The sequence below is a fragment of the Nelumbo nucifera genome, chromosome 1, assembly GCF_055504915.1.
Source record: "Nelumbo nucifera cultivar China Antique chromosome 1, China Antique-T2T, whole genome shotgun sequence".
In the NCBI taxonomy this organism is placed as follows: domain Eukaryota; kingdom Viridiplantae; phylum Streptophyta; class Magnoliopsida; order Proteales; family Nelumbonaceae; genus Nelumbo; species Nelumbo nucifera.
The window spans coordinates 1961146-2022093 of record NC_142649.1 but is presented as its reverse complement, the minus strand read 5'-3'; the positions used below and the strand labels follow the sequence as shown (position 1 = coordinate 2022093).

Below are 60948 nucleotides of genomic sequence, written 5' to 3'. Positions count from 1 at the left end.
TCGAGATACAAGGGCTACACTATTTGGGGGACTCATCTTTACTTGGGACCTCCTTAGGAGCTTCTGCCAGGTCGGTGGCATCTACCTCTTCGTTGCCGCTCTCCTCTTCAGAATCCGGGTCCTCTGTGGCCTGGCGGGCAATCTCATCCGTGATCTGCGAAGTGGTGATGGCACTCGTGTCGAGTTCAAGGTATGTGTGCCTTATCAACCACCTACTAAGCTTGAAGCCCTTATGATAGGCCTCCATCAGCACAACATCAAACTTGTCCAATTTGACATAGTCTAGGACGACCTTAACCTTGGTCTCCTCTATGGCCTGGTTGAAGATCTCAGTTTTCTCCTCAATATCGGCCTTGAGGAACTCCACCTTGTGCTTCAGGACCCCGTTATCCTCCTTAAGGCCTCTCACCTCGAGCTCCAAAGCCCCCTTGCCTACCTGGAGGGCATTCACCTCGTTCCTCAGCTCATCCCTCTCGCGTGCCATCTCCTCTTTCTCCGCCATCAGCACGTCAATGACATTCTTCTGAGCTGAAGCATCGCTCTCCAGCCGGTAGATTTGGTCGCGAGCTGCCCTCAGATCGGCGTGGGCTGCGCAAGCCGAGTCCTCGGTAGCTAGAGCCCGCTTCAGATACCTCTCGGACTGAAGAGTTAAGGTGTGCACGGTGGAGTTCACCTGACCAGAGAAGATTGGTTAGCACCGAAGAGATGTACAAAAAAGGGGATAAAAGAGAAGAGAGAAAAGGGTCTTTATAACTTACCACCATTGTGTGGGTGGCAGCCCGAGCTCCGAGCTGAGCAGGAGTAAGGTCAGCCCAAAAGGAGACCTCTTCGGTGTAGACAACCCCCGTGCTCTTTCGAAGGCTGCACTGAGGAATTAGGATGCTTCAGTCCCTCTCCTGACTCCCCAAGCTGGAAATTGCCGTATCGGCTGTGCGGATGGGCTCAGCGGAAACTTCAGTCGTTGCATCAACGGCCTCGGTGGCAACCTCGGGCTCTGCAGCTGCCTGCGGGGCAGGCTCTGCCGATGTCTCGGGCTCCCGAGGTGGTAGGATCTCCTCCAAGTCGATGATTGGAGGTACGTCAAGGAGCTCAGGTTCAGAGGTAAGAGCCTGCGGAAGCTCAGGTTCGGAAGTGGGGGCTTGTGGAGGCTCGACGCGAGCTCTCCTGGCAGCTCGCTTCTTCTTCCCCTTCATCTGGTAGAAAAGCCTCTCCCCCTAAGCTTCTCTTCTTCCATAGGCCCTGCAACATAGCTCGACATCAATAAACTCAAAAGTACCAACTATTTAAGCAAGGCACTAAGTAAGACAACCTACCCGAGCTCAAGCCGGCCTGTATGAGCTTGCTCTTGGCGATATAATCCTTGTAATTAAACCCGAGCTCAGCCCATGATTAAAGTGTCTCCCTTGTCTTCTTGTTCAGGTTAACGTCGAGGCCTTGAATAGCCGCCCTCCAATGAGTGGGGAAAGACCACCCCGCGGTGTTCCGAACTACAAAGTAGTCCTGCTTCCCGGCTGGGACTTTGCTAGGAAGCTTGTGCAACAACTTAAAACCCGAGCGAGGGGACAGGTAGTAGGCCCACCTGTGCTCGGGGAGAACGCTTGAAGCGCTCTTCTTTATTGAGAGGATTGAGCAGAAAATATCAAGGTTCAAAGGAAGGACATACTTGAAGCACAGGGATATGGTCTCGACCACGTTACGAAGGAGTTCGGGTGAAGTTGGTCTATTGTGACACTGAAGTGGTTCAGGACCTCTACGATAAGACGATGGAAAGGAAGATGGAGCCTGGCTATAAGCTGCTCCCAGAAGATCACGATCTCGTCAGGACCATGCTTCCATGGGAAGTTACCTGCAGGAAGACTGTAGGTATACTCCCTAGGTAGATTGTATTGCCGAATGAGGTATTGGAGCCTCTCCAGGGTCATAATGGAGGGACCGAACCTATCCGGCATCCGACCTCGGTGAGAGGTGGACGCCAGATTACCCGAGGCCTTCCGCGCCTCGTGAGACTGGACTTCGGTGGGGTCACCCTGAGCCGAGGTACCTACCTCGGGCTCACCCAATTGACTATCGAAACTAAACATAGTGAAGGAAAGAAACGAACTGGAAGGAAAGGAAATTGAAAGAAAAGCGAAGGAGACTCACCAAGGAAAGCAACCGAACTAGGAGTAATTGACCCGAGCTGAAGACCTTAGACGCGAGCTCAAGACAAATGCTGAGGACTTATGGCGAGGGAAAATGACCAGGACCCCCGCTATTTATAGCCACTGTACTCGGGCATCAACGGTCAAGATCAAGACGATCTGACGACTCTCAAGAAAACCGGCTATGTGACCCTCGAGACGAAATCGGTTTAGCGCGTTTTTTGACGTCCGTGGAGTTCATAGATCACGTGACGTCCGCGCATAGACTGTACATGACCCGGATTGCCCTTGATCGAGCCGAGTAGTGAACTGGTCTGACCCATAAGTCGCCTGACCTGGAGGCCAGAGCTCCGAGCCAAATCCACCCGGCATATTGCAGATTCCCCGCACTGGGTCAGAACCCCCAGCATAGGGAGTGGGGGGCAATTGATGGAGGGTGATTTGGCCTGACCTCGTAGCATGGGGACACGTGGGTACAACCTGGCATAAGTGACAGGTCAGCGTGGCAGCCTGGCCATAACTTGGCGTACTGAACTCGCCAGAGCCCAGCAATGCAACTCGGCGGACGTTGCAGCTCGCCGAGAAGAAACATCTAGCATACTCCGAATTTTCCCTAAGGGAGGAGGACTTTCGAGCTCCTCCCGAGACCCGAGCTCCCCCAGGTGGGCCCCGAACTCTTCCTTCCTGAGAAGGGAACACCCTGGTCTACGGGAAGTATCCCGAAGTGGGGACACTTCGGGATAGTCCCATTAACGCTCCTGCCCATATTTTCCTAAGGCTCGACTCGAGCACTCGCACCTCGGCTACCTCGGCACCTCGGTGAAGGGTAGCTCGGTGCAAAGTAGCTCGACAACCTACAAAAAAGATCTGTCTGACAATAGTACCTGCCGAATCCGGAGGCTGTGCTCACGTCTCTTGTCAGGCGGCGTCGTGCCTGCAACTTCTGCCAGATATGGCACGCCTGACAGGTCCGTACCCTGCAATGGCTGCTCACATCTGCCACCTTGACTCTAGCAATAACGGCTGTGGCAGGTCCTCACACCTGGCGCATCATAGGTGCTTCACATGCATTAGAAACATCTCTCGTACTTATTAATTATCATTCACGGGAGATGTTCTCAATGCACGGTGGATGTACCTGTGAGACACCCATTTGTGAGGAGCAGATCCCGCTTCCCTAGACGTGGTCTATTAGTTGGCCTTTTTTGAAGAGAAACAAATAAATAAATAAAAGAGGAATGCAAATAAACAATGATTTGATGCAATTTTTCTTCGCATCAAAAAAAGAAAAAAAAAGGTGGAACCCATAAAAGGGATTGCTTAACATTATTTTGCCTGTTTTCCTAGGACCCATTTCCACATGTCTGTAGGGCGAAGAATGAATGAGTTGCATAAGCCAAATACAGTTGTTGCCTGTATGTATCTCTCTATATATATATATGACCTCACATGACTAAGGTTGTTTTTGGTACCATTGTCACTTCCACTTGTATAGTTTTAAATTGGTCAATATAAATTTTAGAAGAATATATATATATATATATATATATATATATTTTTCTACCAAGTGGTTACCTAATGTGATGTGACAAGACAATTTCTTAAAATTTTGTATTGATAAACTCCAAACATTTCTTGTAGAAACAGCAATGACACCAAACATAACCTACAAATCAAAACAAAGTCAAGCAGTTCTCATTTGTGAAGCTTTTGTCCTCAGGGAAGCTTCCAACATTTAAAGTCAGCAAAAGGAATGGGAAAAAGATCCAATATAATTTCAATATTCAAGCTCAACACATTTCCACCCTTAATCATTATCAATGGATATAACATATTGTTTTCTTTTAACCAAGCTTGGAAGAACCAACAACAAGAGGAGCATCAGCCTGTGCAGCCATGGCTAGCTCAAACTGCCTAAGAGAAATTGCAGGGAGAGAAAGCAATTCAGGAGCTTTGAGGTTATCCCAACCCTTGATGGGGTTGGTAGTTGTAGACCCATCCCATCCTATGTGTGTCACATGCTTCACATCTGTTGGAAAGCCAATCTCCATCTCCATCTCTTCAACTTCTTCGTCTCTGTACACTAAAAGCAAGAAATTGAAAAGAAAAAGGGCAAGAAGAAGCTAAATGAATAAAATGTTGAATTGCTAAATAAATTAATTAAGAAGACCAATTGTAGCCACAGGTTATGTTTGAGTTTTTAGAACAAAGCCAGTGGATAATAAATTTGTAACTGTGTAGATACCCACTTACCAAATAGTTGGGAGAAGCTCTTAATGCTCTTGATCAACCTTTGTAACCCGGAGGAGATGTTGGGTTTTGGAAGTGTCAGGAAACCAAAAGAGTTCTTCATTTTTACACCGGATAAGTTTTCCCCGTCTTCTTCTTCTCCTTCACAAAGACACAGAAAGAAAACCCAATAAGTCTTTAACGAAAAAACTGAGAGAGAGAGAGAGAGAGAGGTAAATCAGGTAATGTATACTTGTTACAGGTGGGCTTGTCTCAACTTTTGTTTTCTTGATGGAGTTCCCACCTACAGCGATGCTTGATTCCGAAACACAACCAATAGAGAAGGGAAGAACAACGAGTCTCTCCATGCGATCTCTCATCCCTTCATGAACAGACGAGAAGAAACAAGCAGAGGAAATTAGGAGAAACAGGAAAAGAATGAAGGCAGGCGGTGGTTAAGGTTGTGGAGCCGTGGAAGTGAATATGGTTTGTTATATTGGCTGCTATTGGCTTTGTTAGCAAGCTAGAATGATTTTACGTATGAAAAGGTTAGAGCCACCCAAGTTTGGTGAGAGAGAGAGAGAGAAGAGAGTATTATGGAGTGGGTTGGAGATGTTAGTTGGTTAAACTGCACTATTGAAACTACTTTTTCTGATTATACGTCCTTTGTTGGTTAGTATAAGAGCCCACAAACTGCTTTGTCTCATTAAACGTTTCCTCTTAATCCTAGACTGTGGGCTCCTCTCTTACTTACCTCTCTTGTAGACCAAGCCACTATTCTACTTCTCTCTCTCTCTCTCTCTCTATTTCTTTTCTTATTCAAGACTCCTTCCAAAAGAGGAACTTAAGAGGGACCTTAGAGTGATTTCCAAGGGACATCCCCCTATTAAGGCTTGAATTTTCACCAATGATCGAGTATTTCTTAGTTCTCAAGTGTGGTGACATGGTAATAAGAGCATGGCTGAAGATTGATTCACAGAATGTTCTTGGCCTCATTCATACTATGTTACAGGTTAATTTACTAAAGTTCGGGGACTAAATTGTCACTCGAGCTAAAGTACAAGATACTGATCAAGAATTTTTCCTATAAATAATTTACTATTTTACTATAAATTTTATTAATGTTATGTTATCAGAAATATTATCATTGGAAATTATGGATGGCAAGTATAATCAAATCTAATATGCCCAGATTCCATTGATCCAATTAATAATTGATTCGGTTCTGGGTATTTAATGTAGTCCCGACTGATAAGAGACTGATACACCCTGTCCGAAACCAGATCCGACCCATTGACATAACCAATACAAAGAAGCAATTATTTCTTCTCCAGACCCATTTGGGTATGGACGTATGGTGTTATCTGTCAAACGGTTAGACCGGGCAGCGAATAGATTCTATCTATCCTAAATTCTGATGTGTCCCTAGCCCGTAATAAGGAGGTTTTGGGGGCAACCATTATTGGGTTCTCTGCAGCTTTTAGCCCTCAGTCAGTTGTTATATCATGAGCTTCAAGGGATCCGTAGTCAGATGGAAAGGAAGTTCAAAGATTGATGGCTTTGGTGGGCTCTAGCTTAGTGATTTCATTTTATTCCGACCACAGAAAATCGTATCTGGGCCCTTTGGAACCACAGTTTTCCACTGATGGATACCGCAGTTCAAAACTGTGGAGTGTCTTGCTTTGGGGTCATCTTTGAAAGTTAAGAGCTGAACAGCTTCGAAATACCAATCATATATAGGAAGAGTATAAATATGACAAATATCCATTTAGAGTCCATTCGTTTTTTGGATTTTGAGAGGGGGTAAAGTTGGTCGATGGGATCCATATTTTTTTTTTTCAAATTTATGTGGGGTTCATGAAAAATTTATTTTTCCTGTCCATCTGGCCCATCTCCCAAGTGGGTAACTTTCTCACCTGTGGGAAAGTTGCCAACACTTGGACGGGACAAAATTGCCCCTTTCAACAATGGACTTTTATGGCAAAAATGACCATTGTCTTATTTCCCTGGGAAAAGAGCAAGTGTTTCATGGAAAAACATTAGATTCTAATTTATTACCATCCCCAAAAACATGAAAATAAAAAAAAAAATATTCCTCTTTACCCACTAGAAGAAGATTGAGTAGAAGATTAATATGTACAGTAATACAAGGGTTATGCTTGGCTCATCTTAACAAGCATTTTTTAATCAACAATTTATCAATCTGGACATTTATCCATACTGTATCCATAATGGCAAAGAGTAATGGACGGGATCATACCTGCCAAAATACCTAGCTATTTTTATTTTTTCACCAATAATCTCCACAAGAACACTGGCCATGCTTAAAATGATGATACCGATGAGCATCTCTTACAACTAGCTCCTTATCCATAGCCAGAGAAGTATACTTGATGAAGGTGTGACAGTCTGTACAAACTCTAAGGTTCTTCATGACTCGAATAGTTGCTCTGCAAGATGTGTTCATGATACCATAAGCAATTGCAAGTTTCTCGCTGTGAAAAGCAAGAAGAACTTCCTTTTGCTCTTCTTCTACATCATGCATTACTGGTTTTGTATCTGTTGAATATCCTATTTCCTTTAATCTCCCAATTAACTTATCCAAGTAACAATATATCTCTGCTGCTTGTGGATGAGACCTGTCACCCGCAGTAAATGTGTGGATTTGATTTTTTATTTGGATCCATGATTGGCCTAGCTTCTTTTTCACCCTTCTCTCTTCCATTAAACTTCTTATCTCAGCTGCCTCTTCCCATCTATGAGTGGCTGAACAAATGTTGGACGATAGAACATAAAGTCCTGCATCAAATGGTTCGAGTTTAGATAGCTGTTCAGAAGCCCAGTTCCCTATCTGCACATTTTTGTGAATTCTACATGCAGACAATAGTGCTCTCCATACAGCAGTCATATGAGATATATTATTACTGTAAATAAACTCCATTGCCTCATCCAAGAGACCTGCTCGACCAAGAAGATCAACCATACAAGTGAAATGCTCGACCCTAGGAACAATGCCATAATCTTCCTTCATTGACCTGAAATATGCATTCGCTTCTTCAACTAGCCCTGCATGGCTACACCCAGATAAGACACCTACAAAACTTACTTCATTTGGACTAATTCCTTCCTTCAACATCTGTTCAAAAAGATGGACAGCCTCTCTTCCTTGACCATGCAAAGAACAAGCAGATATCATCGAAGTCCATAAAACAACATTATGACCATTGGTTTGAAAGAAAATTGAATGAGCATCGTCTAAGTTCCCACATTTGGCATACATGTCAATGATAGCAGATCCCAAGAAAACATCTAGCTTGTGCCCTGTTTTTTCAATGTAGGCATGAATTTGCTGCCCCTGGTATAAAATTCCAGCATTAGCACAGGCTGAAGCTATGCTTGTGAGAGTGAATTGGTCCACATCAAGACCTTCATGAATCATCATCTGGAAGAGTTTGATAGCTTCTTCATAGCTTCCATTCTGAATACACCCAGAAATCATCGAACTCCATGAGATAACATTTGCCATAATTCTATCAGAAGATATTTTGGAATTTTGCATATTGGCCAAGTCATGAGGCATTTTTTCAAAAACAAGTGCGGCCTTGTCCAGTTTTCCACATTTGCAGTACATGTCAATAAGCGAACTCATTATAAATTCATCGTAATCAAGCACCACTCTCAGAAGCTTGCCATGAATTTGTCTTCCTACTTCCAACATTGCTAGAGATGCTGCTAATGCTAAAGCTGTAGAATAAGTGACTTTATTGAAGTCAGGCCCAATTTCTACCATCTGACAGAGAAGCTCCAACGCCTTTCTGCCATACCCATTTCGCATTTGTCCAACTATGATCGTATTCCAGCTCGAAACATATTTCAAAGGCAATCGTCTAAATAGTTCCATCGCCTTCTCCGTATTTCCAATTTGTAGATATCCATCAATCATAATATTCCATGAGACCGTATCTCTAGTGGTCACTGATTCAAATATTCTTCCAGCATAATCCACTTTTGCACATTTGACATAAATGTCAATCATAGAGTTATCTAAAACAACATCTAATACAACCCCATGTCTCAGTATCCATCCATGAACTCCCTTACCACATCGGAGATTATTTAAACTTGAGCAACACTTCAAAACACTAGATAAACTGAAATGGTTCGGGCGAATTCCTTCAGTTTGCATCTCAGTAAACAGAACCAATCCCGCTCCAGCAGGACCCAACCGCGCAAAACCCGCAATTAAAATCGTCCACGTTCGTACATCTCGGTTCGGAATTTCATCAAACAGTTTTCTTGCAGAACCCAGATTCAACCCTTTCACATAGAGATTCAAAATATGGTTACAAACCTGTAGACATCCTAAGGAACCCGCCTTGATAGCTTGAGAATGAAGCAGCTGAACCCTCGAATTGTCCGCCAGATTAGCATGGGAGCTGATCTTCCCCGGCGGTTCACTAGGAGGAGACAGACTATAACCGGAGTAGGATTGAAACAGGTGAGTCTTCAGCTCGGAGCTCTCTATGATGTCTCTGATAGTAGAGGCTGAAATAACTATTACTGGCAGGGGAATCAAAAAGCGACGAAGATTCAAAAGACCAGTAGGATTGCTGGATCTATTTAGCACTACCATTCGTCTTTGTTCCAACCCACATGGCTAACCATTTCCCTTGGTAACGTGCCATGTACTAAGAACCCAAATTTATAATACATACATAAATACATGTAGTGCATTTTCACGTGATAGAATCCATAAGATAAAATTTATTTATAATTCATTGACAGTTTTTAAATACAATTTTTCAATAATTATAAGTGGACAATTTTTAGAGTGAGAGTAAAGCACACCGTTATATATTATTTATTTAAAAATGTTTAATGAAAAATCCACTATTCATTCTTTTATTAATATATATATACACACTATGTGCAATGCATTCATACCTCCACATCAAATGAGCTTACTGCCTTTCTTACACAAGAGTCTCTCTCTCTCATCCAAGATTTGTAACCTGTCTCAGCCTCCCCTACTTCCCTCTTCGCTGTAATCTCCCTCCCATTAAAATTATACAACTGATGAACCACGATTGCCTGCTGTAGCCGGTAGATAGGCCCTCTCGGGATTCTGTCACTCGTTTCCTGCTGTAGCCGGTAGATAATTGGAATGAATCTCACTGGAGACAGCCGACGACAAGACACTAAGATAGTTGGAACTAAAATAGTGCAAACACTAGCCTTTTGATTTTGCAACCTATAAAAGAGATGACCTTGAACCTCAGGAGGTGAGAGGATTTTGGGGCCTTTTGATTTTGCAACCTATAAAGGAGATGACCTTGAACCTCTGCCATACCAGGAGGTGAGGGGATTTTGGGGTCTCTGAATCTTGAAATAAAGAGAAATGAAAGGGATGTGGCGCTGTTCGGAAATAAATCACATTTAAAAAAAATTTAAAGAAAAGAACTAAAACCGAAAAAATTAAGAAAAAATCAATATAACCTTCTCTTCTAGCAATACTCTTCTCCTTTTATAGGATTCTTTTATATCCTTGTGCCTCTTACAAAAAAGCTTCCTAATCTAATTGAACACCCCTTATTAGGATCCTATTAAATTTCTTCAAAAATAAGTCCTAATCGAAGATAAACTTAGAAATCTCACTAATATCTAACCTGGTAAATGTGATCAAGATAGATAGATTCAAAATCCTATAATAATGTTATCTTGATGATTATTGATAAAGGATGATTTGACCCGACCTATGAAACGGCGACACGTGGATGCTGACCCAACGTAAGCGACAACTCAGCATTGTGGTCCAGTACAGCTAAGTGATGGGCCCATAAAGCAGCTCGTTACATAGTAGCGGGCTAAAGGAGGGGTTCGTCACAACGCAAGCTCCGGGTTCCCCGAGCTACCTCTAAAGGGATATTCCGAGGCAAACTTTAACTTGCGAGCTAAGAAAACCAGTTCGCCCGAGCTCCCGAACAAGACAAGTAATCCCGATGACCAATTCTACTAGGGGTACTTCTGAAGTATTCGAAGCTCGTTGCAAAGTGGTTCGCGAATGGACCGCACAAGCATTCCTTAGGAAACTTCTATTTAACAAGCCGTACCAGTCAGACTGGACCACGTCCTTAACTGACGGTGCAGTCCATGTCCTTTCGACAGTCTGCGCCCACGTCTCTTAGTAGGCGGAGGCGTGCCTGTCACTTTAAGGACGTGTCACTCGCCCGAGTAAGGAGTACGTCCCAACGGCTACCTGCGCAGCCCTGGCAGGTAACGGCTGTGGCAGGGACCCAGTGGCGGTTATGCCCAATCTCGCAAGAGCGCTCCTATAAAAGCCCTCAGGACAGAGGAGAAAGGTCTTCTTGAGACTTCTAATCTCTCAAGTATAGTGATAAAGCGCAACCTCCACTCTTAGCCTTCGTTTCTCTCTTTACCTCCCATACACAATACTAACTTAAGCATCGGAGTATTCCCACCGGGCAAATCCCCGGGAATCCTTCCTTTCATCTTCTCAGGTGCCGCTCGTTGCCAACAAGAAACCAGTTAGCAGCCAGCTAGGAGTGCCAGGATCGTGCCGCATCAACTATGAACTAAGATGGGTCAACGAAAGCGAATTTAGTAAATGTTTACTCAATTGGGCTGAATCTCGTATTGCACAAAATGCCAAAAAAACATTCTATTTGATCAAAACTTGCTCAATACAATCCTTTGGACAGCTTTTATAGGCACTGCAACTAAGACAAAATTCAACTTTGACACGAAAGGCCATAATACAAAACAGGCTAAACAATAAGGGAAAAACTGTGTAGAAGACAAAAGCTAGAAATGGTAATTCGAGGATCGGTGAACTCTGCTTGATGCTCGACTGAGTTCGCACTGATGGTAATGGGCCGAGGCAACGAGCATTGCAGGGTGAAGAACTCATGAGGCGGATGAAAAGCCTTGTGACTTGGTCCCGTGGGAGCCTCCCGAACTCAGGGCTCGAATTTTGGAATCTCAACCTCACACAGCTTTGAGAGGTAGTGGCCTCACGAACTTTATGACCTTGTGGGGTCATTATGCTTCGAGCAAAGCAAGGTTTTGATTTTGTCGATTCTCACAACCTTGCTGCTTCATAGGAAGTGTGTGTTCCGGCCTCGCTTGTATCATTGGCCTTCTCAATGATACGACAAGGTCCAAGTTTCCTATTCTACAATTTGTGAGGTCCATTTGTTGGAAATCTTTGAGGGGTCAAAACCATCTACACTAATTTACATTCTTCAAAAGTGAGATTCCTTTTGTTATTATTTAGGGTTAAGTATTCTGCAATTAATGCAGAATTTTGAATGACAGTATGCTATAGTCTATTAGTAGCTCTCCTGTAAATCACATCCTGCCGTGAATTTGACATCAATTCATCATTTTGTACAATGGGGCTACAAATTTCTGACCTGAACTGATCAGTCATTCTCCCTATTATTTACGTAGACATTAGACTGCTCTAGCTCTCTAGCATAAATCACTTGGTGTGGGAGAGCATATCGTCCACCTTGACACTAGGCATTGCTGGGACTAGGAGTTCAGTTAGATCCAAGGTCCTATGGGATTGAACCCATTGACTATAGTTTATATATACATTATCGAAAACAAACATACAGCAGCGAGGTAATTGTAAAATATCGAAAATTACCTAATTGTACATTTTTCTTTTAAAACTACGGGGGAGGATTTTATTAGGGTCAAAATGCATGGAAGATTTATATTATTGTCAGAAAATTCACGCTAGGTTTTTATACTTGATCCAAAAGAAGGGTTAGACTATGATCCAGATGACATGATACAAAAAAAACTTACAAACAATCAACTGGTATCATAAAAGTATGAACCAATCAGGTGGGTTTTCACCAGAATTAAGGGGGATTGTGATTGGTCAAAGCCTTTCCGGTATCAAGTGGGTTTTCTGGAACGACATGATATCGAAAAAACTTACAACCAATCAACCAGTATCATAAAAATAGGAACCAATCAGGTGGATTTTCACCAGAATTAAAGAGGGATTGTGATTGATCAAAGCCTTTCTAATATCAAATGGGTTTTTTGAAATGACACAATACCAAGAAAACTTACAACCAATCAACCAGTATCATAAAGGTAGGAACTAATCAGATGGATTTTCACCAAAATTCAGGGGTTGTGATTGGTGAAAGCCTTTCTTGAAAAAAAAAAAAAAAAAAACTAAATCATCGTACTAGAGATATTCAAAACGCGGTTAATCGCACTAGAGATATTCTAGGTCCAAGGAGAAACCAACGTAACAAAATTTCAACAGAAGTTCAAAGTGTCAAATAAGAGTTTTTATCCTCTACGGTTCCCTGGCGATAGTGGGTCCAATCACGATACGGCACGTCATCCTACCTGTGAGGCCCGCATGTACGGATCCTACGTGGCATAACTTGAGTGCAACCCTCAAATAAGGAACGGAACGTTGGCACATTTATGCTGCCGTTCTAATTTGAATTCTTTTGTTTTTTCCTTTTTCAAGGATCCCAAAGAACAATGAATGAACTCTACAGCTTACCGTGTCAGCAGTTTCCAACAGAGTCCGAGCCTAATCTGGAAACCCAACTGTACAAATTCAATCTCTCTCTCTCAAGTTTGAACCAGTACTCCATTTGTCACATTCACGTAGGCTGCTTTACCAATGGTATGACAAACTCCTGTAATTCACGCAACAAAGCCTGCCGTTTTAATGGTTTCTGTCTTTTCTTCTAACCAATTTAATTTGGTTGCAGAGGTGGGTAGCTGAAACAGTGATTGTTTGAGCAATCAGAAAGGAATTTAGGAGGAGACAAAGAACTGTGTAATACAATACTCAGTGAGTCGTCCCATGCAGGTTCATTGAGGATAATAAACAGTAGAGGACAGGGATTTGTGGGCATTAGTTCTCTAAGAGAGAAGTGGAGAGATAAATCTGAGCTGCTGAGATTCTTCCAACAGGTTTGTTTGGTATTCTGAGTTCTCTAAGCTTCTTCTAGGATGGTTTGGTTCTGATAAATGATTGGACTAAACTAGTTTCTTCAACTGTAAAGGACTAAAGGAGGTATATATCAGATAAAAGATCAGATGTTTTTATTGCATTTTTTACTTAGACTGAGATGCTAACAAGGGACAATGTGGGTTCTTCTTTACTTTAATATCCTTGTTTGCAAATCATATCTTTGTATTCCTTCATCTTTTAGTCTAATGATTCTTCTTTTTCTCTATTTTTTTTAATGTTGAGCTCTTCTATTCTACAGTTCATTATTATTTTTCAAAGCTTGCATCTCTTTTATGATTCTTTTGCTTGAAAGAAATAATTTTAGTTTCTTAAATTTCTCCAAGTTCTTACGAGGGGTAATCAGGATTCTTTTGGAATCTGTTTGTGCCTTCTGGATTCAGGAAGAACCACTGTAAACAAGAACCGGAAGTTTGCCAACCCTGCTTGAAAACAGTTTAGGTGAAAGGTGGTGAGCGTCATGGGCGACATTAATCATCCTCCCAAGGAACAAATGCAGGATCTGGACTACTGCATCGATTCAAACCCTCCTTTGGGTGAGTGAGAGCTTCTAATATCTAATTTCCTTATCAATCTTATCTAAAGTTTCCATCTGACCCATCAACAAAAACTGTTTGACCTCCTTTGATGAGATGGGATATATGAACCAACTCAATCTAACAATTCTCTTGCAGACCAGACAATTCTCTTGGCATTTCAAAACTACATTGTGATACTTGGAACATCTGTGATGATACCTTCATTTCTGGTCCCACTGATGGGGGGCACAGATGGTGACAAAGCAAGGGTCATACAAACACTTCTGTTTGTAGCCGGCATTAAGACTCTTCTTCAGACACTGTTTGGTACCCGCTTGCCTGTCATTGTTGGTGGTTCATATTCTTTTGTGGTGCCTGTCCTCTCGATTATAGGTGATCCAAAGCTGCAAAGGATTCCAGACTCTAATGAAGTAAGACTGCATAAACAGACCACTTGCCCTTTCTTCATTGCTTCAGAAGTACATGTATTCTCATTTCCATCAGCATTCTCAATGTTGTCTTGCAGAGGTTTATACAGACAATGAGGGCAATTCAAGGAGCAATTATTATAGGTTCAAGCTTGCAGATTGTCTTGGGATATAGTCAGCTCTGGGGTATTTTTTCAAGGTAATGTCTGCAATCTTTTCTCTCTTAGAAATATTATTAGATAATGCCACTAAAAAACCTGTTAACTTTTCATTTGGAGCAGGTTTTTCAGTCCTCTAAGCATGTCAGTTGTAATGTGCCTAGTTGGCTTGGAACTACTGGAACATGGCTTTCCTAAGGTGATTCCACTGTCTGCTTCTTTCTTGCAAATATCAACTTACCCTTTTCTCAGTTGATATATACTCATACGAGATGGATGTTTTTGCAGGTTGGAGAATGTGTAGAAATAGGAGTTCCAATGCTTCTCACACTTGTTGGGCTTTACCTGGTATGTCCTTGCAAAACACTGCTTTAGCACAGCATTGCAGACTCCTTTGGTTGAGGATGGTGTGGTTGGTTGGTATGAAAATGAACAGATCTGAGTTATTCATGGGCCTGAGAATTAGTTAGGGCTGCAAAGGGATTGGATTGAATCAGATAACTCCAATTGGATCTTATCCTATCAAATTTGGATTGATCTCAGATCAGATTCCAATAGAGTACCATTAATTTCCTACCAAAAATTAGAATTGAAAATGACATTGATACTGTGTGGGACTTGAGAGCCTATGACTATCCAGTAAACATACAGCATCCAAACCAACTTTGCTAATAGATGCATATTGATTATTAGAGATAAATTAATTACTATCGAAACAGATCATAATGGATCATGGATCAGATTGCCTTTATTGGATGGGATTCAAATTTGGGATTCAAATTTAAATCTGGACAAATGGATACCATTTGCAGGCCTAGTGGGAAAATGGATACCATTTTCTGAATCAACCAAGGACTAAGAGTATTGCCAAATAATCTATTGGTGTTAATACCACAACTAAGAAAGTATCAACCATCCATACCTTCCCAACTCAGATGAATCAACACTCAGACACTCTTCAACACAAGTGCATTATATTTTGGTATGAGGCTTTGAGAGCTACATTGTGTTGATGATTCATACTGGCGCTTGTATGGTTTTGGCTGAAATGCAGTATCTCAAACACATCAAGACATGGAGGGAAATTCCACTGTTTGAACGCTTCAGCATTCTTATAAGCATAAGCTTAATATGGGCATACGCCTTTCTCTTGACCATAGTTGGAGCCTACAAACATGTATCACACGAAACTAAGCTTCACTGCCGCACAGACAGCTCCCATCTGTTGTCCTCTTCCCCATGGATCAAGATTCCTTACCCTCTCGAATGGGGCCCGCCAACGTTCAATGCCGGTCATGCATTTGCAATGATGGCAGCGGCCATCGTTTCTCAGATTGAGGTAATATGGCTCACATTGCCATGGACAAATTTTTGCCATTATTGCATATTTTCTCATTGTGTATACTTTCATTGCAGTCCACTGGTGCATATATTGCTGCATCACGCTTTGCTATGGCTACTCCCCCTCCTGCATATGTACTGAGCCGAGGCATTGGATGGCAGGTAGACAGACGGTAAATTCCATTAAGAAATATGAATTTATGGGCTTGATTAAATTTCCCATAAATTCCATTCTCAAGGCAGAACTAACAATCTTGACAGGGAATTGGAGTCTTGCTTGATGGCCTCTTTGGAACGGGAACTGGATCAACTGTATCAATGTAAGTAACCCATCTCTTCATCCCCCCCCCCCCGAGAATTTGTGTTCATATCTCAAGACTGACCAACTCTCAATATGGTTTCAGAGAGAATGTGGGACTGCTTGGGCTATCCCGGGTTGGAAGCCGCCGAGTAATACAAATATCAGCTGGCTTCATGATCTTTTTCTCAGTCTTAGGTGCATATTTGTGTGTTCTGTTGTCAGGAACTATCCTACCCCCTACCAAGTCGATAAATGTTTGCAAATGTCAACCTTTTTTCCTGCAGGAAAGTTTGGAGCTCTATTTGCATCCATACCCCTTCCCATATTTGCAGCAATCCACTGTGTTCTGTTCGGTCTAATGAGTAAGTAATTTGCAAATGCCAAGCACTGCACATGTATCCATGATTCATGCTTTGATTCACAAACTCCGACTCTTTTATATGCAGCGTCCCTTGGGCTATCGTTCCTCCAATTCACAAACATGAACAAAATGAGGAACCTGGTCATTACTGGGCTCTCACTTTTTCTTGGGTTATCCATCCCCTACTATTTTAACCAAACATGGACTACTTCTGAACATGGACTAGTGAACACCAGAGCCAGCTGGGTGAGTTAATACTACCTTATTTGTTTCCCAAGTGAACGAACATTGGTAAAAGTTGCTGACACTTGAGTCGAACCTTCTGTTTTTCAGTTCAATGCTTTCTTAAATACTATCTTCTCTTCGGCGCCAACAGTAGCCTTGCTGGTCGCTGTTTTGTTGGATAATACAGTGGACGTTGAGACCTCGAAGAAGGATAGAGGAATGCCTTGGTGGGAAAAGTTTAGAAACTTTAAAGGGGACGCAAGGAATGAAGAGTTCTATACACTGCCCTTCAATCTTAACAGGCTCTTTCCCCCAACGTGAACTTGGCAGATTGATTAGGCAGGGAATGCAGAATTTATTATGTAACAGAAGCTATTTTATTTGTTTGTTTATTAAAATCATCTATACCCCCCCCCCAGCACTAAACAAACTGGAAAAATGATTAAGAAAGCAGAATGGTAATTCTTGAAGTTGGAACTTAGTTTCATTGATGTCTAGTAGTATCATATAAAAGACAACATCAGTAATATCTGCTATTACTATACAAAAGAATAAGGCTGCAATCTGTCTACTGAAACATCTAATTGATTGAATTTCTAGTTGGAGGAAAGGTAGGGAGCAAAGATAAACGAGGCAAAAAAGTTAAGGAAAAAATTACTGTAAAAAATCACTTCAAGCAAGAAGAATCATGATTATAGTGGAGGATAGAAAAATGAAGATAACGAAAATCCAAGGAAAAGCAGGCCCCCAATTGTTGCAACGGTGCCCTGTGAAATTTTGGATGCTAACATGCTTCCTCCTACCACTGCAAGTGATGTGCAGATTGTGTGTCCGAATGTGGCCCCTACCGCAACTCCAATTGCATTCTTGTGGGTAGCCAGCTGCAGGATTAAAAGAAATGAGACGATCCTGTTCATGTTAGCTGAAATGTATATTTATTATGCACTTTGCCCAAGGCTCAGTTTGAGAAAAGTGCAAATTCAAGATTTAAAATTTTGCACTGAGCATATTTCTATTTGGCTATTTGCGCTCTTCCCAAACTGAGCCTAAATTGCAAAACGTTATCAATTTGATGCAAACTTGAATCAACAACTAACTGAACAAAAGCATGCCATCCAGAGAATAATCGTGCAAGGATAAACACACAAGACCGGAACAGAATGCGACAGTTTTTGAAATATAATACAATCCCAAAGGGAAGAATATGGGTTCTTATAATCAAATCCGTGGAATACCCACTACCCATAATGACCTAATTAAATTTATAATTTCCATGATGAGAACCATGAAAAAAACAAATATCAGCAACCAATTAACTTTACAGCAAAAGCAATGCGGTTGAAATGTTAAAGATCAGGGTTGCGACTTGCAACCTTATGCTTAATAAAAGAAAAAAAAAACTATTATCTCAAAGTAATTGGAAGCTGTATTTATTAAGGAGTTTTACTTCAAAAATATACCGTCTTAACCAAGGTTCAAAATTGCGATACGATATGCCCCGTATTGGGCATATCATATTGTATCGTCAGGGTCCCAATACGCCTATTTACAGGTGTTTCAGGAACCCCCTTCTTTTAATAAAAAATATGGTTTAAAACAAGCCTAAAAATCAAATTTAGAAAAAAAAGAAACACAAACACGTGTTATTTTAAGTACCGATATGCCTCTGCCGATACACGGGCGTATCGATACTTTGAACCTTGGTCTAAACTACAGATTCATGGGTTAATTAAGACTCCAAACACATGATAACCCAAAATAAATGCTTCTAACACAAAATAGAAGACATTTGATTGTCCTACACCCCAAAGTCTCCAATACAATCCAACAAATCTAGGAAAACACCGATGACTTACCGTGAGTTATGAATGTGAATACTGCAACCATTTGCTTCTTTAACATTCCAAGACTTTGAAACAACCCTCTTGAGCCTCCTCTCAGATCTGCAAAAGGTCTTCTCTCTGGTCATGCTTACCATCATCGATGGGTGATTGTGTGTGAATCTATTTATAGAGTTCATAACCGTCTAGATAGGGACCTTTCTTCTTGGTAAAGAATGCAAAACCAGAGGCTCCATCATCCTCTGTTTTTGCAAATCCAATGACTGAAAACAACTGCTCTTAACTATCTCTATGCATCCACTCTCCCAGGAAGATACTTAGGTCAGCTTGGGACTTATTTGCCACCTCAGCTAGTCCCAGTCACCTACTGGGTTCCACTGATTCTTCTCAAACCACACAATAAGCTCTAACAATCTCCCACTTCGCTGAGATGAATCTTTATCGCCATTTAATGACCCAATACAGTGAAAACTAAGGGTATCCATTCCGTTCAATTGAAACTACTATCCTCAAATCATCAAGATCACTTGAGTTCTATTAATTTGACTCATGACCATCGAGTGGTTATAAGGTTAATAACCTCACCCAACATGAATTACCTGCATAATATACTTAGACAATCTAAGCATGGCCCACATATTTCTGTCTTGCATTATGTGTATACATATTGAGAGAAGATAGAGATATAAACCAGAATCAAGAACCATCTTGTGATCACATATAAATAGTGTCAACAAGAACAATTACACAAAATTTATGCATGCAACATGCTCTAAGAAGAGCTTAGGTGGAACTGTGGAAGCACTTTCATCAATAGATCTGTTACCATGAGTGTAACACTAATATGTTCTGTCAATACAATCTAATCTTGAACCCTTTCCCTCACAACGAAGAACTTGATATCAATGTCATTTGACCATGTTTTCATCTTAATACACGACAGCAACATTGAAAGCTACTGGTATTGCTAAAAAATAAAAATAAAAAATCAGAAAATTCCAAAAAATGCCAAAAAAAAAGTAAATATAATATTAATAAGAAATATAAACTTAAATTTTAAAATTAATGGTTTAAAAAACCTATTACCTAAAATTAAAATACATAAACATAACATGTAAAGCATATTCAAATAAAAATTTAAAAATAAAATCAAACATATAAAATTTAAAAATAAAATCAAACATATAAAACATTTTCAAGCATATAAAGCCCACAATCTCTCTTTTACCTCAATTGCATTACTTCAAGTAGCTAGTGTGATGTAAAACATATTACATTCCTGATTCTACGAGTCACCTTTGTGCCAAGCCCCTCGAGGCAAGCACAAACAAGCTCCAAGAACCCCTATTTGCTAATGTTGTTCATTCATTTATCTTACTAAAATATCTTCTTAAAAGGCAATTAAAATTATAAAATCATTATTTTTTTGTGTGAGAATTAAGAATTTAAGGCTCTAACATTGTTTGGGCTTGCCTTGAGGGGCGTGGTCAGGGGTCCTAGGGTAGAGCCCCCGGCCCAGCTGCTAGGTTCAAAAAAAGCAAAAAAGCATAAAATTTTCAAAAGGTGCACACCTGGGCCATGGCACAAGGCACATTAGGCGCACGCCTAGGCACACCAGGTGTGCGCCTTTTGATAGTGTTGTGCCTAGGGCCTGGGCGAGGCATCTACCCTAAAATGCGCCTCACCTTTGCACCTAGGTGTGCCTTAGTCGTGCCTTTTAAATCACTGAACTCCATCATGAAAGAAGTTATTATTGTAATTTGCTTCATACTGGGTTGGGTCCATCCACCAAATATGAAGATATAACTGGAGGTAGCATGACCTGATATCCAACAAAAGTTGGAATTTGTATGACCAATCACTTCAAGTTCTTGTGAGAGAATGGATATGCATTTTAGGGTCTAAGAGTGTCAAACGGGATCAACATTAACAAATAAAGAAAATGCCTCATAGGCATCTCATAACATGACATAATTGACCTCACAAGCAAGATCTGCTAACAATGGATCTAATAGGATGAAAACCTTGCTAAAGCAATAACATGTGGCCTCGTAGGGCTCTACAAGGCTTTAGAGAAAAACCTTAAGGGACAAGGGCCTCACAAATATATTCAAAAAGCAATATCACCAAATAGAGCGAGGTTAGACCTTGTGGGGCCAAGTTAAAAGATCTCAACACTGGAGGTGCTCAGGGTGTCAGACGTGTGATTATTGATTTAGGGAAACCATGATCAGTTGTACTCAATGGCTGTACAAACACGTGTCACTTCCTAAGTGGCCCCAAGAACATGATATAACAACCTTGTAGACCCCTTTGGACGCACGTCCCTAGGGGAAAAAAGGCAAGATTTGCCTCTTATATGTTGATTAAAGCTAAGAATGTTCTGGGATAAAACACATTCTCATGCACGAAGCTTTCTTCCCCACTTTTGTAAATAAGGGAACCAACCTCTAGTGAAGACCTTCAACCCTCTTAACCTTTCAGCATTCTTCGTTCTCAGATTTCTCGCCTCTAGACTTAACCGTTTTCTTGATCCTCTTCAGGCTTTTAACTTTCATCGACTCATTTCCTAAACCCTAGCGGTACTCTTCTCCCTGCTTTCATGATCAACGGACCATCCTCATCCAATAGCTTACATTTCTATGCACTTATAAGTTATAAGTTAGCATATAGTCCTTAAACTCTTGCAAATAGCACATATCCTCCTCGGCTGCCTTCTAATGGTCTATACCAGAACTTTTCTAGTATATGCCAAGTAAACCAACAATATGTGCTATATTTAAATCGGAGCACACATTTGCATACATAAGGCTCCCCACTGAATAGGAAATGTTATTCTCCTTTTTATAGAAAAGGTAAAATATAATTGTATTAATAAAAGTATAAGCAAAAGGTTCTTTGTACAAAGAGTGTACAAGTATGTCATGAGAGCCTCAAGAAAGTCCACTTTCAAAAAAGAAATGTCCAAAGTATCATCTTTGAAGATTTGAGTTATAGGTAACAGTTCCTTAAGACACCAAAAGCATGATTGATGACCAGATTCAGATAAACAGCAGACCAACAAAAAGCCCATCTTCATTCTTCTAAATATAAAAGGTTTTTATTAAAAATAAAGAAAAATGAGATCCTCCTTCCTCTTCTTCCTCCTCCCTTTCCTCCTTCCCCCTCCTCCTCCTCTTAGGAGGTTTACACCTCTTACATTCTGAACTATGCCTCACACCTCTAGGTAGTGGCAGTGTTTTAAAAGCGCAAGGTGCAAGGTGAGGTGAAGCAAGGCACAAAAATACAAAAAAAAACCAAAAAAAAAAGTCAGGAAATTCAAAAATAAAAACAAAATAAAAAATTCAAAAATATTAAACATAATATTAATAAGAAATATAAAGTTAAATTTTAAAATTAGTGGTTTAAAAAACCTATTATCTAAAATTATAATACATAAACATAACATGTAAAGCAGATTCAAATGAAAATTTAAAAATAAAATCAAACATATAAAACATTTTCAAGCATGTAAAGCCCACGATCTCTTTTTTAGTTTTTTTACCTCAATTGCCTTACTTCAAGTAGCTAATGTGATGTAAAACATATTACATTCCAGATTCCACGAGTCAACTTTGTGCCACGCCCCTCGAGGCAAGCCCAAACAAGTCCATGTTAGGGTCTTAATGTTGTTCATTCATTCATCTTAATAAAATATCTACTTAAAAGGCAATTAAAATTATAAAATCATTATTTTTTGTGTGAGAATTAAGAATTTAAGACCCTAACATGGAATTGTTTGGGGTTGCCTTGATGGGCGTGATTGGGGGTCCAGGGGTGGAGCCCTCAGCCCAAAAGTGCGCCTTTTGAAAGTGTTGTGCCTACTGCCTAGTTCCTGGACAAGGCACCTACCCTAAAATGTGCCTTGCCTATGTGCCTGGGCACGCCTTTTATATCACTAGGTAGTGGAATGCCTCGCACGCCTCCACGTTTTAAAACATTGCTGCATTCTCCCTTATGTAGTTGCCAACTTGTTAAAAAATCTTGCAAAGAAACTATGATAAGTGTTGTAGCACCCATATCTACCCACCATGTATTTAGGTGGTACTAGGGAAGTAGTGCAAATAGATCGGATCGGATTCAAATCAGGGCATATCCGAATCCAATCCGACACTATTAAGGGGAGATCCGGTCCGATCTAAAGATTCGACTGGATTTCATAAACATGGATTTGAATTTGAATCCTATGAGACTATTGAATCTTCGGATCTGATCTGATCCAATATGATTTAAAAAATAAATAAATAAATTATTAAAATAAAATTAAAATGTAACAATTTATATAAAGAAACGCAAAAAATACAAGTATCTTTTCAACTATTTTTATCATATATATATACACTTTTTTGTAAAAAGTAAACAATATAATAAATTACAAAAATGCAATATAAATAATATATTTATAAATAAATAACATATATATGTGTTATATATATTTACATAAATAAATAACATATATATCCATTTGCACCCCTAGGTGGTACGCCAACCAAATAGGATTTAGAAATCATAAAAGAAAAAATCATTACCTTTACTGTCGAGCCACATTACATGTTTGGAGCATTAACGGAAAACCAATCTAAGCCCAAGCACAATGGTCAGGATGTCAATCCTTATTGGTTTAGACTTTAGAGGCAAGGGTTACAAGTTGGAAATAGTGTAACCTTAAATGGGCAGAGAGAAAATTGTAGGAAGAAAAGATATGGACCCATGATGATTGACAGAGATCCATCTGCTAGTTTAACTTTATCTCTACCAGAGAGCAAATTGTAGGAAGAAAAGAGAGAGGACTTACTAGTCATGTGTCTTGAGGCCCCTAAATCAAAGACCCTAGGGGTGTCTGAAGGAAGAAACAAGACATGGAAGACAGAAGCATGATTACTTGTACCTGGTGTAGAAGCAAATTAAGTGGACAGAACAATAGATACCCCTTCTAACTAGAGCAATGTTCTGCCACACTACCCGAGTTGTTCTCTCAATGAACTCAAGAATATCTTCCTTAAGAAACTGAACTTGTAAGACTACTCTTGAGGTGGTCCGATGGTAACACCTTTATTTCTAGGGCCCTGTGCTACTATATTGGCTAAGCTAAACTTCTTAGCAGGAGTTTTTTGCTGATATTTCTTACGTGGTCTACCATGCAGGTCCCAGCAAGTCTCTTTGGTTGTGCCTAGGTCTCTAGCAACGAGTGCACCAAGGTTTGGACTTCTCATCCCCTTCTGGCTTCTTATTCACATTAGGCTTCTTCATTCCACTACTACCACCTTTAGCTACTAGGGCTACTTTCTCCCCCTCCGGAGGATTAATAGCATTCCTCCTAGTTTCTTCAAACTGCACTAGTGCATATATGTCCTGAACTGAAGGAAGCTCCTTATTCCCAAGGATTTGAGCTCTTATAGATACACTAGATTTTTTTATGCTGGTTCATAGACTAGATTCAAACCTAACAAGAAGGCAAACACTCTGTTTTGAGACAAGTTTTTCTTATCAACCTTAGCATCATAGCATCACTATCATCCTTCCAATCAATGGTTTGACAATGATCTAATTCCTTCCAAGTCGAGGTAAAAGCAGAATAGTACACAAAGATAGGCTTGTCACCCAATTTACACGTAGTAGACTCTGCTAATAATTGATACACATGAGCATAATGCCATTGTTCAGTATAAGTAGCCTTGGCTTGCTCCCATATTTCCTTTGCAGTTTCAACCCACATAAAATTTATTCACTTGAAGTTGCATTGAGGTCAGAAGCCAAGACTACCATATTGTTCTCCTGATCCCACCAATCATGCTCTGCAATACCTTCCTTTGGTTCCTTGCCAGTGAGATAGTCAGCCTTACTCCTTCCAGTAATATGCAACTTGGTACTCCCGGACAATTCCAGATAATTAGTTCCATCAAAGATAACAATGGAAATTCATGCCGTCCATCCTGTTACCAGTGCTGAATGAAGAGGAAGTGACCCCTGATGTTGCTGAATCATCAGTAGCCATTTAGCAGAACTCTGATTACTATAAGAAAGAAGTCTCACCAGATTAGCCACAGAAAACTAAAGACAGCAGCGCTTTCTTTCCCAAAAACAAAACGCTCCTGGAGTGAAAAATGACTTCACACATAGGTTTTCCTATCAAATAACACCACAAAACTAATCTATTAAGAAATCTGACTACCCAGATTGCACTAACAGACCTGTACTCCACCTACACAAGCAGTTGGCACACACCCCTACTTCACACTGATCATATGATCCCAAAAAGAAGCATCGGAAGTTCTGGAAAAGCCTTAAACTTCCATCTACACCCACCAGCCACCACAAAGAATGATTCACTTGATCCCATGAAAGAAAAAGGGAAAAATCATTTCAGACCAATCTGGATTCTTGTAATATACATTCCAATCAAAAACAGAGAGGATCAATAATAGAAAATGGAAGAAAGTTGAAGCTGATCAATATTCCTGCTCTGATACCATATAATCCAATGGAAAAATAAGGAGAGAGGAAGAAAGCAACAGAAGAGTGAGTCCAAAGTTTGGAGCTCAAAAAGTTGGCCTGGCAGCACCCTTATTGGTATCTATATTAGGGTGGCATCTTAAACATAATAATAAAGTAAAAGGGCTATAAATAAAAAAAGAGTAGAAGGGCAATTTTGCCCCTGCAGATATCTAACTCTTATATTACAACAGTTTACACTAGTTCAACCGATGCTCTGGTAAAGTATCAGCAGTAAACTAAATTAGATTAACATTGATTAGAGCCACATCAAGAAGTGGGCAAACATGTACCAGAAATATTGATTAAATGTAGTTTAACCCGAAAGCTCTTCTTTGGCTAGACAATTTTGTGCTTCAAAGCTGAAGCAGTAAGATATATAATGATTATGTCATTGATAGATGCACAGAAAAAGAAAAAAAATACACAGGAAAATGTCATTGATAAATGAACAGAACAAGAAAAAATAAGAGGAACAAAGACCCAAGGCTTATCTAAAGAGTTGTCAAGTTGGTTTCAATGTTGATTGCCAAATCCCATTCAATTGGAGAAGTCAACATAAGAGAGCATGAAACTAGAAAAATATACAAGTAAAACTAGATAGAGAACAGAGAGATCAGCTTACTGCAATTGTTGCTATCTGACTGCGATCTCCCCATTCTGCTAGAAATGTTAAAATAAAAGACTGCACCCAAAAAGGAAAAAGAACACTTAGATGAGAAATTCGTTTAGACTATATACATCATTCAAGGCGCATTGGCCATGATATAGGAATTTACAAAGACAAGGGCCACTTTCCGAGTGTATCCTATCATGCTTTTTGGGTTTCCATGCATAGCATTGCACAGAAAGCCAAAAAGCCATATTTGCACCAAAAAAAAGAAAAAGTTGAGAACCATTAAAGGCAGAAAGATATGCCTTGAAGAGAAGTACTGAATTAATACCAATCAAGAGATTTGAATCAACCTTCTTTATGATTTATTATTCATTAATAACTTTTTGTAATAATAGTTTCATGATGATAAATTTCATCTGTCACAAGAGTCTAGTCAAAGTTTTGTTCTATGCTTAATATATATACCTCCAAAAAGATTGGTGTACAAAATCTTGAAAATAAACGGCGAAAAGGTGTTTTCCCTTGTCCTGCCTCAAGTTTCTCTTCTACCTGATGCATATGAAGATAACCAAATAAGACAGGAAATCAGCAGTCATAACAAATACTTAAACAGTAATAAGACGGACATTTTGTAATTATTTTCCAAACCAAAGCATGCTTGCAAGGATAAGAATATACCAGAAACAACCCTTGATGTTCATCATGACTTACAAGGTAGCTACTATTTAGTTCTATCTTTAATATTTATTAATAATCACAGGAGGTGAGAAATTTTAAGCAGTATAACAGGATGTCAGCATGAATCTCCAGTTAAACCCCACAAAAAATGGAGAGAATGTAACTACATGGACATGTGTCAAACACCTGTATCAACTATTATTTTTTCTGATTCAAGAACAATGTATGCTTCTTTAGAATAACATCAACAATCTCCAAAGATCAAAAATAGAATGAAGCTTAGTATTTAATCAAGAAAGAGGGAGTAGAAAAAAAAACTCAGAAAAAAAAATAGAATAACAAAGGATCAGGACACCTTTGCTTTCATTCAACCCGTTCTGCAAGAATGGAGTGCTTAGAAGGCTTTGTGGAGACAACAAGGTGGAGGAAATCTCTGAAGGTGGAGGCTAAAGATTTCTTGTTCAAGGAACTGCAGATTAAGGGACAACCAAGTCTGAAGATAAGGGAAATGAAGATGGCAACAGTACTGGTGGAAGGAAGCTTGAATGGGTGAGACATTTTGTGTCCAAGGCAGCAACTAAAGGGAAGCAAGTTGCAAGGAAGGGTACAAGTACATGAAAAGGTATGTGGTGGAGTGTAAAAGAAATGCTAAGGGGTCCTTCATTGCTCTCTCAAAGTTTTTTGCTAGAGGAAGAAAACAGATGGTGTGCTTCCCTGAAGGAACAAATAGCCAAGGACAGAAAGGGGTTGGTGCACATTTGAAGATTTTCCTAAATCAAAAGAACTTAAAAAAAGGAGAGACACTTGATTAGGAAGAAATACCAGTCAAGCCTGATCAGAAAGATGAGGGTCCTAAGCAAAGTTTTTTCTCTATAGCACACAGTAAAAGCAATCTACTCTGAGTCTCTGACTGTTACTCTATTCTGGTAAATGGGACAGTGGTGGATTTTTCCTCGGCATTGAGAGGAACAAGACAAGGAGACCCCCTTTCACCTTTCCTGTTTAACTTGATTTCGGAATTCCTGGGGAGTTTGATCTCTAGAACAGATTCTAGGAACCTAATAAGAGGATGGAGGGTAGGTAGGGAGGGCATACTCTCACTCACTTGCAATTTGCAGATGATATGATTCTGTTATGTGGAGGGGATCTGAATTGGATTAGGAATCTAAAACTTGCAATACAACGTTTTGAACAAATGTCAAATCTAAAAGTTAACTTTGAGAAAAGTTATATAGTTGAAATCAATATGAGGGAAAGAGATATACTTTGAGTATGCAGACATTCTGGAGTGTGCAGTGTCTAATTGGCCTCTGAATTATCTAGGTCTGCCCCTAGGGGATAATCCTCAGAAGGGAAGTTTCTGTATTCCAATTGTGGAGAGAGTTAAAAAAAGGCATGCCACTTGGAAGAAAAATTACTTATCTCTTGGAGGAAGAATCACCCTGATTAGGTTTACGCTTGCTAACTTGCCTGTTTATTTCTTGTCAGTTTTAAAGATTCCAACAAGAGTGGCTAACAAATTGCAAAATCTAACAAGAGACTTTTTGTGGGGACCAGGGGAGGAGAAAAAGGGCCATAGGGTTAGGTGGGAGATAGTGAGTAGAAGTAAGAAATTTGGTGGTCTTGGCATTGGGAATATTAGGAAGAGGAATTTGGATCTCTCAGGAAAGTGGTTATGGAGGTTCCCCCTAGAGAAAGAGAAGTTGTGAGCTAAGGTAGTAGCTAGTATTTATGGGCTTGCAGATAATGGATGGGATTCTGGGATTCTAGCTAGGACCACAATTGGAAAGCAATTCAAGATATCCTGCCTTTGTTTTCTCCCTGGATCAAGTATGATTTACACTCAGGTAATCTCATCAAGTTTTGGGAACAAGTTTGGGTTGGAGATCCCTCTTTGAAAGACTAATTCCCAACATTATTCGCTATCTCTAATTTTAAAAATGAAGCTATTTCCACTTTCCTTGTACCTTCTAACTCGACTTTAGGGTTTGGGTGGAACTTGGGTTTGAGAAGAACTATTACGGACACAAAATTGGACAATACTTTGTCTCTCCTAGGCATCCTTGATGAGATCTTTCTAGACCCTACAAAGATAGATAGTAGAATCTAGACCCTTTCCCCCTCTGGTTCCTTCACTTGTGCCTCCTCCTTTAAAGCCCTTACTCAACCACTTGGTCCACACAAGGGTAATACATTGGTTGAAATCATTGGACTTATTTGCAGACTTCTCAGTGGATAATTTGCTAAGAAACTAGAAGGAAATTGCAAAGTCAGTCAGATAAGATGACTAAGTCCCTTATGGAATCCTCCCTCTCAACACTTCTTCAATCTGAATTTCGATAGTAGCAGTTACTCCCTAAGGGCTGAGGTAATGGCCGGCCTTGGAAGGGGTAAAAAGAGCTAGGGACCTGAATATCAGTAAGCTGGTCATAAAAGGAGATTCTGAGATAGTAGTGGGCTGGTTAAAGGATGACAAGATCGAGCTCTGGAACTACATCAACGAGAAGAGAAATCTTAAGTGGCTGACAAAGGACACTGATGTGGAGAGACTTATCAGTGGACATCACATAGTTTTTGCCAACACAATGAGATACTTAATGGGCCTAAATATCCCCAGTTCATACATAATTACTCAAGGTGGAAGGGCTCAAAAGAATGAACCTATGGGTGGCAAGACATGGTGACATTGACAAACAAAGACAATCATGACATTATCATTAATACGTAGATGCATCTGAGCATATGCTAAATAATTGTGGAAGACATAATAAATCAGTATGGAATAATTTAGGCCTTTCTTCAATTTTATACCTAAATCTTTTTAATTTGTTATACCTAGCACATAATTTTTTTATTCAAAAAATATCAGAGCTTAACAGCTAGAACTACTTAACAGCAAGTTGTCAACCTCCTAATTTTAGCAATCAATAATAGCTAACAAAGAAGCATGATAATTTGTCCATCCAGAAATTGAAAAAAAAAATGGCATACTTCTTCCATTTCTTTCTTCTGTGATGATTTTGAATCTGATCTCCAAGCAATGTATAGAAGCCGGAGCCCAAAAAATGCATAAAGAACTGCACAAAAGTACAAGGAAAAAGTTAAATTCATAATAGCCAGGGTGAGCTAAGCACACCTATCTACCTCCTAAGACCCGATCACCCATTTAAACTGAAACCAAACTCTCTAGTAAAAAATGCAAGGAAATTTTTGAGAATAAGTACATAATAAATGTCTAAAATTTGACAAAATGGTGGCATGCACATTACTGGAACCTCTACTTTTGATCTTATGTTTGAAGTGCAAACACTCAAGACACTTCAATATTAATTAATTTAAGAGAATATTTCAACGGCCACAGTAAATAAGTCTCTAGGTGATGTCTGAAAGGGTAGTGTATCTCACATTTAAACCTCTTTAAAAGTCATTTTCAGGGTTTTATTTTGGCAGTATGTAATTTTAGGGATTCAACATTCAAATTTTTAAGCACTTTATGATGGTTATTGTTCAAATTCTTAGTACTTTGACACAAGCTTTGAGAACCTTTTAAATACGCAAACCATCATTCCAATTTCTCAAAAAGTACAAATTAAATATCTCCTTGCTGGGTCACTAAGTAAACTGAAGTCTTCTCTTAATGAAGAAAAATATTTTTCATGGTTGACATCATAATTTAGTGCCAGAACAATTTGTAGTGTAAGGTCCTTTCTGGTTTGCATACTTTCTTTCTTTTGCTTAATTAAGTATACATACATTATTACATCATATTAAAATTTATTTCTTAAGCACTCTCCAGATAGGAGCCACTGCTTGGTACAACAGAAAACACTCACGCTGACAGGAATGAGAACGCAGGTTTAAATCTGAGAAAGGACTGGTTTGTGCAAGCAAATACTGAAGGTTAGGTCAACATCTAGTCCACCTCGAATAGTTGGAACCAATATTGGGTAATGGTCCTTTTTTCTAAGTATACTTCTGATAAGCCCTACTTTAGATTGGCCACCTATGTTACCCAGTAATGGCAAGGGGATGGCATGGCTGGACAAGGTGTTGGACACAAAATTTACACTAAAAATTGAAGTATATAGTACCCTTGTACAGGTGTCCCAGCATCATAGTTGGCCACTGCCAATAAGTTTTAACAAACCCAAAGAGAATGCAAATTTAAAATGGCTAAACATTGTCTTCACCTGAAAATTTCCAGAGCATATCAAAAGCATGCTATAGTGTTTAAAATGAACCAAAATTAGAAACGAAGAAAACTTTCACAGCATAGGGATGCAATAAGCAACATACCTGTAGCTGCATTGTTCGTATGCTTCCTAGATATCAAATTTGGCACAATCCTACCAAGTCCAGTGGAGAGAACCTATCCCAGTTCAATATTAAGTTTAGTTGCACTGAAATGAACAGAAAATGTACTCTATAACATGTGGCTAAACTCTAGAACCATGTCATAAGTAGAGCATACCACAATGCCCACCCAAGGAAACAAGACAATACATATGAAAGAAGAAACTAAAAAAAAAAAAAAAAGAAAACTCTTTTATGAGTAATTAAAAATCAGTATGGCTTCAAGGTCAAATAAATAAACAGGCAAACTTACCGTCATCACAATCAAGGCAGTAAGGGCTCCAGAGAGAACAATTGATTTTGGGTGGCGCATTGCCATAAGTGCTGCTATTATGAATGTTTCATCTCCAATCTAGCAGAATGAGTATTAAAGCATTTATTAGATATAACATAAGTGTAAATATCAAATTACGCTGCAAAATTAGGATTGATGCCAGTTCACTTCACAACTACAACTGATGGTCCAATGAATACTAAAAAAAAGCTGATCCCATAGCCTAAAGTTCACCAACTACCTAATACTAACTCCAAAATAAATAGATTTTTTTTAAAAGGGGAGGTGTGTGGTCCACTGGAAAATTTAAATCATTGAGCAATACATTCTTAGGTACCACATAGCAACGAGCCAACGACTAATAGTTAACAAAGATTTAAGGAAAAAGCCACCGGTGCTCTACCACTAGCAAATCGCAATACTCAACAAGACAAATAATGACATCGGAAAGGTTTAGTTAACTAGGAGTCAACTTCACTAACCTCACTAACAATGATCATTGAAAAACTAGCAAAGAACGCATCAAAAATCCCAAGACCAGACGGTTCCGAAATTCCACCAATGTTTAGTAAGTTAGCATCATTTTTATCACCTGCATCATTGTTCTCAAGGGTGTGCAGAACAATCTGGTTCACGAATGAAAAGATATACAATTAGTGGAACCAGAACATCAAATTAAAAGTAAATAACCAGATAAAAAGATCATTTTCACATACATATGTAAGGGTTCTAAATCTAACTAAAAACACACAAAAAAAATGTCAACTGACCTTGCTACGCCTACCTAGGTCCCTCAACGATTCGTTAGACAGGTCTTTGCCAGATCCAAGCTCAGATTCCTAAAATCCAGATAATACATATAAAGCAATATTATAACTCCAATTTACAATTAGAATCTTTTCAAGTGCCAGATCCAGCAAATACCAATATCAAGCAAATTAAAGAGGGGGTGAAAAGAGTTACTAAATATTTAAGAAAAATACGAACCTGAGCAAAGGCCGGCAAGACGGGCAACAATACAGTGGCAACAAGAACAAGGAGAAAAATCCAAGAGTGAGATCTTGAAGCCATGACTCCAATCCCAAACCCTGTCCTGCATATTCAAACACGACAGAATCAACAAACAACACAAATCTAAATACCCAAAAGAAAAAACAGGAAAAAAAATCCACAGGGATGGATCCGAACCCTTAAACGACGTGAAATCTCCGAAAGAAAGAATAGATCTGGTTCGGAATCGAAGATTGGAGAGGGAATTTGCGAAGAAGGGCTCGAATTTCTTACAGATAAGATGAAATCTCTAAGAGATCAATCAAACAACAGTTTTGCAACCTGCAAAGTGGAGAAACCGGGAGAGCAGGAGAGAGACCCTGCACTCATCGTGGGTTCTTCCTTCGTTTGTCCCCGTTGGAGCAGGATCTCCGAAATGAACTCCGGAACCCGTTCACCCTTGTATTGGGGCCAAGGACTTGCATGCATACCGAACAAAAACCGCACTCAGAACCATTTGCTCCCTCGTTTGCTAGACTGGCCGTGCAGAAAAACCAGTTTATGTGGTATATGGTGAGTTCACATCTGCGCCCCACAGAACATCCCCACCTTCTATTGCGAATTATCTCCCGCTGATGTCTCATCATTTCCCGTACTTGTTATCGGGAGATATTCTCAATATAAAGTGGAGATATGCTGTGAGACATTGTGGGGCGCCCATTGTGAGGCGCACATGTGAGGACTTATATGGCGGCTTGGCTTCACTGTCTTTATTTAAATGTTTGAAGCGAGGCGAAAAGGGCTTTCCAACGCGGATTCGCAAGTTTTCCAGTGGGCCAGTAGGGCAGCACGACGCAGCATCTCGGCCGACCTCGTGTCACCTCACCGTCATGTGTACTTTTATTTACGAAAATTGCCACCACCAAACTTATTCAGATTTGCGCCCCACAAATCGCGCCCCATAAAAATCGGGATCATCTCTTATTGACAAGTACGACGAGAGATATTCTCAATTTACGCTGAGATATAAACGTGGGGCACGTGTAGGGCGCCCTCCAATTTTCGTGGGGCACGCTGAGATATTCTCTATAGGACTCCAAACTTCAAACCCAAGTTGACGCAAAGGTTTTCACATACCACACCATTGCAAATTTAGAACGAATAGAACTCTCAGGTCATCAATGATCAAAATATCAGTGGTATTGGCCTATTGGGTATGTGTCGGACAACGGGACAACTCGGATATCTATATTTCATATTATAATACATTATACATTATATTATATATCTATTATATCTATATATATTAAAATAAGAAAGTCGAGAATTTTTTTTTTTGAACTTTTTTTTTAAGGAAAATTGTCTAAAACTCAACAAGAGTTTTTAATATTTCTCTTAAACTCCTACAACTTTTCAAAATGTCTAAAACTCACCATATTAGTAAGTTTTTATTTTCCAAAGATCACCTTCCGTTAGTGCACCGTTAATGCTTCTTAACAGAATATCAGCATAAATAACAACTTTCATGACCAAATTACCCTTGAATGGTGGGTTAGAGTAAAAATGGTATTTTTTAGTTTTCAATTTTCTTTTTTTTTTGCATTTTTAATGTTTTGTTATAATTTCCAATATTTTTTATAATTTCTGTTTTTTTACATTTTTCAATTTTCTAAAATCTATAAATTTTTGGTGTTTTTTCTACAATCTTTATTTTTTGATTTTGTTTTTCAATTTCTGTAGTTTCTATAATTTGAAAATATTTTTTTATTTTGTTTGCAATTTTTATATTTTTTGTAATTTCTATGTTTTTATGTATTTTATATTTGAAAATATTTTTTTTGAACTTTTCCTTTTTTCATGTCTAAATATTAAAATGGTAATATATTAACACCGTTAATTTATTTTGTATATATTTTATATTTTTCTATGAAGGTTAAAATAGTAATATATTAATGTCCATTAGTCTATTTACCTTTTTTTAATTCTATGTTATTTTTAAAAGGGTTTCTAGCATATAAAGGCAATTTTTTAGGTTTAATATCAATAAAAGTAATATATTTAAAATTTTTTTAAAAATAGGTTAACTTTTTAAAAATAATATCAATAAAGGACAAAAACATTGTTCATCTTCTTCTTCTTGCCATTTGTTCACTAGAGTCGCCATCCGCCACTGCCTCCGCCTCTAGCAATGTTGTCGGAGGTGGCCGGAGGTAGAGGTGGCAGCGGTGGCGCTGGTGGTCATTCCTCTGCATTTCGTTGCCACCACCTCTGTCTCCACTCATCTCTAGCAATGTTGTCGGAGGTGGAGGTGGGCGGAGGTGGCAGCGTTGGACAGAGAAACCACCAGTGCTACCACCGCCACCTCTACCTCCGGCCACCTTCGGCAACGTTGCCGGAGGCAAAGGCGGTGGCGGCTCTGGTGAACAAATGGCAAGAAGAAAAAGATGAATAGTGTTTTTGCCCTTTATTGATATTATTTTTAAAAGTTAATCTTTTTTTGAAAATTTTCTAAATATATTACTCTTATTGATATTAAACCCCAAAAGTTGCCCTTATCTACTATTACCCCTTTTTGAAACAACCAATGAGATGTACTTTCTCGATAAGGAAAATTCCTGATAGGTACCCTATACTTTGGGCTGAGTGCCAATTTAGTACCCAAACTTTAAAATGCGACAATCTAGTACCTGAACTTTCAAAATGCAACAATTTAGTACTTATCGTTAACCAACCGTTAAGTGACATGGGAAAAGGCACAAATACCCTTCAAGTGTCATCAAATTTTCTTTACCAACCATCAGCAACAATTGTGGTTTGACAAAGAGACCATCAAATTTTCTTTAACTCGCTACACTAGAAGACCATCTCTTAGGTTTTGAAGAATGCCTAGCTGTCTCGCGCGTTGCGGCGAACGGAGGAATGAACGAGTCTGGAAAGAAAACTGGGATCTTATCAGATTATGAGGAATCATTAGACTAACATTTGGAAGTGGCTTGAGTGATTTTGCCTCTATAAAGCAGTCCAAAAGCGTTAGCATCCCATCCCGAGTTGTAGCCAAACCTCCCCAAGGGTGAACTGAAGGATCTTGGAAGTCATCATGGCAGCTCAAAGGCGAAATATTCAATCCACCATCATTCTGAATTTTCAAAGTTCCTGCTTTGCTGTTGGGAAGGTGCCCATCTGCACCTTCCTACTACAAAGACTTTCCAACAGCAAAAGTTTCCAAATATTGTAGCAGCTTCAGCTTGGGCATTATGTCAAAAAATGAGTTAAAAGGGAGTAATGCATAATCATTGGATTTGATCTACCAGAAGTGCACCTGTATTTCAGAAAAGCCATAGTAGCACAATAACCTGAATAAGAGCTCCACCAATAACTATCATAGTAATTGATGAGAGACCTGAGGTAAACTTCTCAGTAACCAATGAACACTGAAACAAGCAATCCATTAACAACTTTAGACTACTGATGTGGGGTGACCCAACCCAGCCCATTCGAGGCTGGGAGACCCAGCCCACAAGCTCCAGAACAAGGAACGAGATCCACTACAACAGGGGTTACCCTACCACCATCATACAGAGCCAACCGCGATGTGCTGACATGACCCTACCAAACCCGCTACAGAGCCCCGTATGGCTCCCATCTCAGGCGTTCATCTCCACCTACCTCCAGGCAGTTCAAGTATAAATAGGGGTACCCCCCTTAAGTAAAGGGGTTACAAACTCAGGACCTACAGCCATTGTCATAATTGCTATTGCAATAACTGCTATTATGTCTTTAGTCTAGAACTAGCTACTAGGATAATGTCCTGGTATTCTCCCTTCGTACCCTATACTAACTTGACTGTCGAAGGCTCTACCTTGAGTTCTCACCTAGGGCCTCCAACAAGTTCCTGCCTTGCAGCACTTCAGCCATCAACCCTCAGCTTCTACCGCACTTGGAGTCCACCCCGCCTCGGCCTCCGCACCTCGACCTCAATAGTGACCTCTCTGAGTCCTCAAAGCCTTCAGCCAACCTTCAGAGTCCAGGGGCGAAATTACTTCATTGTCCTCGACCATTTCGAGCACCAATAATTGGCGACGTCTGTGGGAACGACACTGATACGTTCCCCAAAAGAACTATAGCAATTTAACAAGTCCCCAAGCTTCGACCAATCAACATGGTACGAAGAACGAGAAATATGCAAAATCTTGTCACCAATGAACAATTCCAGCCCGTGCTTGACCGCCTGGAATATTTAACATATCGAGTCGAGCAGAACTTCCCCCAGGCAGGAGGTTGCCCCCAAGGTGACTACCCCGCCAGGGAGTCAACACAGTCGGGCCGACATGGGTTCACCACCCAGTTGGCCCCTAGCCTCGGCCACACGCAACGGGCCGAGTCCTCGAGTCTGGCAGCAGTTGCCTAGCCAACCCACGCTCCAGCACCTTCAGACCTCCCAGCCAAAGGGAGAACAATTCCAGATCCTCAGCCAAAGGGAGGGGAACTTTAAACCACCCATCAAAAGGGAGGAAGAAACAGAACAGTCGAATGACAGCCACCAACCCTCTAAGCAACACCACCGATGCCGGAGGACCGACCCGAGGGACGAAGGCGGGCACTGTGGTCGCCCTAGCGCCCACTCCAGGGCTGAGGGCCGGCGTCGAGCCTCTTCCCCTCACGTCTCGGACCTCCAGGACGCCTTGAATGACCGTCGCGCTAGGCGCGAAGCACGCGACCTCAACTCCGAGTACTCTGGCATCTGCGTTGAGCATCATCGCGTCCGCGAAGACCGTGATGGCGCCTAGGCCAAGCCTGACTCCATGTTCATCAAGCTTCGAGTCGAGCTCAGTGATGTCAAAGCCGAGCTCAAATAGGCCAAGGAGGGCCAAACTGACACCTCGGTCGGACAAAGCTCCTGCCAAGGGAGAATGGATGCCATCTCCCCTGATATCATCGCCGAGCCTTTGCCCCCAAACTTCAAAGCTCCTGCCTTGGAGATGTACGATGGGAACACTGACTCGGACGACCACCTGGAAAGCTTTAGGGCACTTATGATCCTATATGGGTATCCGATGCCTTGACGTGCCAGACTTTCCAGGCAACATTCAATGGAGCCGGCCTCGGCTTACAATTAGTATACGCCACTCCAAAAGTACTGGAAGTTTTGATGCAGATCGGGTAGGAGAAATTTATGAAGTGGCCTGAAAAGTTGAAGAAGAACCCCCGTCGGGGGAATCCCAAAAAGTATTGCAAGTTTTACCGAGGTATGGGCCACGACACTGAGGACTGCTACGATCTCAAAAATGAGAGAGTCCCTCATTCGTCAGGGCCACCTCAAGTAGTACATCGGAGGCGAGGTTGGCGCCTCGTCCTCTCTGCAACAGTGACAACACCACTAGCAAGCAACAGGTGTCATTGACGTCATAGTGGGAGGCACTGCCTCGAGTGGGGCCTCGGCTTTGGCTCGTAAAGCCTACGCCAGACAGTTGAACATCCAGGGGCCGGCCCCCAAGACGAAACAAGAACCCCTCTCCTTTACAGACGAGGACCTGAAGGGGGTACCAGTCCCCCATGACGACTCGTTGGTGGTTTCGACCGTCATTGCGAACTTCGTAGTCAAGAGGATCATTGTTGATAGTGGCTCCTCCACCGACATCCTCTTCTACGAAGCTTTCGAAAAGATGAAGATAGCTCTGGAGCACCTCCAATCGGTAGATGCCCTACTAGTTGGCTTTTCTAGTAGCATCATCAAACCAGAGGGCAAGATCTCCCTACCAGCCATAGTAGGGGTGGAGCCCCAGCAGGTGACAAGGATGATAGAGCTCCTGGTCGTGAGGATTGGCTCACCCTACATTGCCATCATGGGGAGACCAACCCTTCGCACACTTCGAGCAGCCATCTCCTCCTACAACCACACTTTGAAATTCCCCACCAAGCACGACGTCGGAGTTGTTTGTGGGGACCAACACGCCGCCCGTCAGTGCTATGTGGTAGCAATGAAGGGAAAGGATAAAGAAGCTTTTCCACTAGAAGGGCTCAACCACAGGGAGGAGCTAGCGAGCCGAGGCCAGCTGGCCGAGGATCTCGTCTCAGTCCCCTTAGACGAGGACGACCCCAACAAAACAATCCGTGTTGGGTCCAACCTTCCCCTAGGAGCCTATCCGAGCTGGTAAGTTTCCTCAGACTTAATGACGACGTTTTTGCTTGGTTCGCCGTTGACATGCCCGGAATTGACCCCTCAGTCATCACACACAGACTGAGTGTAGACCCGAGCTCTACGCCAGTTTGGCAGAAGAAGCGGGAACTTTGCACCAAAACGTTGGACGGCCATAGAGGAGGAAGTTGAAAAGTTACTCGACGTCGGCTTCATCCAAGAGGTACACTCTTGTGTCTTCTTCAGGTTCTCCTCGGTCTCCTTGTGGAACTTTTTCTCATTTGCGAAGAACCTCTACATCTTGGGGCACTTCTCCACGGCGTGACGACAATTTATTGAACCTTGTCTTTCTCAACCTCCATCTTGTCCATATTGGACAGGGTCAACTTCAGACGATCCCCTAGACCAACAAAATGAAGGCAGACCTACAATAAGAATATAGTTAGTACCCAGCAAAAAGAACAAAAGAAAAAAGAAAAGTAAAGGGGAATAGACTGTTACCTCAGCCAGGCTCTGCAACCCTTGGTCGTACAGCTTGTCAGGGGCCATCCCCAACATTTGGAAGCGGTCCTAAGACAGTAGGGACCCGCTTACCAGCGCCAAGCCAACTCTCGCATTGCGGATCAAGTTCCCCTCGTGGACCTCCCACTGATGGGCGAGCTCCTCCAATGGTGTGGGAGTAGAAAATGGTCCCATCCACTCCGTGTGGGGCCCCCTCGGGGCATCACCAACAGAACTCCTGGTGTGGGCCACCTTCTACTACGGTTCACCCCCCATGACCCTCTCGGCCGGCCTCTTCTTCCTAACCTCAACCCCGTCGGCAGGTCCACTCGGCACCTCGACCGGATATTGCAACGTTTGCTCCTCGCGCCACGGCTGGCCCTCCTCGACTGACCCCTTCCCCTTCGCGGGGACCTGTTGAGTGGCTCACTACAGGGGGAGCTGTTGAAGAAGTCTCTTTGGCAGGGACTTGTGCTTTCGTTCCCTTGGCAGGGACTTGGCGAGAAGACCCACTCTTCGCTGGGGACGAGGCTTTCTCCTTCTGAGTTGGCGTGCCCCTGGCGGGAAGACCCCCCGCTCCTTTTGCATCACGCTGACACGGGTCCAATATGGCCTTCTGAGCATCCATCGGCACTTCTGCAAGCAAGACAACAGTTAGTATCATTACAAAAAGACAGAGGTGAGGAAAGCGTGGAAAGAAGTTGCGTGGCCTATCCTACCGAGAGGGCAGGGTTGAGTCCCATGAAAACCAACGAGATTTCCTCCTCCACCAAGGGTTGGGCTCAGACTCTCCCCAGGTTGAGCAGCTACGAGAGATCATCACTTTCCTCACTCGTAAAGCAAGGGGACACTTTTCTCCGCAAACAGGCTGGCCTCTCCCCACCCAACCTAATATTTACTCTTTTAGTAGTGCACAGAGGAGGGGTTATCAACGGGTTTGGACTTGTGGGGCTGGAAGTAGAAGACACTAGCTTCGGAAGAGTGTTTCCTCAGCATGAAGATCACTCGGAAGAGCTTTGGCGTCAGCTCCACCCCTGGAGCCAAGCCACCACCAGCATCACCACAACGGTTCCTATCGCATTGGGTGCCAATTGGCTAAGGGTAACCCTGTACGCCCTTAGCAGGTCAAAGATCAATGGATGAAGGGGGAATCGAAGACCGAATTGGAGGAAGTGTTGATAAACGTAGACCTCCCCCTCCTTGGGAGTCCATGGCCAATCACCCGCCTCGGGCGCCCTCACCCCATAGGACAAAGTGAGGAAGTATTGCCTCGTTAGGGCCTTGACTTGATCCCACTCTAGAGAACCTTCGAACTCTGGGTGAGAAGGTTCAGCCTCGGCCACTACCCCAGCAACATTCTCTACCCTCGTCTCAGGGACGAGGCTTGGATCTTGCTCCCCCTCAGCCTGGGGGGCCCCTTGGCCTCCCTCGACATCATAGATGCGACGCTCTCATAGGAAGGGTCATCGCCTCGGCGGATGCATTCGGCTCCCCCAGGGGGCTACCCTATCCCGGAGTGCCTCCACTTCATGCCGGAGGGGTATGAAGAGAGGACTTAGGGGGGAAATGGGAGAAGGGGTTCGAGCAGATACCCCCTTCAATACATTCGGAAATTCATAGCACTCGGGTCCAGAATCTGAGAAAAGACATCGTTGGAAATTACCTAAAAAGGCAGTGGAAGGAAAAGGAACAAAGGTGAAGTGTCGACAACTAGAGAATCTGGAAGCTGAGTTCACTTGAAAATGACAACACTTGGAGGCAAAATGACAAGAATTCTGTTGTCGAAGCCACTATTAAAGAAAAGCGAACGACCTAGATTTCTCGAGATCCAACGATTGAGAAGCCACCGCCTCCACGACCTAATCATGGTGCACTGTGTAGCGCTCACCCTCGGAAGACGAAACGACGCACTCCTGAGCGCTCACCCTCGGAAGAGAAACATCTCCTCACCTTTTATCCATCCCGCACTCCTGAGCACTCACCCTCGGAAGATAAAACAACGCTCAAGACAGGCCAGCGAGTCCACCCAAAGCAACCCACTGGTCCGAGTGACCCGTTCTAGCGGATGCGCACATCGGTTCGATCGAAAAGTCATTTCGCACATAGACCCTTGGGCCCCTTCGGCTCCACAGGCCCCTGACCTAAGTAGCCCTAAGCTCCATAGATCATCAGCCTAAACAGCCCTCGGCCTCCCCCTGGCCCTCGGCCCAGACGACGATGCCTAAACACCTACGCTGAGCATGCCCTCCGAATCACCCGACCGAAGCAGCAGTGTCATAGATCACTTGCAGCCTCAGCCCATCTCATGAAGACGAACCAGGCAGAGATGCAAAAACGAAAGCCACTGCAGGGTACACCTTGGATGTCGGGCCCACTGGTGCTCACCATTACTACTCCCATTGGCTGAAGCCGAATTCTTCTCCTCGGCCTCAGGAGTGGGGGGCAAGTGGTGTGGGGTGACCCAACCTAGCCCATTCGTGGTTGGGAGCCCAGCCCACGAGTGCTAGAACAGGGAACGAGATCCACTACATCAGGGGTTACCCTGCCCCTGTTGTACGGAGCCAACTGTGATGTGCTCACATGACCCTGCCAAACCCGCTGTAGGGCACCGTACGGTTCCCATCTCAGGCGTTCATCTCCACCTACCTCTAGGTAGATCAAGTATAAAATGGGATACCCTCCTCCAGGTAAAGGGGTTACAAACTCAAGACCTACAACCATTGTCATAATTGCTATTGCAATAACTGCTATTGTGACTTTAGTCTATAACTAGCTACCAAGATCCTGTCTTGGTATTCTCCCTTCGTATCCTGTACTAATTTGACCGTCGGAGGCTCTGCCTCAGGTTCTCACCCAGGGCCTCTAATGAGTTCCTGCCTTGTAGCACTTTGACCATCAACCCTCGGCTTCTACCGCACTCAGAGTCCACCCCGCCTCCGCCTCCGCTCCTCAGCCTCAACAGTAACCTTTCCGAGTCCTTAAATCCTTCGACCAACCTTCAAAGTCCAGGGGCGAAATTACTTCATTATCCTCGGCCATGCCGAGCACCAACAACTAGCAAAGCAAAACGATATGTCGAAGTTACACTTGCTTCTTCAAGTTTTTTGTTCCTTAGTAATCCTGATGGATTAAAGCATTCACTTCCTATGGATCATCAAGGCCAAATATTCAGGATTTATTTCAGGATTGTAACACCAAAGCATATAAAAAAGACTTATACCAACCATGTGGTCAGCTACAATGACAGCAACAGTCCAGCAATACAACATTATTAATATAAAAGTTTGGTTCTTTAATGTGAAACAATGGGATTTACGGTATTCTTTTGATGGAAACCAACATGATATACTTGATTTGTTTGTGGCATCTTTCAACTCTGTCCAGCCGGAAAGAGAGAGAAGATATTATGAAAATGATTGGGGGCATCTGTCCTTTGTCCTGTTTGGAAAGAACATGGTAGTGGATACAAGCATCCCCAAATCGACCGATTAATGAGAAGATTAAACTAATATTTGGCGGATGCTAAGTCGGCAATGAATCATACATCAGATAAGGAGACATTGAAAGCAGAACATTTTTCCTTATTGCAAGAACTGAAGCTTGGTTTCTCTCTTGGCTTTGATAGGATTGTGGTGGTAACTGAAAAGCCACTCAAAGAAGCTAGATATCGGTATTACATCACTTAATCAAACAAGCTAGATTTCGGCATCCAGCTTGAATAACGTGTTAAGGTTATTCTTAGATAAAGGTATAAAGTGGGCCGTGTCGCCCTCCTCGGCCGTAGGCCGAGCCTTGGGCTAAGTCGAGCCGTGTATCAGGCCAAAGTTATTTATTTAAAAAAAATTGACAAAAAACTTAAAATTTTAATTTTATATGAATTTTGTGTATAAATTTGCTTATATGTATAATAATTACATAAAATAGTATAATAAAATTAAAAAATATTTATTTTATTAGTATATTATATACTATATATTATTATATAATTATAATTTATATAATATTATATAAATATATATAAATAAAATATATGGGCCGTGCCGGTCCACGAGCCGTGGGTGGTACAGCCCGCTCGATCATGTCATGCCATACCGTGCCGTCCCGTGGACCTAAAACCCCAGGCCTAGCACGGTCCGCATGATCGTTTCAGGCCTGGCATGGCCTGCAAACCGTCGTGCTGGGTCGTTCCAAGTTCATGTGCCCAATTTACACCTTTATTCCTAGATCTACAAATTTTATGATAGATGCCCAAACAAGAAAAGCTGTTGGGAGGGCATAACCCGGTTTGTGGGTGAGGTGGGGTGTGGGGGTACTATCCTAGCTGGTTTTGTAAGGTTTTATCAGTAACATTCACTATTTTCCCCTCATATGATGTGATCAGATGTAGGGACTTCACAAACCATTTATCTTGTGAATCTTTATATCCACTGCCTGCCAGGCGTTCATTTTCTTGAGAAAGCCAAACGTTCATTCCTCGATTGGTGGATGGAGGCTTCACCTCCATCAAGAGATTTGGGTTTCTAGAACCTGATCTTCATTTTCTTGAGAAAAAAGATGATGAATAGTGTGTTTGGGCTCTGTTTCATTTTCTTGAGAAAGAAGATGATGAACAGTGTCTAAGGGTAATTTTGATATTTTTAAAAGTCTTAAATCACACATGAGGTCATGTGATATACAGAATTGACGGTCCATTAACGGTAGGTACTACATTGTCGCATTTCGAAAGTTTGGGTACGCAACTGTCGCGTTTTAAAGTTTGGGTACTAAATTGGCGCTCAACCTAAAGTATAGGGTACCTATCGGGAATTTTCCCTTCCCAATAATCTAAATAATCTCTTCTCCTAAAATAACTCCTCCACTATCCCCCACTTTCTCCTAATTCTTATTTATCTTCTAAATTATCTCTAATTCCTATTTATCTCCAAAATTATTTCTAATTTAGTAGAGAGTTTCTCTCCTAAATTATCTCTCATTCCTATTTATCCTCTCCCTCACTTTTTATCTATATCTATCTAAAGTAAGTTTCGATTAAAAAAATTAAGAATTATTTAAAAATTCTGTCAAAATTATATAATAACATTAAAATATTTATTAGAAATACAAAAAAAATAATTTTATATTTTCACAAAATATATCACGAAATTATGTACTAACAATTTAAATTCTGTTTTTCCAGATTATCAATTTAAATGTTATTTAAATAATAAAAATTTCACATTAAACAATATAATCTTATTTAAATATTTCAATAAATAAATAATAAAATAACGAAAATATGTAATAAATTTAAAAAAAATCTTAAAAGTAGAAAAATAATTATAACAAAATATTGAAATTAATAATAATTTAATACCTTACAAAATTAATAATGAAATTATGTATTAATAGTATAAATTATAATTTTATGAATTATTAAATTCAATAAATAATTAATATTTTAAAACTTAATATTTTACATATTATTTAAGTACTTAAATAACTAAATATTTAACATAACTAGATTTTATATTAGCTAAAATAGAGAAATTATATAATAAATTTATATTAGCTAACATAACTAGATTTTATATTAAATAACTTTAATAATAATAATTTAATGTGTTTACATAATATTGTAAATAACTAATTTCACTTATATCAATTAATAATTCGAGAAAATAACTTTCATAAAAAATAATATTTAATAATACTAATTTTAAACTCTTAATATATATTTATTATATAATTATATATACTAATATTAATATTTATTGTATTTCATTAACTATTTACTTTTTTTGATAGATGTATTTTCAATAATTATTTATAAATTTATTTTTGTTTTGTTATTTAAGAGAAAACTTTCAATAATTATTGGAGATTAAACTGCTATTATTGAAATTTAAAATTTTTTTTTTGTACTTATTGTATTTTTGTTATAACTTATTGATTAATATTTATTAGAGGTTAAACTATTATTTGAGATTATACTATTTATTGACTAATTTAATATATTTTTAGTACTTATTGCATTTTTTCATTATCAATATATTTTTAATAATTATGTATTTTCGTTATAAAATTTCAATAATTATTGGAGATTAAACTATTATTATTTATGGGAGATGAGACTATTAATTTAGTTGGAATTATGAGTGTTCATGAGTTGGTTCGGTTCGGTTATAGCCTATTTTGCAAACCAAATTGGCCTAGTCAAGTTGGGGATTAGGGGTGTTCACGAGTTAGGTTAGATCGGTTGTAGGTTTTTTGCTCAACCAAACTGACCTGGTCGGTTTGATAAATAAATAACCCAAAACTGACCGGGAAAACTGACCCAAGCCTGAAGGGTTAGTTTCTCGGTTTGGTTGAGCCAGGTTATAGGGTTGTAAGTCGGGTTGGCCCGAGTCAATAGTTTACAATGTTTCGGGCTTGGGCTTCAGGTTGGGCCTATTGAAAATTTGACAAATTCCCAACCCTAACCCGAAAATGTTGCACATTTACCAGATTGGGGATGGTCAATTGGTCATCAAGGGTGATTTATTGATTTTCAATCTCCTTTACCTGTTTTGTATATGGCTCTTATTGGCTGATTTGGTTCATTACGTGTTTGAGTGAAACACCATCTTTTTCTAAGTCATATAGGTTGTTGAGTAACCCCAAAACTAGAGGTGTAAAGCGTGTTGTGCTGGTCATGCTGGTCATGCTGGCCCGCGGGCCGTGCCACCCTCCCTGGTGAAAATTCTTTGGGTCGGTCTAGCATGGCCCAGTACCGTGTGGGCCTGTGATGTGCCACGGGCCTGGGCTGAGCCGAGCTATAGGCCATGTCGTGGGCTTGGGCCATGCCAAGCTGGGCCACAGGGTGAGCCTTGGGTTGGACCGAACCAGGCTAGACTGAATGGATTACGATTACCCAAAAAATAAATAAAAAAAACAATTCAAATGGGAATTTTATTTCATTTGAATTTGAATGCATAATTATACAAATTACAAAGCATACAAATATTGAAATATTAATATACAATGGTTGGATACTTCATAATTGCATTAATAGCAAAAAAGTTAAATAAAATTACAAATTGAAAATACAATATAGTTAATAAATTAATACTTGGATGAATGAAATATGAAAATGGAATAAATTAATAAATATGAAAATGGAATAAATTAATAAAATATAAAAAATACAATATAGTTACAAATTGAAAATACAAAATTGCATTAATAGCAAATAAATTAAATAAAATTAAAACACAACTTACAATAATTTGAAAAATAAAATAAAAAATTCTATACAACTAGTTAACTATTGTTCATGAATTATGACTTTCGCCATCTGCTTCAAGTGAAATATCCGGTGTATGTAGTAATATCATGCCCGCCTTTGTCTTGTAATTGTAAAGTTGTAATCTATATTCTACATGACTGCATCTAGCCAAATGTCAACCATGGTACAATTGTACATGCACTAAAACAACTAAACAAGACTCCGATGGAACTGTAGCCTGTAGACACTAGAGGGGTTAGTGGGCGAGAACTAGATAATTTTTTGAATGTTCACTCAATCACTCCACTAGGATAAAATATCAAAATTATTTGTTCCCTCACCTAAACTAGAAATAATTGCTTGTAAATAAATTAAGCTCAGTAAATGAACTTGTTATAGAAGTAACAAATTTTTGCCTTCTACTTATTATTTCCTACTACTTCAGATAATTAGATTCATATAAATTGTACATTTCAAATAATAAATTATTAAATTATTCTTTTTTATTTCCAATTTCAATATTCATATTTTCACAATATGTTTTATGTGAAATATAAAAACCATCTTTCCTAATCTTAGGATCTAATATTGTAGCTAAGCAATAAAGGGGAGAAATGTTCTCCCAATATTTTTAAAATTTATTTTCCATTATTTCAACAATTCATTTAAATTGTGGGTTATCTCTTCTTCTTTCTCATGTGTGAGAAAATGTCTACTCAAACATTTTTGGCATACTATTCTTTTCCCCTTCCCCTCAACATCCTCTATTTTAAATATTTTCCAAATCAGGCTACTAAACTTAGGGTTTTGGGAAGAGTCGACCATTTTTTTTTTAAATTCTAAAAAAATAAAATTAATTTCATTGGACTTACCCCGGATTGTTGATTCAAAATCTCAACTTGATTTCAATGGTTAAAGCCTTTCAACGTCTAAGGTTTCAACTTCTAAGCCTCCCAAATTGCTAACTTGGAGAATCCAACAATTAGCCAATCAGACTATTAGAGTTCACTCGGATTGCCGAGAATGTATGAGAGAGAGAGGAAGAGGTTAAGAGAATTGTTGAATGTTGATTGTTGAATTGGTGTGATGCATGAGAAGAGTGGTGGAGGATAGGGCTATTTATAGGAATTGAAAATAATTCAATTGCCCAAAATATGCTAAAAACTAATTGTTTTTTAGTTGTTGGTAGGGGTATTTTGGTCATTGTAAAGTTATTTATAAGTTTACCCAAAAAGCCCCCTAAACTAGTTGTTATATAGCTGTTGAGGGGCATTTGTGTCATTTTTCTCCCCTCCATAAGCAAAATACATAAATACCCCCTATATAGCTGTTAGGGGGTATTTATGTAAACCCCCCCAAAAAAGCTAAAACTAGTCGTTGGGGGGACTTGGGGCTTGGGGGGGGGGGCAATGGCTAGTTTTCGGACAGGTCGAGTGTAGCCCGTTACGGGCCTGCGGGCTGTGATAGGCCGTGCCGACCTGTGGACTACAAACCCCTGGCCCAGCACGACACGGACCATCGTGCCGGGCCTAGCACGACCCATGAGCAGTCGTGCCGAGTCAAGCCGAAAGTATTGTGTAAAGTCTTAAAAGTGGAGGGAGTCTCATTGTTTTTATTCCAAAACCAAAAGTATTAGACTTATATTAGCAATAGTCGGTTCGGTTCGGGTTGGTTTCGGTTTCCATATTGAAAAACCGAAACCAACTCGACTTGTTGGGTTGTTTATATTAATAAATTGAAACCGGCCAAAAGTTTCAAAAAGTCGACCAGATCGGGTTGGATGAATCAGTTTGGTCGGTTTTATTGGTTTGTTTTTTCTTGTGAAAACCTCTATTGGGGAGTTGGTCAGCTGAAACTGACTAACCATTTGTGAAAACCGACCCACTCAGGTTGTACTGGTTTGGGTTGATTTTTTGGTTTGGCTAGTAAGTTCAAAAGATTTAAACTTAAAAATTAAATTTAAATTTTAAAATTTATAATGCAATTATTAAAAAAGAAATTTAAAAATTGAATTTATGATATAAAGCATCTTAGACTAAGAAATATGGGAAATTTCCCACTTTTCTATATTAAAAATTAGATCTAAAATATAAAATATTAATATATATCAATGTTCAAGTCATTTGATTTTGGTCGATTTAGAAATGGCCAAAGTGAAACTGATCCAACATGTTTGAGTTGGGAAATTTTCAAACCAAAGCTGACCTAAAATACTAGAAAACCGACTAACTTGGGCCGAGATGATCAAGTTGGTCAGTTTCATAAGCTTGATTAATAAACCTAACTGAAATTAATTATTATTATTATTTTTGTATTATAACAAATTTCTTAAAAGTAGTATATAATATATAAATAATTATTAATTATTTAAAAAGTTGAAAAATATAAAACAATTATATACTCTTATGTGTTTCTATTATGGTCATTACTAGAACACACCTTATAATTTTACATATTTACTTAAACCTATTTTATAGTTTTTATTTTACTAAAATATCCCATTTTACAGCTTATTTATATAATCAACCTTTCATTAAGGAGTGTTTGTTTTGCCATTATGCCCATGATTTTTTATTCCAAAAATACCCTTAACACATTTTTGCACAAGAAATAAAATTGACCAAATATAGCCAATAGTGTGGTTGTCTATGTCATATTAGGGGTAAAAATGGTATTTTTATTTTTATTTTATTTTTATTAAATTTATTTAAATTAACATTAGGATCAACATTGCCATTTTCCATTGTCATCTAATGGACGACGATTAATTAGATCCATTGCAAATTAGAATAGAAACTATAGTATAGATTTTAGTAATTCCATGAAATTATAGGAGATGTTTTAGTAAATGATCTTTTTTATTATTTAGCTTTCGTGAAAGAAATGTTCTTTTTTTTTTTGAATTTTTTTTATTCCACGTTCTTTTTATCTTTAACAAATAAAAATCTTACATTTTGATATGTTATTGGCCACGTAATTAACCCACGTCTAGTCATTTACGTTTCCCACCTCAACAAACAATCTTTCACTATCTCTGTTTTTTAAAAAGCTGCAACTTTTACTCAAACACAACAAACACAACAAGTTAATCGCGCTTCAAAAACTTCCGACTTTGATTAAGAGAACTGGCTTCTTTTGCCTCACCTCCAGGTATGTTTTCTGATCACCGAATTGTATGACTTTTCATGGCATCTGTTTGGAGCCTTTGTAATATGTTTTCCGAAACAGGGGAGTGTCTTATTAATGGTCGTTGGTAGTGTTCCAATGAGCAACATGTTCTTCACAGTCAAAACCACCATTTTATTAATTTTTGCAATCACAGCAACCACCGTCTTTTCTAAAACAGGGGAGCAGATTCTTCCCGGTCTTTTAAAAATCACCAACTCTGGGTGACCAAATGGGATGGTTTAATGGACGTCAACATCATTCCGATGAGCGACCCCTGTTTTCACTACTGTGGTCACAACATCGAGCGACCACTGTAAGAAATCCGGGTCAAGAAGGTGATTAATGCGACCCGGATTCTGGGTGTTCCGACCCATGCCCATTTCCAAATCCACTACTTCCCCAATATAAGTTATTTAATAATTTCAGATAATTAATAATTCTTGAAGAATTTATTGGTTAAATCATTGCTATTGATGGTATTGTTAACAAAACAAATTTTCTTATTTTGAAATATGTCAATTTACTGTTTTGAAAATTATTCATCAAAAGATATTGAAATTGCCAATTTTCATATAAGTTTTAAAAATTTTGAACTAGCAGTTATTGATAACTAATTATTGAAATTATTTAAAATTGTCACTACATTCTTGATTAAATTTTATTCAATGAATTAATAATTAGTAATTATTGGAAATTAATAAATATACAAAATTTTCAACCAATAATTTCTGTAATCAGGGAAACTTGATTGGAAAAAAATTCAATAATTTTCAATAGTTATTGAAAATTGGTTGAAAATTATTGTTATTCAATAATTATTCAAAAACGAAAATAATAATTATTTACTAAAATTTTCAAATATTGAAATGATTTTTTATCAATTATTTGGTTGAAAATATTTAATAATTATACATTAACAAAATCATTTACTTTTTTAATTGTCAATTTAATAATTTATTTAATAAACTAATAATTTAACAAATAGAAACACTATTTCTCCAAAAAAAATCTTCATAAAGTCTCTCCTAAATTATTTACATCTATATAAAGAAAGTTTGATTTAAAAAACTATAAAAATTATTTAAATATTCTAAAAATTATATAATAACTTTAAATATTTATTAAAAAGAGAAAAAATAATTATAATCTATTTAATAATATTCATACCATTAAAAATTATATATTTTTACAAAATTCATCACGAAATTATGAATAAACAATGTAAATTATGATTTTCTAAATAATTCAATCTAAATGTTAATTCATAAAATAAAAATCCAACATTAAAAATGAAATATTATTTAAATATTTCAATAACTAAATATATTATATAACAAAATATTAAAATTAATATTTTAAGTCAATTAATAATATATTTTAAATAGTTATTGAATCACTTTCAATTATAATAAATAGATTAAGATTTTAAATATTTACTTAAATAACTAAATATTTTAAAAAAAGAAATATTTAACACAACTAGATTATATATAGTTAAAATAACAAAATAATGTATTAATAGTACTATAATTTTGTGTAGTATTAAATTCAGCAAGTACATAATATTTTAAAATTTAAACAATGATATTATTTCACTAAATAAATAATATTGTAAATAACTAATTTCATTTATAAAAATCAATAATTCTAGAAAATAACTTTCAAAAAAATATTTTTTATTAATTATAATTTTAAAAGCTTAATCTTTATTTATTATATATTTATCTATACCAAAATTAGCATTTATTGTATTTGAATAATTATTTACTATTTTTTGTGATAAATGTATTTTCAATAATTATGTATAAATATGATTTTGTTTTGTTATTTAATAGAAACTTTTCAATAATTATTGGATTTTAAACTACTGTTATTTAGATTTTTAAATTTAATTTATTGTGGATTTTTTCAATAATTTTTTAAAAATTATTAGAGATTAAAAAACTTTTGTTCATAGGATGGTTCGGTTCAGTTGTAGGTTGTTTGGCCAACCAAATCGACTTGGTCAATTTGGGCGGTTGGTCACTCAAATTATATCGGTTTGGGTCAATTTTCGGTTTGGTCGGTTGGTTCAAAATATTTGAACTTAAAAAAATTAAATTTAAAAATTAAGTTTAAATTTTAAAAAATTACATTGACATTATTAAAAAAATAAATGAAAAAAATTAAATTTATGATATAATCTATTTTAGCCTAAGAAATATTAGAATTTTCCCACTTTCTCGTATTAAAAACCATATTTCAAAATAGAAAATATTAATATATATCTATGGTCAAATCATTCGATTTTAGTCATTTTACAAATGGCCAAAGCGAAAGTGATCCAACCTAGTAGGATTGGGAAATTATCGAATCAAAGCCGACTGTTAATAATAGAAATTGGGTTGGTTAGTTTCATTAGTTTGATTTGGAATGGCAAGGGGGTGGACGGGGACGATGAGCCTCTCCCCATCCCCACCCCCACGAAAATCCCCATCCTTGTCTCCACAGGCCACTCCCATGATTCTTTACAATGTCAACCATTATATTTTTGTTTTTTTTTTTATTTAAAAAAAATAAAATAATTAAAATTTACAATCCTATTAGAAAATATTCAAACATATTCAACCATATTTTTAAAAATTTTATCATATAGACGTATGTGTACATATATACATATATAAACGTATGCGTATATATACATATATATTAGCAGGGATTCCATGGGGCAGGGATCGAGGTCCACACGGGGAAGGGAATGCTCTCCCCGTCCCCGCCAACGGGGGTGAAAATTTCCCCATCTCTGTCCCTACGGGGGGAAAACCATTCCCATCCCCACCCCATTCGGGGCAGATCCCCATAGGGATCAGGGAAATGGGGAAAATTGCCATCCCTAAGTTTGTTAAACAATCCTATGTAAAATTAATTATTGTTATTTTTGTATTGTAAAAAAATTATTAATACTAGTATATAAAATATAAATGATTATTAATTATTATATAAAACAATTACATACTCTTATTGTTTATCTTCAACTTAACAAATCATGTGCATTGCATAGATCCCCGCTAGTATATATATTAAAGGAAGGTCGTCAGGCTAGAGTCCTCCCCCTTTAGACACGTTGCATTCTATTAATTCAAGAAATAAGATTCAAAAAGTGGGTAGTTTCTCTCCTAAACATTCTCAATAGACAAATATTTATTAGCTTAACACATATTTATCCATAGTTAATTGAATACAAATGGTGGGACCCATTAGAAAGATTACACAAAGCCATGTCCGTTTTTAAATGATTTTTTTTTTCGAAAAGAAAATACTTTATTAATTACAAACTTGATTTAACTTTTAGGAAGCAACATAATTTAACTTTTAAAATTAAATAACTCAAAATAGATTTATTAGATAAATAGTAAATACCAAATAAAATGGGTTATTGTTTACAAAGAAGATCTCATTTAATATCTTAAATCAAATTAAAAGAACATAAATTAATAGTGGGTTTCAAACAAAATAGGTCAGAATAAATTGTAAATTACAAAGATGCAAGACCCATATTAGTTTTTTTTAATTTAATTTTTTATAACTAAATAGTAAACTTCAAACTAAATTATACACATATTTCGTTTTAATGTATGTCATGATTATAAGATGTTAATTTATATCTTTATCATTTCCATGCATGAGTCTATAGGATATAAATATGGATATGCCTTGGAAATGCATGAATATAGACGAAAATATAGAAAGTAGAAATGCTTGGGTAGATATAGAAATATATATTTATAAGTTACACAAATACATTAATAACACTAAATTTAAGGTCAAAATAACCACAAATAATGTATAAATACAACGAAAATGTATATTTTAATTATATATTTGAACAAATATGTTATAATAAACATAATGGGATGTATAGATATCATATAATTTTATTGATAATGCTTCAATCAAGTGTCCAAGACACATTGTATAAATTTTTACAAATTAATACATGCACAAAACCATTATTTTGGTATTTTCTATTTAATCCCAAGCCAAAAAATATATTTAACTACCATATTATAATTATTATATAATTTTTTTTGTTTTACTATTAATTTGTACTTTCTAATATTAACAGAAAAAATCCAACTAAATATTAAATTCTCAAATATTTGGTAAAATATTTTTATTTTTCTAAACAATAATTATGCCATTTATAATTATTAAATATGCTATTTTGCAAATAATAAATATGTTATCAAATCTATTAATATTTTTAAGATACATATTATATGCTAATTCATAATTTTTAATTACTAAAATAATCATTCCATTATTAATATTTCGATTTCTATAAATTTTCTAAAATAAAATTCAGTTTTTGATATAAATGTAGATTAATGGATTTGATAGATTCAATTTAATATTATATTCTCAAATATTTTATAAATAATAAATATGTTATTATTTGCTGTAAATAGTAAAATAATTATTCTATTATTAATAGTTTTTTTGTATAAATTTCTTGATATCAAGTATTTTTTTTTATATAAATGTGGATTTGATAGATTATGCATTCCATTAGTTTAGAAAATACCAATTTTGAATATTATTTTTTGTTGCCTCGTAAACCTAACCTATGAGGGGGTGGATTTTTCTATTTTTTTTTTGATACTTAACACAACACACAACTTTTCAATATAGGTGGTAATAGCAGAATTCGAGCCCACATCTCCGCTTGGACTACCCAACTAACATGCCAACCGAGCCACCTCTCAATTGGTGAGGGAGTGGATTAGGTTCTAAAGGATTTTCCCTCAACTAATGCCTTCTAAAACTTTAAATGAAAAATTGGTGAAATGGAAGGCAGTGTGTACAATGAGATGTGATTTAATTAACAAAGTAAATAAGCAAATAATGTAAAACAAACAAACATTTATAGAGGTTCGGCCAAACCCAAGCTACATCTTCTCTCCATGCAACCTCTTGAGAATTTCCACTAAAATAGTTGGATTTCCAAGTGATAGAAAAATCTTACAAAAGTTGTACTTCTAAGTGCCAACAAGACTTTACACAATTGAATTTACAAGTACAATTATACAAACAAGACTTAAACAATTGAGCTTCCAAGTGTTAATTAAACCTAAACAATTGGGCTTGTGAGTGTCAACAAGACCTTTGGTGGTGTTCAAACTTGAACACCCTATTATAGCAAGATGATAAATAATAAAGCACAAATAATACAAATACCTCTTGATAGTTTGATAAAACTAATAGAAACAAACTATTAAATGTAAGAGAATGCACAAATGCTATGGGCTTAGTCACTTGATGAGATTTGAGAAATCTTAGTAAGGTTGTGCTTGTTTGCAATACAAACGCTAAATCAGGGTATTTATCTACCCCGGTTCGCATTTGCGAGCGTTTGGTTGCAATACAAAAATGTAATGATTAAGATGTCAAAAATGCTTTTTTTCTAACATCTTTGTATCATGAAAAGAGCATATTATTGTACCCATTTTGGATACAAACATGTGCTCTTTTGATAAATGGTGTGTTTGACCAAAATTTAAGGCATTTAATGATAGGGCCCACATTTTAAACTGATTACAAACAAACAAGAACAATACAAAAAACGGGTTACACTTTGCACCCATGAACCAAAAAGAGTGTATTTATGTAGAGTACACTTTTCTAAAATAGGTTACACTTTACACATGGTCTTCTCACTTGTATGAACTTATTAAGCTAATAATCTCTTCTTTTCTAAAACTCTTACTCAAAAGGGTAAATCTCTTAAAATACCCCTACTGTTTGCGAAATTGACAAACTATACCCTTACTGTTTAGATATTGTCTTGTGGTACCCTTAAGTTTTCTAACAATTGACATGCCGTTAAACATTAATAGAAAAAAAATGAAATATCGAATTTTCCCTTCACTATTCATCATTCAAAATAAAACCCAACTGACAGTGTAGACCGGTTCATTGCTCTTCGTGGGAGAGGATGTGGGTTTTCAGCATTGCTCTCCATAACTTGGACTACACCTCCGTCTCTGGTTGATTGGACTACACCACCGCAACAGATCTGAATCCTAGTCTGGAATTTCCAAAGCCTCAGGAAAACTGGAATCTTCGGACTTCCATGCCTGTCTTTTTTTCCTCCTCTGATTTTCATTTATATGGACGGATTCAAGGACCCTTGTCCATCATGTTTGAAGGTCGGTCATAGCTAGCGAGGAGCGAGGGCAGGAACTAGAGCAAGAATGCCTTTACAAGATGACGTGGTTTCCTTTTTCGCTATAGAATAAAGTCTTTTTTGACACTTGTTGGGAAAACAACAGAAGACATATTTTTAACAACACTTGACTTACCCGAAGAAGCGTATCAACAACATCAGATTTGGAGGATCTTGACTTCTACATCATCGGATCTTGACACTGGAAGACTCTCAAATCTGAAAGACGGGAGGAAGCGTTCCTCTTCAAATTGAAGACGATGAAAAATCTTAGGTTTCCAAGGTCTAAGAACGACGCAGGTAGAGGGAAGAGATGAAGAAAAAGAGTAAGAAGGGGAGATAGAGATAGAGATAGAGATAGAGGGAGAGGGAGAGGGAGAGAGAGAGAGAGAGAGAGAGAGAGAGAGAGAGAGAGAGAGAGTAGAGGCAGAGGAGTTGCAACAGAAATCTCATTTGGTTATTGACTTCCTCTTTAGTTATGGGTTGCGATGCCGATGGCCATTTGGATATTTCTTGTGACTGCTCTTATCCAACAAATTCTTTCTGGTTAATGGTGTTTGATCTAAGTAGGGAGTCAACCTGTGTTATCTTTCTATAATGGGACTGATATTCGATCCGATTCTGGGGGGACTAGGATTGATGTTTAGTTCTAGGAAGTGGGTGTTGCCGACGGCACTAGACAGAGTTGAGGCATGCTTTTGAGCTTGGAGTATCAGTGTTGACCAAAGTTGAATATAGCAGGACATATTTTTTAGTTACAACGACGATCCTCATGGGAGCCCAGTCCTATCAATTCATATGTGGACTTGGCAGCTACCTTGTAGCTTTTCCTTATGAACCCACAAACATGGTCACCTTCTCCACCTCATGAACCACCTTCATCGTCGTCTACCCCCATCCATATGTTACTTCCCAATCCATCCACTACTACTCATATATAGAGTCGAACAGAGTTGTGGTTACAACCGGAGTGGGATTTGGTAGTAGCTCAATTCATCTAGCACAATTCACTTGGGTCCAAGGTGGCGGCGGAGGTGAAAACACGACTACTCATCTCAGTAGCACAAGAAAAATTGGTGGGGGTGTGGAGAGCCAAGGGCTTTCATTATCTTTGTCGTCATTGTTGCAACACTTGGAAGCGACCAAGGTTGAGGAATTGAGAACTGGAGATGGTGGGGTGTTCTATTACAATCCCGGAGGTGGTGTTTCTTTGGCCACTTCGTACCCATTAAAGAATAATATGGGGAATCATAACCAACCATTGCATTTGCAAGGAGTGGGACAGAACCATCAGGTCCATGTTGGTTTCGGATTGTCCTTAGGGGCAATAGTTAAACTTTTCGCTATCACTATGTACAGGAACACTGGGCTCCCACAATGATCCACCATGATAGACTCAATATCAACGACGCTCCCAATAATCCCATGTCCAGTTTATACACAACCAACCAGCTTAGTAGCAGATGCACCCCCAATGTGACTGTCGATATGTATGCACTGGGGGCCACTATGCTCTGCGCTTGCAGGAATTTTTGTACCAGGAAGTTGGCAGCATATGTGAATATCTGTGGGATGAGGCCGTAGATGAACACCACAGCCACTGATGTGATCTTCGATGATTCACCCAGGAAGATCAACAATGGCTTCGACAAGATGTATATCACTGCCTATGGAATCCCAGTTGCTCAACAAAGAACTTCTGCAAAATTTCCCCTTTCCTTAACAGGTTGGATTAGAGACATCACTATCAGTGGAATCCCAGTTGGATGCCCCATCCCAATTGACCAATCCGTTAATGACCGCCGGTGATTCACCCTGTGATGAAACGGGTCATGGTAAGAGAATTAGAGACATCAAGGTGGTCGTGGTGTTCCATCATCCGGGAGGTGGCCATGGTGTTCCGTGGTCACTGCAATTGCCACCGGTGACGGTGTTCCAATAGCGATGGTGAACAATGAGGGTATTTTTGGAATTTTAAAATAATTAACACTCACGTGATGTCACATTTGAACAGAGTGTGACAGAAAATTAACAGCAAGGGAGGTGTTAGACAATTGTCAAAAAACTTAAGGGTACCGCAAGACAATATCTAAACAGTGAGGGTACAGGTTGTCAATTTCGTGAATAGTATGGGTAATTTAAGAGATTTACCCTACTCAAAATGTTCTCTTTTTCACTTAGTAATTTTCATAGACTATGTTCTTGATATTTTCAATTCAAAACCGCTGATTTATAATGTTTGAGTGCATATAACCATTATAGATCCATTGGGAATGCATTAAACTAAACTTATAAATGTCCAAAGCAAGTTCCCAACAAGATTGAAGGCTTAGCAAAAGAGGAAAGAGCCATTAAGCCTTCAAATGGTTAGAATTTTTGCCAAGTAGTCAATAATCATGACCTAATAGTTGACTACTAGCTAATGGGGAAAGGAAGGGAAAGGTAAGGAAACCTATACAAGGTTAGTAAAGGTTTTCCTACCTTTCCTTTAGACCAAACATACCCTAATAGTTGACTACTAGCAAATAGGGGTGTCCACAGTTCGGTTAACCAAACCATGGGCATATTTTTCAAATCGAACCGGTGGTACCGGTACCACTAGTTAACCGGTCCGTTGGTTTCGATTTTTGATTGATTCAGTTCTTCATTTTTTCAGTTTTTTATATTTATAATATATATTATATAAATATATGTATAATATTATATTATAAATAATAAATGATACATAATATATTATAAATATAATATAAGTATATATATATATAATGAATATATATTTATATACAATTTATAGAAAATATGTGACATATATTAAAAATATACATATCGGTAGGTTTGGTTAACTGTCATTTTTTGTAGGTTAACTAAAAACCGAACTGATCCTTCGGTTTTTCAAAAATTCCAAACCAAAACCGAACCGATCGGTTCGGTTAACCGCATTTTGCGGTTCGATTCAGTTTTTCGATTTTTTAGTTTTTCATGGACACCCCTACTAGCAAATACCTACTCTCAATTGTGAAACATATTTCACTATATCTCATTCGTAATCAATTGCCGAATTGTGTCAGAATGACGCTAGCCTCATTTGTCATAGGTAGTCAATTGTACCTTCATTAATAGTCAACTACTGGTTGACACCAATATCTACTATCATGGATAATCGACTACTACTTCTTAATAGATAAGTACTAGTAGTTTTCAACATTAAAAACTCAAAGTTTATGATTCTAGAGTTCAAGAACATTTAAAGACAAAACCTAATTCTAGCCATTGGTCTCTAAGGTTAGGTCAACTAAGTTATGTGAGTGATTAGCCCATAATGTGCATCTTTTGAAAATGCTTACATCAAGTCCAAAGAAATGAGCCACAATATAAGGCACTAGAGAGTAACTAGTTGATAAACAACTACCCAAATGCATTTCATCCCAATTTAATTCTTTATAGTGAATTGACCATCATTTTAGTTTAATAAGAATTATTTGGCACAACTGCACACTTAACATCATTTCATTAATACTGTCAATGAGTTTGTTATCATTAAAACACAGAGGATCAATATTCTCCCCTTTTTGATGATAAATCATTAATGAAAACAAATAAATCTCATATAAAGAGTACAATTATAACTTTCTTTGTTAGTATTCTACATTTCAAAGTTAAAGCACATAGATGCATGAAACTCATACAAGCATATAAACACCTATATGCTCATAAGCAATGTAACCATTTAAGCACATTAACTTAACTCCCCCTATGGAAGGGGTTTACCACCACGTATCTCAAATTTCCCCTTAATTGATGTCTTCTTCTCAAATCTCCCATTTCTTCTTGAGGAGATGCTTTATTCCCTTTTTTGTAACATTTCTCCTCATTTGTTAAAACTATACTACTAATGAAAGAGCGAATAACCCTATTTTCTGGATTTTCATTAGACATTTTTACCCATTTTCTAAGCAACATACAATGGGCATATATGTCCTTTACTCTCACTCCAAAATCTGCCCACTTATAACAGTTAAGAAACTGCCCACTTATAACTATTCAAAAACTGTCCACTTATAACAGTTAAGAAATTGCCCACTTATAACTATTCAAAAACTATCCACTTATAATAGTTAAGAAACTGCCCACTTATAACTGTTCAAAAACTGTCCATGAATTTTAAATAGTTTTGTCTTGGAGATACTGTCACGTGCAAATGCACGTACATGTTTACCAGTGTAAACAATATTATCATAACATTATCATTTTTCAATCAAGTATGTATCCCCCCCCCCCCCCCCCCCCTTTGGCATCAATAGAAAGGAAACGGAGATGGAGAAAACAAAAGCAACAAAAAGTAGATCATCAAAACACATCACATGTAATGGAAAATCATCAAAATAAGTTCACAAGTATCAAGAAACTTAATAAACACAATTATTAAAATGTACACAAATTTGTTCTCAACAGCATTGAAGAAGATATGGAGAATAGGGAGATAGTCCAACAATTCATAAAGAGCACTAAAGCGGATTTAAATGATGCCCAAGAGCTTGTTGTTGATCCTATATGTTTTCCTAAAAAACAAATTCATTGAGAGTAGTAATTAAATATGTTAAGTGTGTAGTTGTGCCAAGTAAATCTTTATTGAACCAAAATATTTGACAATCTAGTATGAACAATCACTTGGGATGAAATGTTTTTGGGCAGCTGTCTATCAACCTACCACTCTCCAAAAAAAAAAAAGTTACCAAGAAGAAAGAAGAAAAATGAAAAAGCATAAAGCTCTATGATTTCATTATGTTATTTTTTAGAACTTAATGTAAACATTTGCAAAAGGATGCACACTATGGGCTCTCACTAACTAAACTCGGTTGCCCTAACCTTAGAAACCAATGGCTAGATTTAGGTTAGGTTCTTAGGTGGTCTTTGAAATTGGCTAGATCATCAACTATAGAAAATCAATAATCGACTATATTTTACAATTACAACTGAGTATTGGTTAGCGATCAACTACTAGGAGGAAGTGGTCAACTACTAGTGGAAAAAGATTCCTCCCTGTGTTTGGTAGTCGACTACTAGATGGTGGCAATTGACTACTTGGTGAAAAATTTTTAGGCACCTAATGGGTGAGAACATGTGAGAGTGGCATGGTAAGTGTAGCGAGGCATCATCTCTTTCGCTTTTGAGGGTCCATAGGTGGAGTTAGACACTTCTGAGTAGAGGTTATGGATTCTTGTATTGCTGCAATTTGAACTTAATTAACCACTTTTGTTGGATATGGAAAGCTGAACTCTTTGTATACTCTCTTGTGCTTTATTCCTTCTTCAATCTTTGCCCCATTCTAGAGCAGATGATGAAAATTCTCAAATGTTTACCCTATCATTAGGGAGAAAAATGAACTCTCTAAGTGTGTTAATGATGACATTAATTGACTAAAGTAAGGGATCATAAGCTTTAATGGATGCCATGTTCCATTGATGCACATATTCAGCAAAGCTCTCTTTGGGTGCCTGGTAGGGATCCCCTAGGTCGCTAAATGTCAAGGAAAGATGACGGTCAAACCACTTGACCATGTCTTTCTGATTTCTAGGATAAGATGAGTATACCAAATAAGGGCCTCCTTTTGATTTCCAAGCTAAGATGAGTATACCAATAGAGAAGAATGTACAACTTTGGATAACCTTTACC

General features: G+C 38.5%; 3 protein-coding genes and 1 pseudogene across 5 annotated transcripts; 1 reads left to right on the top strand and 3 right to left on the bottom strand.

The window, feature by feature from the left end:
* Positions 1 to 3738: 3738 nt before the first annotated feature.
* LOC104589361 (CRIB domain-containing protein RIC4-like) lies at positions 3739 to 4750 on the bottom strand. Its single transcript, XM_010247659.3, has 3 exons — positions 4624 to 4750; positions 4395 to 4532; positions 3739 to 4224 (listed from the first exon to the last, which is right to left on the bottom strand). Exons 1-3 carry the CDS (start codon positions 4748 to 4750, stop codon positions 3986 to 3988), a joined length of 504 nt encoding a protein of 167 aa, XP_010245961.1. The 3' UTR covers positions 3739 to 3985.
* Positions 4624 to 9788, bottom strand: LOC109114134 (pentatricopeptide repeat-containing protein At2g03880, mitochondrial pseudogene; annotated as a pseudogene). Its single transcript, XR_016077727.1, has 2 exons — positions 6631 to 9788; positions 4624 to 4752 (listed from the first exon to the last, which is right to left on the bottom strand). The product of XR_016077727.1 is annotated as a pentatricopeptide repeat-containing protein At2g03880, mitochondrial pseudogene (transcript).
* Positions 9789 to 13202: 3414 nt separating this feature from the next.
* LOC104589359 (nucleobase-ascorbate transporter 1-like) lies at positions 13203 to 17220 on the top strand. 2 transcript variants are annotated; one of them, XM_010247656.3, is made up of 13 exons: positions 13203 to 13349; positions 13791 to 13943; positions 14082 to 14356; positions 14452 to 14552; positions 14635 to 14710; positions 14800 to 14859; positions 15566 to 15850; positions 15928 to 16014; positions 16114 to 16172; positions 16257 to 16348; positions 16438 to 16515; positions 16600 to 16760; positions 16848 to 17220. In XM_010247656.3, exons 2-13 carry the CDS (start codon positions 13868 to 13870, stop codon positions 17058 to 17060), a joined length of 1563 nt encoding a protein of 520 aa, XP_010245958.1. In that variant the 5' UTR covers positions 13203 to 13349; positions 13791 to 13867; the 3' UTR covers positions 17061 to 17220. The 2 variants fall into 2 exon arrangements, with proteins under 2 accessions (XP_010245958.1, XP_010245959.1); XM_010247657.3 differs by having other exon boundaries at positions 13306 to 13452.
* LOC104589360 (GDT1-like protein 4) lies at positions 17196 to 32552 on the bottom strand. The gene is made up of 10 exons (XM_019196326.2): positions 32221 to 32552; positions 32020 to 32125; positions 31803 to 31871; positions 31515 to 31658; positions 31012 to 31110; positions 30702 to 30774; positions 29397 to 29482; positions 26193 to 26276; positions 25737 to 25796; positions 17196 to 17620 (listed from the first exon to the last, which is right to left on the bottom strand). The coding sequence occupies exons 2-10, from the start codon at positions 32101 to 32103 to the stop codon at positions 17432 to 17434; spliced, it is 888 nt and encodes a 295-aa protein (XP_019051871.1). The 5' UTR covers positions 32104 to 32125; positions 32221 to 32552; the 3' UTR covers positions 17196 to 17431.
* Positions 32553 to 60948: the final 28396 nt, after the last annotated feature.

Coding starts and splice junctions, on each gene's coding strand:
- LOC104589361 (XM_010247659.3), bottom strand. CDS start 4,750: ATGAGAGATCGCATGGAGAGACTCGTTGTTCTTCCCTTCTCTATTGGT. Junction 4,533..4,623: donor GACAAGCCCACCTGTAACAA/GTATACATTACC, acceptor GTCTTTGTGAAG/GAGAAGAAGAAGACGGGGAA. Junction 4,225..4,394: donor GAGCTTCTCCCAACTATTTG/GTAAGTGGGTAT, acceptor TCTTGCTTTTAG/TGTACAGAGACGAAGAAGTT.
- LOC104589359 (XM_010247656.3), top strand. CDS start 13,868: ATGGGCGACATTAATCATCCTCCCAAGGAACAAATGCAGGATCTGGAC. Junction 14,860..15,565: donor CACTTGTTGGGCTTTACCTG/GTATGTCCTTGC, acceptor GCTGAAATGCAG/TATCTCAAACACATCAAGAC. Junction 16,761..16,847: donor TGAACACCAGAGCCAGCTGG/GTGAGTTAATAC, acceptor TCTGTTTTTCAG/TTCAATGCTTTCTTAAATAC.
- LOC104589360 (XM_019196326.2), bottom strand. CDS start 32,103: ATGGCTTCAAGATCTCACTCTTGGATTTTTCTCCTTGTTCTTGTTGCC. Junction 31,872..32,019: donor TCTTGCCGGCCTTTGCTCAG/GTTCGTATTTTT, acceptor TCTGGATTTTAG/GAATCTGAGCTTGGATCTGG. Junction 31,659..31,802: donor ACCTAGGTAGGCGTAGCAAG/GTCAGTTGACAT, acceptor TTCGTGAACCAG/ATTGTTCTGCACACCCTTGA.